The sequence below is a fragment of the Anomaloglossus baeobatrachus genome, chromosome 8 (genome assembly GCF_048569485.1).
Source record: "Anomaloglossus baeobatrachus isolate aAnoBae1 chromosome 8, aAnoBae1.hap1, whole genome shotgun sequence".
Lineage (NCBI taxonomy): Eukaryota > Metazoa > Chordata > Amphibia > Anura > Aromobatidae > Anomaloglossus > Anomaloglossus baeobatrachus.
Window position 1 is genome coordinate 36647720 of NC_134360.1, and position 72089 is coordinate 36719808.

Genomic DNA, 72089 nt, shown 5'->3' on the forward strand with positions numbered 1-72089 from the left:
GCTTTGGGACAATGGACACAGGATGACTCCCTGCCGTCACCCTGTAGTAGGAGCTGCTATCTAATTAGCAAGGCTCTGGAAATAGCCAGACAGAACGACTCCAGTAAAAAATGGTTCATATCTCGCAAGCCATATTTCCGATAAATATGGCAACCATAAAAATGGTGTCTCCGCATGTGGACGATGCCGGCACCCCCTTTTTATGGGAGCAGGACATTGGGAAATGCCCCAGGCGTGATATCAGCCAATGGGGAACTGGCAGACAGGTCATGAGTCCCCTCGTTCTGTAGCTAAATTCATAACTGTCACAATGAGAGCATTGGCGTCCGCCTACGACGCTCCCAGGCAAAGTTATGGCCAATATCCCCTTTGCTGGATAATTCTGATCCATGCAGGGGGAGTGGCAGTGCTCCCTGTGAGGTCACGAAGGTAGGAGGGGACCTGGATCTGCCCAGGTTGATAACCCTACTTCGGCCATTTTCCAGCGTTCTTCTCGCTGGGGGCACGTGTAGGAAACATCTGTGGGAGTTCCTGGAAACCTGGTCTACAGCGCCCCCCTGTGGCCAGACACACAAGGTAACTGATGTAATTGTATACCTGTTTATAACCCATGCTTTATCTGTAACTGTACTCTGACATAACTGTATATTCTGTAGATTCCCTATTGTATATATTGTAGTTTCTAGTGTGCTTTAGGCGATTAAATTATATAATTAATCTTGGGCTGTTCTGTTATCTCGATCTCGAATCCCACGTCTGTGTGTTCGGCTAATAGTTACCGTGAAGCGGTTGGTGGCAGCGAGTTGTGCCAAGGATTATTGTGGGGAGGCCAGTGAGATTCGGGAAGGTATTATATATTCCGCCCGCGGAGGTCGGGGGAATATATACCCTACTCTCACCGGGGACCCTTCAATAATCGGCATAAGTAGTATAGCGGCCTCCTTGCTTATTGTCGGGCAATTCCATAATTGGCCTGACTATAAGAGGGGCGCTAGAGAGCGCGTCACGTGCTCTGTCTGTCGGTCGGGAGGTATAAAGGAGGGGTGACCCCCACTTGTTACCCCCCGATTGTGACGTACTGGTAGCCAGCGCGGGGGATTTCTGAGTGACCCCCCCGGTGGTTTGTGACAGTCACATATACTGCTGAGCAATGCAGCTCCACTAGTGTGTCACATATACAGCTGAGGTATAGAGCTCCTCTGTGGGTTGGATATACAGTTGAGCAATGCAGCTTCACTAATGTATCACATATACTGCTGAGGTATGTATACATATACCGCTGAGCAATGCAGCTCCACTAATGTGTCAGATATACTGCTGAGGTATAGAGCTCCCCTGTCGGTTAAATATACTGCTGAGCAATTCAGCTCCACTAATGTGTCCCATATACTGCTGAGCAAAGCAGTTCCACTAATGTGCCACATATACTGCTGAGGCATAGATCTCCCCTATGGGTTACATATACTGTTGAGCAATGCAGCTCTACTAATGTGTCACATATACTGCTCAGGTGAATATATACATATACTGCTTAGGTATACAACTCCTCTGTGGGTCACATATACTGCTGAGCAATGCAGCTTCACTAATGTGTCACATATACTGCTGAGCAATGCAGCTCCACTAATGTGTCAGATATACTGCTGAGGTATAGAGCTCCCCTGTAGGTTATATATACTGCTGAGCAATGCAGCTCCACTAATGTGTCACAGATACTGCTGAGGTGTACAGTTCCCCTGTGGGCTACATATACCACTGAGGTATAGAGCTTCCCTGTGGGTCACATATACTGCTGAGGTATAGAGCTCCCCTGTGGGTTACATATAACTTGTACTGCTAAGGAATGTAGCTTCACTAATGTGTCACATATACTGCTGAGGTATACAGCTCCTGTGTGGGTCATATAGATGCCCTTATATAAAGTATCATTGTCTCATGAAAAAGGCCCAGAAAAACACTTGTACAATATATATATAGCGTCTGAGCTGCAATACCAGACACCACCTCTGGCAGGAGGTGGCACTGTGTCTGAGCAGTCAGTTCATTTTGAAAAATCCCTTTTTATTAAACGTGTACCCTTGCAATAAGCTAATCAGTTTATCCAGCTGACTAGACCTCTAGTGAAGAAACTTGTCAGCAAATGTTCTATACTACTACAGCGCCACCACAGGGAAAATAAAGTATTGCATCCTGTATAGGGAGGCACTCTTTGTCACCAGTAGGGATGAATATTATAGGGTCACGAGTAGCAGAAAATCAATTTCTGTGAAATATTTTTCCTACAAATTTCACCCCTTTGTTCAGTTGAAAATGTAAACAAGTGACCGCTGCTGCCAATCACCAGGCTCAGCCCAATGTAGCTGGTTTGAACTGCTTAGCCCAGTGATTGGCTGAACCGGATACACGCGTTGTAGTTGTGATGTCATCGCTGCAGCCTGTCAGTAAAGACCAGAGCAGCGACAGAGAGGCAGCACTGGACCTGGGGAGGGTGAGTATAGATGAGTTTCTTATTTTCTACAGCTGCAATCCTATGGGGGTTTTTAAATGTTATCCCTTTTAAGGGTACATTCACACAGAGGGGTTTTACAGTGGATTCTCAGGCATTTTCACATCAAAATCCATCACCCGTGTGCATCAGGCCTCCTATTCCTTCTCATGAGAAAATGTGCCTATAGGAGGAATACTCATAGTGCTTTTGTAGCAGATATGGATGCTGATTTTGCAGCAGATTTCGTTTCATATGTATATAGTCTGGCACATACCAAACTTGGGAAGTAGAATATTAACAGTCTCTGGTGGTAAAATAATTTGTCAAACTACTGTGTTTTTTCTCTTTTTAAATCATAATGACCACCAAAAACATCCAAATGACCCTGATGAAAAGTTCCCATCCCCCAGTTCTTAATACCGTATATTGCCCCCTCTAACATCAATGACATATTGAAGTCTATTGTGGTATTTGTGGATGAGGCTCTTTATTTTCTCAGATGGTGAAGCTGCCCATTCTTCTTGGCAAAAAGCCTCCAGTTCCTGTAAATGCCAGGGCTTTCTTGCATGAACTGCGAGCTTGAGTTCTCCCCAGAGTGTCTCAATGACATTGAGGTCAGGAGACTGAGATGGCTACTCCAGAACCTTGACTTTGTTCTGCTGTAGCCAATGACAGGTCGACTTGGCCCGTTTGGGATCTTTGTCATGTTGGAACGTGCAAGTATGTCCCATGCGCAGCTTCCAGGATGATGAGTGCAAATTTGCCTCCAATATTTGCTGATAACGTGCTGCATTCATCTTTCCTTCAACTTTGACCAAGTTTCCTGTGCCTTTGTAGCTCACACATCCCCACATCATCAGTGATCCACCTCCATGCTTTACAGTAGGAATGGTGTTCCTTTCATCATAGGCCTTGTTGACACCTCGCCAAATGTAACATTTATAGTTATGGCCAAAAAGTTTGATTTTGGTCTCATGACTCCAAATTACCTTGTTCCAGACGTTTGGAGGCTTGTCTCTGCGCTGTTTCGTGTATTGTAGGTGAGATACTTAGTGGCAATTGCGTAGTAATGGCTTTCTTCTGGCGACTCGAACATGCAGCCCATTTTTCTTCAAGTGCCTCCTTATTCTGCATTATGAAACAGCCGCACTGCTAGTTTTCAGGGAGTCCTGTATTTCAGCTGATGTAAATTGTGGGTTTTTCTTTGCATCCCGAACAATTTTCCTGGCAGTTGTGGCCGAAATTTTTGTTGGTTTACCTGATCATGGTTTGGTTTTTACAGAGCTCCTGATTTTCCGTTTGTTAATCACAGTTTGAACACTACTGACTGGCATTATTAGTTCCTTGGATATCTTTTTGTATCCCTTTCCTGTTTTATACAGTTCAACTATCTTTTCCCATAGATCCGTTGACAATTCTTTTGCTTTCCCCATGACTCACAATCCAGAAACGTCAGTGGCTGGAGGAAAGATGCAAGAGTCTGTCTGGATCCCAGAAACTCACTCAGCTTTTATCCACACACCCTGATTACAAGCAAACAGATCATAAGTGAGGATGTTACCTTTATTAGCCATTCAACCCCATTTGTGTCAACTTTTGTGCATGTTATCAGGCCAAAATCACCAGGGTATGTGAAATTTTGATCAGGGTTATTTGGATGTTTTTGGTTATCAGTGTGATTTGAAAAGAGAAAACACAGTAGTTTGGAGAGGTGTCAACAAGGCCTATGATGAAAGGAACACCATTCCTACTGTAAAACATGGAGGTGGATCGCTGATGTGGGGATGTGTGAGCTACAAAGGCCCAGGAAACTTGGTCGAAGTTGAAGAAAAGATTAATGCAGCACGTTATCAGCAAATACTGGAGGTAATCATTATGCACTCATCAGCCTGGAAGCTGTGCATGGAACGTACTTGGACGTTCCAACATAACAACGATCCAAAATACAAGGCCAAATCGACCTATCATTGGCTACAGCAGATCAAAGTGAAGGTTCTGGAGTGGCCAACTCAGTCTCCTGACCTCAATATGATTGAGCCACTCTGGGGAGAACTCAAGAGCACAGTTCATACAAAAAAGCCCTGGAATGTACAGAAACTGGAGGCTTTTTGCCAAGAAGAATGGGCAGATTTACCATCTGAGAAAATAAAGAGCCTCATCCACAACTATCACAAAAGGCTTCAAGCTGTCACTGATGTTAGAGTGGGCAATACATGGTATTAAGAACTGGGGGATGTGAACTTCTGATCAGGGTCATTTGGATGTTTTTGGTTGTCATTATGATTTAATAAGAGAAAACACAGTAGTTTGATAATAAATGGCTTCACCCAACCATGAGTGGAAATAAAGACTTTGGGGTACTTTGCACGCCGCGACATCGCTAGCCGATGCTAGCGATGCGGAGCGTGATAGTACCTGCCCCCGTCGCACATGCGATATCTTGTGATAGCTGCCGTAGCGAACTTTATCGCTACAGCTGCTTCACACGCACTTACGTGCCCTGCGACGTCACTCTGGCCGGCGACCCGCCTCCTTCCTGAGGGGGCGAGTCGTGCGGCGTCACAGCGACGTCACACGGCAGGCGGCCAATAGAAGCGGAGGGGCGGAGATGAGCGGGACGTAAACATCCCGCCCACCTCCTTCCTTCCGCATAGCCGGTGGAGGCAGGTAAGGAGATGTTCCTCGCTTCTGCGGCTTCACACACAGCGATGTGTGCTGCCGCAGGAGCGAGGAACAACATCGTATGTCCTATTGGTGCGACATTATGAAAATGTCCGACACTACACAGATCGCCAATAAACAACGCTTTTGCGATCGTTTATCGGCGCATCTAGGCTTTACACGTTGCGACATCATTACCGGTGCCGGATGTGTGTCACTTTCGATTTGACCCCGACGATATCGCAGTAGCGATGTCGCAACGTGTAAAGTACCGCTTTGTGTTATCATTCGTATTCTCTGAAAAAAGGCCAAGGAAGGAAAAAATCTGTTGGGGAATGTAAACTTTTGAGCACATCTGTGTAACCACATCAACGCTCAGCTCAAATATGATGCGATCTATGGTCATAAATCAGGATGGATAAAAGAGTTACAAACTCCTCGTCAGGATAAGCCCAATGGTGGGTTCTTCGTAGGCCTCATTCTTCAGTGTATAGAAAAATAAAGGTCCTGAAACCCCAGAGAATCCCTTTAATTCTTTTATCGTATATTTATGTCCATATTCTTTAAAGACCATCAGATAAATTCCCCGTATCCTGCCTCACCCCTCAGTCCCTGCATTAGGCGAAGGACACGGTATCCGTTTTGCCCGGTATGCTCCATTAATTAAATTGATGAGCAGATGATCTTTAATACATGTAATCTATGCATTTTCCATAGTGATGTTCTGTAGACACATCTCTAATCACAGCCGTCATGGTACACGCTTTTCCACGCATCAATCCTAATCTACCTTGACAAGGAAGAATTTCTGAATTCTACATGGTTTTATTTTTTTTTTACAATATGTCCTGGAACGTTAATGATATTTCATCCTATGTATTTATAGTACACGAGACCTAAAAATATCAAACTGAGGAATTTAGTGTTATTATAAAGAATAAAAAGCCTCTTGAAATACAAACTCGTGCTATAAAAGATATCACAGGCTCTTCATAGTTTATATGGGACATATTTGCGGCCCATTAAAATCTACAGAAATAGATATTTATTTTTACTTTATTGGTTGTAAAGCCTCGGCTGGTAAGGTAAGATGGGATACGCACTTTCTTGAGACCCGACCATACACATTAGATAACATTAGTTCGACAGACAGCGGCTATCCTGACTTCCCCGTATCAAGCCATTGGGTTGCCGGTCTTTCTCTTCGTCTTGCTCCTTCTATTCTTCCGACCATGATGTCCTTCTTCAGTGAGTGCTCTCTTTGTATGATGTGACCAAAGTTGGTGATCCTTGCTTCGAACGACTTGTCTGGCTTGTGTGGCGCCCCTGAGGTTTCAGTCGTCACAGAGGAACTGCACCTCAGCCAGAGGTGTGGTGTCCCATTCCTGGGTAAGGAGGGGGTCACAAATCGGTGTACACAAACACAGCTACACTCTCATTTAGCAACACCTCATCAGGCCATGGTTAGGGCCTAGTGCAAACTATTCTCCGGTAGAAGCACCATCCCCTAAGCCAGCCTGGAGGTGGGGTTTAGTTAGTGGGAGCACACTGTAAAACGTTAGCCAGTCAGGAAGTAGGAGCGGAGGAGTGAAGACCTGTGGTCTGGAGCTCAGGAGAAAAGGGGTCCTAGAGCCCACAGGAAGTGCGCCATACACCCGTGGTCTCATTCCACATACCAGAGTGGAGGGACTTGGCCGCAGTAGTAAACTGGCTACTCAACTAGTGGAGAGCTACAAGGCTCAGCTAGCAAACCAGAGGTTGAGGTTACTGCAAGTACCGAAGCCACATCCACACACATCCAGTGAAAAGGTGACCACATAGGGCCAAGAGATAGAGCTTCAAGCCACCCGACAGGGTCCACCGGCTCGGGGTTCTGTGTGTGCAGGTGCGGGGCAGGCGGGAGAGGTCAGCGCAGGAAGATGACCAGAAAGGAACACAGAAGGGTGCACCGGGTTGTGTCTCCGAACTATCCGGGATCGGCTGGGGCCCATCACAGCAGAACTCAGCACTCCAAGGGCAGCATTTTACCGTTGGGATGTGTTAATCTGGAACCCTTCTGTGAGTAAAGACCTTGTGACTTTATCCCTGCGTTGTCTGGTTATTCCCTGCTCCTCCGGCCCTGCACCCCACCATTACAGACTAGTACTCCCAACAGTCCTGGGGACCCATCTCTACCTGTGGAGAGCTACTCCTACTCTGCTGCATCACTACCGACCCCAGGGGAACTGAGCAGCAGGTGGCGTCATGACGTATCCCCTGTAAATATTCCCCCCGTCTCCAGTCATTAAACAACACCGCCGGGGTCACAAAACCAGGCGCTGTCGCCGTGATATCCTCTGAGCAGAAAGGAGCCGACCCAGTAACGAGTACCCCCAGGCCCCGATGCAAGCGTGTCACTTGATTTGTTCCAAAATTGATTTGTTTGTTCTTCTTTCCATCAGGGGTATTGATAATCTCCTTCTCCAGCACCACATGTAGAATGTGTTTAGCCTTCTTCTGTCTTGGTTTTTTTTATTGTCCAGGTTTTGTGCCAGCGAAAGTGGATCCAGTGGGCCGCAGCATACGGTACAGCTAAGGGGTGTAACTAGGCGCACACCGGGTATTCACCAGAACCTCTGATGGTGAGGATGGACTGGGCTGCCGGTACCCACCAGGTGCCACTCTAGGAGACTCGGTGCTGTGACAGCTGGCCCTAGGGGTATGGACACTGATTGACAGTCTTAGATAAGGCGGATACCACCGTGACAGCTGATATAGCAGGGATGGCCGGCATGGATATGTCGCGGGCGGGGGAGCAGGCCACGGCCAGTGGGGAGCTTCTCGAGGCACTCGGATCCAGGATCGTGGCTGTGGCTCGAGTGGCAGCTGGATCCGGGGCTCGTGCAGCAGCCTGTCGCCCACAACCTAATAAAGGGGGTATTTACAGGGGAAGAGTTTGTCAGTGACGCCACCCGTGGGTTGCGGTGAGAGTTTGGTGACACCGCCGCTGCCTTTATATGGGATGCCAGGGGCTGATGGAGCAGGGCAGCAGGATGGTATCCCCTCCACAGGTAGGGGAGGTGTTGTCCCGGGGCCCAGGTGTAGGTGATATGCAGTGTTAGGGAGTCGTCTGTCTTTGCTGTGGGAGCTGTTGCCCGCGAGATCTGACCCTTGGGATTTTTGCAGGCACTTGCAGATGCCCTATCCCCTTCGTTGGGCTTCCGTCTCGCTCTATCTGGGCTCACTGGTGGGACAAGACGTGGAATCTTGTCCCCTGCTGGCTAATTGACAAGGGGCTTGAAGCTGTCCTCACCCTAGGGTCCAGGCACCCTGACTGTGCACGGCCTCTGGACCGGATTCCCGCTGTCGGCACCGGCGGGCTACAACCCTGCCCCGGTCCACTTAAGGTCTCCTGCGACCGGATCTCCGTCGCCTGTGGCCCTGCCCTACCGTCTGCCACCTAGTCAGCTCAGGTAGTCAGGTAGTCCGGGAGCTACAACCCCCGACTACCACTCCACTCCTCTCACTTCCTCTGTCCACTACGTTCTGTCTCCTCCACTCTACTGACGTGTTCCCTCCCCTGACACCTCAGGACCCCTAAGTGGGCGTCACCATCTGCCTGGCCGCGTCCACTGGTGTGTCCCTATTGTCCTGGGGGGGTGACTAGGCTTTGTGGCTGGTGTTTGTACCTGTGTGTGGGGTTGTGTTGGTAGGACAAGGAGGAGGGGATCCTACATCTTGAAGATGGATGCAGTCTCCTGTGACAACCTGATTTTGCCAGGGCGTCACAGATAGATCCAGCAGCGGGTATGGCTGGTATAGATGGGTGCAGCAGTGGGTACAGCTGGGACGGATAGGTGCAACAACAGGTACGGCAGATCCGTGCAGCAGCGGGTACGGCAGATACTGGAATCCAAACTTGTGTAAGCGATACAGCAGCAGTGGCATAAGGGATCTGACAACGCACCTCTAAAGGATACATCACGTTGCCCAGGCACCTCACATAGGGTAAGGTTGATTTAAATATCTAGTGCCTCTCAGCCATAGGTTGAGAAGCATTTCTGGGTTTGGAGCTGCTAGCCCTTTAAGAAAAGGGGAGTGCTTGCACTAAACGTGCTGTTAGACACGAGTGGCATGCGCAGTTCCTAGGAGTCGGCGGCAGCGACCAGGGATGGAACAGACATCGCTGAGCGGCTGAGAGGGAAAGTGTGCCAGCACCTCCGCGGGGGGGGAGGGGCAATGACAGTGCAGGGTGCCGTTAATAGCGTTACATTTCACATTCATATATTACTATAGAAAAGACCAGACTATGTACGAGTTGCGTCTTCGTCACTAGGGAAATGTTCTTCGATTTGATGACTTTGTCCAGTGACTTTGTTGATTTGCCCATATCTATTCTTCTATTGACTTCTGTCCTCGTCGCTGCATCTTGAGTGATCATTAATCTAAGTAGATTGACATTCTTTACAATTTCCAGTTCGTCGCCGTCCATCTCAAATGTGTCTTGGTCGTACCTGCAGTTCAAATTTGGAGAGAAAAGAGTAAAACCACGCTGCCGTAGAAAGGAGGATCCATGTAGAAGGAATGATTTTATTTGTCTACGCGTTTCAAAGCCTTATGGCTTCTTCCTCAGGACAAATCATATGGTATATGCTTGTTATCTTTTGCTTTTGCCATTTGTCTTTCTTCCATGATCTTTAGGGGCTCTTATGTTAACCATGGCTGTGATGCATTGGGTGGTGGGGTCTCTTCTGCCTCTTGTTTATTGTCTTTATGGCTTTTTCAGTAATTATAGTTTTTATATACCGTATGTCCATAATGCCTCAGGCTTTCTTTCATCGGTGTCCACTGATATAAATCGGTTGTGCAGACCATTCCAAAAAACCTCAGGTATGTTGGTCAAATCGAAGTTGGAAACGACCTGTTGTCTGGTTCGCTTAACTTTAATCTTTGCTGCCAAATGTTCATGACTAGTTTCACATTCAGTTCCTAGCCTTGTTTTTGCGTTAATGACAGATGACCTTCGCGTTTGGTGAACACATATGTACTCAATTTGATTCTTATAGACCCCATTTGGTGATGTCCATGTGTAAAGCCTCCGGTTGTGATTTTAGAAGAAGGTGTTCCTAATGGACAGTTGATTTGTCATACAAAAGTCAATGAATCTTCCTCCAGTCTAGTTTCGTTCACCAAGTCCACAGCTTCCAACAATGATTCCATGTTTCCCATGGCCAACTTTGGCATTCAGGTCCCCCATGGTAATGAGCAAGTCTTGTTTTAATGACTTGTCTATTTCTTCATGAACTTGATTGAAGAATAGTTCAGCGTCCTTCTCCTCCATGGCATCTGTTATTGGTGCGTAGACTTGTATAACTGTGACATAGATTGGCGCTCCTTGTAGTCGTATAGAGATGACTATTGTGGCGCCCTGGACTAGCCAGGTCATCACAGGTACTACAACACACACACCCACCCCGAGACAGGCACATCAGACAGACACAAAATCTTTGTTGCCTCCCTCCAGCGGCTGATGTCCACACCAGGTGGGGTAGACCCAGGCGGTTGGCCCCACCCACTGAGGAGTTCACAGTCCTGGAGGCGGGAAAAGGAAGTGAGATCAGTTAGGGAAGTGCAAGGGAGAGGAGTGAAGTGGTAGTGAAAGAGTAAACTGACCGTGTACGGGTGTGTGGCCCGGGCACTAAGAGCAAGGTTGGCAGACGGTGGTGGCCGTCTGCAGGAGAGGCAGATCAACGCGGAACCGTAGGACCGGGGTCGGGCGGTGGCCCGCCGGTACCGACCCGGGGAGCGAAGTGAAGCCAGCACACACCGGCAGGGCCTGTGGACCCCGACCAGGCTTGGAGTCGCCGTTAAGAGGTCAAATCCGTTAGTGACCGGAACCCCAGAGGTTTCCTAACATCCAAGACCCGATAGAAGGCAACCGTCTGACCAGAAGAAGGAAATACAGCTACCGCAACAGGTAGAGTTCCAAGGGCCAGAACCTGCGGGCAAAAGGGCTCCTCTGGCACATATACACGCTGGGGAGAGGGTTACCATTGGGAAGCCATCGGGACCGAACATACACAAAAGGTGCAGGGAAAGGCAGCCACCACCAACCGTCCGGGAGAAACCACAGCAGCCGGCTGCGGGACCCGTCCATCCAGCCGTTTGGTTTACCAGAGACTTTGCGTACATTTGTGGCTGAGTGAGTACAACCGTGCCATCCGGCACCGCGCTGCGCAGTCCAGGCGACCGTGAACCTTGCCAGCCCTGCCTCCCCGTCACCTCACTGGGCCCCGGGACCACCAACCCGGAGGGGGAAAACAACATCCCAGCTGCTCCCTACCATCGCTCCCGGGATCCCCGTCACCAGCAGCAGTGGTGCCCAACCTCACCACAACCCGTGGGTGGCGTCACGGACTAAAATCCCCCAAACCAACCACCCCTTTCACTCACGGGCGAGGAGCGCCGCTCGAGTTCCCGGATCCGGCCCACCGCTCGAGCCATCGAGCAGCCATCGCAGCAGCGCCGGACCCGAGCGTTAGCGAGCGCAGCGCAGTGGCGTCCTCCCCGCCCGCAACACTATCACTGACTGCATTGTTCTTCAGATCAGTGCCCGCCAATCTACAGTCGAGAATAAAAGCCATCTCTTCTTCGGTTATCACTGCGAGAATAGTAGACCCAATGTTCGTTTGACTGGAAATGTCCTTATTGAGTCCATCTTAGTTCGCTAATTCCGAGTAAGTTGAGTCCTGTCTTGTTCATTTTGGCCATAACAATGTCAGTGTGCCTTGGTTCATGCTTCGCACATTCCAAGTTCCGAACTTTATATCTCTACAGCTTTTGATCTTCCTTTTTGACCAAGTGATATCAGCACCAAGACATCCTTGCAGCTTGGATCCTGGCGCATCATGAGACTTGATCATACTCAAGTCAACCATTGGCCCTTCCTCAGTAGATGGTTGAGTTCCTTCCAACCTAGTGGTACATCTTCGAGCACTATATAAAATTCCTCTAATTGTACTCTCCATCAAGTTTTATTGGCATAGTACGTAAGTAGATTGCCTTTCTTCCACGCAGTAATGTGGCTCCCGTGAAGAAGCCACACTGAATCAGAGTTGTATGTTGTCAATCCAAACCGACTCATTGTGCAACGTCCTGCTACCAACGGTAGCACCGGGCAGTATGCTTAGTCTGGTACCTCAGTTAAAACCTGTCCGCCTGTGGTGTCCCTGATGGCAAAATATATTGCCAACGAAATGGCTTTCAAAATCACTGATCTCCATAAATACCCACAACAAATACACAATGCAAACATCAAATGCACAATACACACAACAAAAACACTATATACAGTACCGACCAAAAGTTTGGACACACCTTCTCATCTCTAGAACAACTATTAAGAGGAGACTTTGTGCAGCAGCCTTCATGGTAAAATAGCTGCTAGGAAACCACTGCTAAGGACAGGCAACAAGCAGAAGAGACTTGTTTGGGCTAAATAACACAAGAAATGGACATTAGACCAGTGGAATCTGTGCTTTGGTCTGATGAGTCCAAATTTGAGATCTTTGGATCCAACTACCGTGTCTTTGTAGAAAAGGTGAACGGATGGACTCTACATGGCTGGTTCCCACCGTGAAGCATGGAGGAGGAGGTGTGATGGTGTGGGGGTGCTTTGCTGGTGACACTGTTGGGGATTTATTAAAAATTGAAGGCATACAGAACAAGCATGCTTATCACAGCATCTTGCAGCGGCGTGCTATTCCATCTGGTTTGCGTTTAGTTGGACCATCATTTATTTTTCAACAGGTCATTGACCCAAAACACACCTCCAGGCTGTGTAAGGGCTATTTGACTAAGAAGGAGAGTGATGGGGTGCTACGCCAGATGACCTGGTCTCCACAGTCACCAGACCTGAACCCAATCGAGATGGTTTGGGGTGAGCTGGACCGCAGAGTGAAGGCAAAAGGGCCAACAAGAGCTAAGCATCTCTGGGAACTCCTTCAAGACTGTTGGAAAACCATTTCCGGTGACTACCTCTTGAATCTCATCAAGAGAATACCAAGAGTGTGCAAAGCAGTAATCAAAGCAAAAGGTGGCTACTTTGAAGAACCTAGAATATAAGACATATTTTCAGTTGTTTCACACTTTAAGTATTTCATTCCACATGTTTTAATTCATAGTTTTGAGGCCTTCAATGTGAATCTACAATTTTTAGAGTCATGAAAATAAAAAAAACTCTTTGAATGAGGAGGTGTGTCCAAACTTTTGGTCTGTACTGTATATACTGTGTATATATATATATATATATATATATATATATATATATATATATTTATATTTATCTACTATATAAAGCTCAGTGTATGTGTGTATGTATGTGTGTATGTCCGCTAAAGGAATTCGCACCATCGCATTTACAATCACGAAATTTTGCACAAACACTCCATGTGATTCAGGGAACATCATAGACTATGTTTTCATGGGAAAATTTAACCCCGCACTTTACAGTTACTCTCCAAAATCCTGCCCCCATTAAACTGAATGGAGGTGGGAGCTACAAGCTATTAATAGCAACTGTCAGTGATTGCTATAGGAGCAAAATAAACTGTTAGTATAAGAAGCTTATGTGTGAGGTAATAAGATGTCGGTGTGGAGACGGATAGAGAGAGACATAAAGAGACAGAGACAGACCTGGAAAGAGACAGACCTGGAAAGAGACAGACCTGGAAAGAGACAGACCTGGAAAGAGACAGACGGGAAAAGAGACAGATGGGAAAAGAGACAGACCTGGAAAGAGACAGACCTGGAAAGAGACAGACCTGGAAAGAGACAGACCTGGAAAGAGACAGACAAAGACAGATGGGGAAAGAGAGAGACATACAGACACACATATAGAGACAGACACAGAGATAGAGACAGACACAGAAAAGGAGTCAGATAGATAGACTGATACAAATATAAACAGAGAGATAGAAATAGATAGACAGAGACATAGACAAAGACAGACAAAGACAGACAAAGAAAGACACAGACAGAGAGACAGACAGCGACACACAAACAGAGACTGGGAGAGAGACAGAGAGACAGTTACTATCCCGGGCAACCCCCGGGTACTACAGCTAGTATATATATATATATATATATATATATATATATATATATATATATATATACACATATAGACAGTATATACAGTATCTGTGTGTGTGTGTGTGTGCTAAATATATATTCGAAGATATACAACATGCATATACTGTATATGTAACACACATATCTATATATAACATATATATCCTGGACTAATAGGTGATCATGCGCTAAGAGCAAAAAATTAAGGTGTTATATGCCATATGTAAGGATACAGAATGCCAAGAAATGCAATTTTTGTTTATTTTCTCTTTATTAATCTATCAAGCAAAACTTTACAATTAACACAACAAAATTCAATGTTATCCCAATTTACGGTTTAGCTGTATGTCATCAATTTTGTTTCTACTATAAACAATTTAAAGGCATTGGCTCATGTCTTCAGGAGTACATGGCTTCCCAGCTCCTTTAGCTTCCTACCCACCAGGGGCGGCGTGCTCCTGAAGGATTGACGGTTCGGAGCAGTGGCATGGCTGGTCCAAACTATACGATCTCGATTTGGCAACTAGGGACAGCTTTCAATCTGCAGTATTGGAGGAGCACATGGGGATCGAAGCTGGCCAGAACCAGTGATCCAGGCAGCTTCCGAGCAGCACTTACAAGCTCTATTGCAAGGAGCTTGTTAAGCACTATGTTACTTTCTTAGGACATCGGCCGCCCTTAATAGAGTGTTCGGTAACCTAAGCAGCAAGCAGGAGAATATAGCATTAAAAATCCTCTCCATTTTTAGGAATGAAAAGGATTTTTTTATAAGAAGCAAACTGAAAGAATTTACGTAAGTAAATGATATGGGCAGAGTCAAATTAACTCTGTCTTTTTTTTTCCATTTAATTGCTATCATTGCTGCTATCAAAAAAGAAACTGAGAAGATCCTTCTGTCCCTTCTTTTGGGCGGGAAGTGTTGACCTTTCGTTGTGTAAGGGGCTTGAGGATGGGAACCAGACCATATTATCTTCTTCGCACTCTGAGCCGGTGTCACGATGCGGATTATTGCCATCCCACGAGGGCGATTCGTATTGTCCAGGCTCTCTCTCCGGTTTGGTAAATCTTCCCCCATCTCCCTCGCTCGCTGCTTTTATTTCAGGTCTTTCTATTATGTGCTGAGATCTAAGGAGTGAAAATTTCAAGCTATTCTTCGTCTTCGTCTTCCTCAGAGGCGCGGGGGTGACAGGTAAAGATAAAGATCCACATTTCTGTGAGAAAAACGTATTGCAATCTTGGGTGGTTTTGACAGGGTCGTTGCCAGGTGCATGTGTCAAGTTGTCAGCGCCGGTGGTGTTCTTTGCTCTCTTCTTCTTTTGGCCTCTCCTATGCTTATTTGTTTTCGGCCTGTTATTTTTGCCCTTAGATCTGCTTATAATTACTGGATTTTCCCTCTCATTACACAGACTTGTATTTCTAGGTGAGTTGTCATGGTAAAGCGACATGCCGCTATCATCCTGACATAAATGCTGGAGATTACGTGCAGATGTTACGGCTTTATCATCCCTCCTTAATGCATTCTTCCATCTTCTTTGATCATTAGAAACTCCTAGATCAGTTGAAGAATCCTGGGCGGGCGTCACATCGAAGGTTTTTCTACTTCTCGATTCTCTAACAAGTGGATGTCCTTGGTGCTTGGTAATTCCAGCACATGTGCAGGGGGCATTGGCCGGTGAAGGAGACGGTCCATCTGGACAAGGGCTTATGGCCTTACACTGGGGTGCGACAAGTTCTTGCTCACATACGGGGGAGGTCTGCGTGGTTTTGTCTTTTATGTGACACACCGGCTCCCGTTTGTTCTTTCGGATCTCGTGTAGTATTCTATCTTCCGATGACTGCACGGAATCTGACAACCGTGTTAATTTTTCTGACAACTCCAGGTGCTTCTCGCTTAGCTGTAACTTTACCGCATCCGAGGCCATTAAAAGCAGCTTTATGTTCGATTTTATATCTGTCATTTCTGCATCTTTCTACAAAAACAAAGAGACGAGTTATCCTAGACGCCACAGACACAACAAAAGGACATTTGTTCACTCAGCAAATTGTCCTCCAGGGACGAGAGCCGTGCGGGAAAACTGGGGGACACTAAAATGGCTTTACGTTGGGTATGAAGGTTTTTTTTCGGGATAGACATCAGAGAAACGTGATCCTAAGCCAGGACGCTGATGCTCTGTGTAATTTGGCTTGACAGGGTCGAATTGAGTTATAGGGGTTGAAAACCACTACTGGACAACCTCATAAATGGCTACAGAGTGCTGCATAAGTTGAAAAAAAATGTATATTTACCTGTATTCTTAGCCGGCCTCCTGACACAAACAATGTCACATGGCTATTGATCGGCTGCAGTTTCTACAATTGGTAGAAACGCTGTTCTAACCTCTATACTTACCTGCCAGACTGGCGCACACAGGCGCACTTCTCTCTGCCCTACTGAGGACAGATCAAAGTATTGTATTGTGCCGCCCCCACGTCAGTAGCAGCCGGGCTGCTCGGATCTGGATCCGCAGTGTGGCTCGAGGGATTCTCCAGACCCGGGGGTCACGCGGACACTTCAAATAAAAGGGGACGTATTTGTACGGGATTATCGGTACGCAGTCTGTGATGCCACCCACGGTGTGTGGTGAAGTGTGGCACCACCGCTGCTGTTGTGGGGCACCCGGGGGGCAATGGGATGGCAGCTGGTTGTTAACCTCTCCGTGGGTAGGGATGGTTGCTCCGGGGCCCGGTGTCTTGGTGCAGGGGACGGTGATGGCAGGGGCCTGCGCGCCTGGTCGGACCAAGGGGGTCTCAGTTTACTCACGATTAAATGAATCAGGCAAGTCCAATGGTTAACCAAGGTGCTGGTGGCCAGCCGCCGTGGCCGGGTGTATTCTGGTCCCTCACCCGGGGTGATGGTCTGTGTCACTTTCCTCTGCACTGTGTTTTTGGTGTGGTGGACTTCCCGGTATGGAACATGGGAGTCCGCTCCCGGTACTTCTTTTGGGAGCTTTGCCCGCTGACGCTGACCCGTGGGATCTACCGGGCCCTGGCGGATGCCCTATCCCTCTCGGTGGGTGGTTGTCTTCTTTTGGGACTTTGGTTGGGACAGGTCCTATAATCCTGCCCCCAATTGGTTAATTAGCTAGGCCGTTAGTTCCGGTCCTGGCTTCAGGGTCTAAGTACCCCCTCTGTGCAAGGTTTCCGGGTCGGGTCTCCAGTGTCGGTACCGGCGGGCTACAACCCTGCCCCGGTCCACCTCGGATCTCCAGCTGCCGTCTTCCCGTCTCCTGACAGACACGGACCACCGTCTGCCACCTAGCCAATACGCCGGGGCTCCAATCCCGACGCCTCTGCTCTCTGTACTTGAGCTTCAGCCTTTCTCCTCCTGCTCCAAACTCCACTCCTACTACTCTCTTCTGAACTGACGGACCTGAAAACTCGACTTAACTTAACTGAACTATTTCCCGCCCCGGGTTCTCTAGACCCCTAGGTGGGCGTTCTCCATCCACCTGGTCCCGCCCACTGCTGTGCCTTTCCTACCCTGGGAAGGTGACTAGGATTTGGTTGGCAAGGTTTAACCCTGTGATGGATGGTGTTGTGCGGGGGCTACACTGTCTGACCACCTGGCGGCGCCAGGGCGTCACAGTAGTGCGCATGCACGGGCGATCTTTGAACCTTCCCCACGCCTGCACATTACAGTATTTTGCTCTGCCCGCAGCAGTGTAGAGAGAAGTGAGCGTGCACAGGACTGGCGAACTCTGTGTGGATGATGTAGGATGCATCATCCACATGAAGAGGGGAATTAGGACAGCGATCGCAAGCAGATAGGAAGTGCCGGAGACCAGCGACTGTCATCGGACCCGACCACCCCACAGGTGAGTATAATAAAAGCTGTCTTTTATGTTAGGCTGCTTTCACACATCCGTCTTTTTCCCTCAGTCACAATCCGTCGCTTTGAGAAAAAACTGAATCCTGCAAAATAATTTGCAGGACTCAGTTTTTTCCCATAGACTTGTATTAACGACAGATTGCGACTGATGGCCTTGCGTTGCATCCGTTTTGCGACGGATCAGTTGTGGAGTGACTGACCGTCGGGCGAAAGCAACGCGGAATGTAACTTTTTTTGCGTGCGTCAAAAAAAATGGACAGCGAAGGTTCTGTCAGCATCCATCGTGTGTTATAATGGAAAGCTATGGGCATCGGAATCTGTCGGAGTCCGTCAATTGACGGATTCCGGTGACGGATCCGTCTTTCAGCAACCTAGCATGCTCAGATCTGTAAATTCCTTATGTAAATTCTGGTCTCTCTCCTCAGTATTTACACTATCTGCGACGGATCAGTCGCATCAGTCACAAAACGTATTGTGACTGATGGAAAAAGACGGAAGTGTGAAAGCAGCCTTATACAGAGCGGCCTGGGAACTTACAAGTGCATCTCAATAACTTGGAATATCATCAAAAAGTTAATTTTTTTCAGTAATTCAATACAAAAAGGGAAACACATTATGTAGAGTCATTACACACAGAGGGATCTATTCAAATATATATTTTATAGAGTCATTACACACAGAGGGATCTATTCCTATATATATTTTATAGAGTCATTACACACAGAGGGATCTATCCCTATATATTATATACAGTCATTACACACATAGGATCTATTCTTATATATTATATAGAGTCATTACACACAGAGAGATCTATCCCTATATATTATATACAGTCATTACACACAGAGGGATCTATTCCTATATATTATATAGATTCATTACACACAGAGGGATCTGTTCCTATACATTATATAGAGTCATTACACACAGTAGGATCTATTTCAAGTGTTTATTTCTGTTAATGTTTATGATTATGGCTTACAGCCAATGAAGACCCAAAAGTCATTATCTCAGATAATTAGAATATTATATAAGACCAACTGAAAAAAAATATTTTAAACTCAGAAATATTGGCCCCTACTGAAAGGTCTGTACAGTAAATGCCTCAATACTTGGTCGGGGTGCCTTTTGCATGAATTACTGCATCAATGCGGCAATGTGGCATGGAGGAGATCAGCCTGTGGCACTGCTGAGGTGTTATGGAAGCCCAGGTTGCTTTGATAGTAGCCTTCAGCTCGTCTGCATTGTTGGCTCTGGTGTCTCTCATAGATTCTCTATGGGGTTTAGGTCAGGTGAGTTTGCTGGTCAATCAAGCACAGTGATACTGTGGTTAGTGAACCAGGTATTGGTACTTTTGGCAGTGTGGACAGGGGCCAAGTCCTGCTGGAAAATGAAATCTCCATCTCCAAAAAGCTTGTCGGCAGAGGGAAGCATGAAGAGCTGTAAAATATCCTGGTAGACGGCTGCGCTGACTTTGGTCTTATTGATAACACACAGTGGAGCTACACCAGCAGATGACATGGCTCCCCAAACCATCACTGATTGTGGAGAGTTCACACTAGACCTCAGCAGCTTGGATTGTGTCCTCCACTCTTCCTCCAGACTCTGGGACCACAATTTCCAAGTGAAATACAAAATTTACCTGCATCTGAAAACAACACCTTGGACACTGAGAACAGTCCAGATCTTTGTCTCCTTGGCCCAGGTAAGATGCTTCTGGCGTTGTCTATTGGTCATGAGTGGCTTGACACAAGCATTGCGACACTTGTAGCCCATGTCCTGGATACGTCTGTGTGTGGTGGCTCTTGAAGCACTGACTCCAGCAGCGTCCACTCCTTGTGAATCTCCCCCAAATGTTTGAATGACCTTTTTTTAAAGGGAACCTGTCACCTAGAATATGCGTTCTGACCTATCAGCAGACGCATGTGTGCCCTAATTACACCTCCCTACCCATCCTTGTGTTATAAAATTGTATAATATGAAAGTAATAAAAACGTTTTATTACCTTCATATTTCCTATGTAAATTAGAGAGCTTCTGGTCACAGGGGCGGCGCCTTGCCCCTGCATACTTTCCGTGGTATCACGCCCTTGTGGGAGTGATACCATGGAGTCACATGAGCGACGTCCCCGTCGCTCATTCTATCCTGCGCGCGTTTACACTTACTATTACAGCAGGCTTCTCTTCCGGGTTCTCCTTGTCAGTTTCAGACGCGCAGTGCGCGTCTGAAGGCGGCGCGTGAACACCCGGAAAAGAAGCCTGCCACAATGCGCGCAGGATAGAATAAGCGACGGTGACGTCGCTCATGTGACTCCATGGTATCACGCCCACAGAGGCGTGATACCACGGAAAGTATGCAGACGTCCATAGGGCAAGGCGCCGCCCCTGTGACCAGAAGCTCTCTAATTTACATAGGAAATATGAAGGTAATAAAACATTTTTTATTACGTTCATATTATACAATTTTATAACACAAGAATGGGTAAGGAGGTGTAATTAGGGCACACATGCATCTGCTGATAGGTCAGAATGCATATTCTAGGTGACAGGTTCTCTTGAACAATTCTATCAAGACTGTGGTTATCCCGGTTGCTTGTGCACCTTTTTCTACCTCACTTTTTCCTTCCACTCAACTCTCCATGCTTGGATACAGCACTCTGAACAGCCAGCTTTTTTAGCAATGACCTTTCGTGGCTTACCCTCCTTGTGGAGTGTGTCAATGACTGCCTTCTGGACATCTGTCAAGTCAGCAGTCTTCCCCATGATTGTGTAGCCTACTGAACCAGACTAAGGGACCATTTTAAATGCTTACGAAGCCTTTGCAGGTGTTTTGTGGTAATTATTCTAATTTTCTGAGATAATGACTTTTGGGTTTTCATTGGTTGTAAGACATAACGTATTTTTCGGACCATAAGACGCACTTTTTTTCCCCCAAATGTTGGGGGAAAGTTGGGGGTGCGTCTTATGGTCTGACTATAGGGCTGCGGCTGGGAATGAGGGTGCTGCGGGTCATCGGGGGCACGAGCAGGCAGCAGCAGCGCCTGCCGTGACCACGTGGTCCCGCTCATTACATATGCACGCCCATCCTCCCGCCCATCTCTCAGCGCTGAAGCCGGCACTGACAGGTGGGCGGGAGGACGAGCGGGGATGCGCGCATAGCAAAGAGCCGGCCGCATGATCACCCCTGGCAATTACAGCCTGGAGTGATCATGTGCGGCTGTATTCACTGCCCCTCGCACGTCATTACCAGCGCGGGGTGCAGTGAATCAGTGTACTCACCCGTCCCCGTGTGTGGAGCCGTCCCCCTGCAGCACGCGATGTCTTCCTGTCTGTGCCGGTCAGCTGATCTGTGCTGAGCTGGTCAGCTGATCGGCACAGACAGGAAGACATCGCGATGCAGCAGGGGAACGGCTCCACACACACAGGTCAGTGGCGCAGAGAGGAAGATGATCGCCAAGGAGTTCACAGCCCTGGAGGCGGGAGAACCAGGCAGTTGAAGCCAGACTAGAGTCTGAGGAAGAGTGAAGCTAGGGAAGTGATGGAGTAAAGATAGAGTTTTGAGGAGGAGGTGGAAGGAGTTGAAGTGGAGAGTTAGAAGTGGTAGAGGAGCTAAAGTAAGAGCAACAGAGAAAGTGACAGAAAGAAGCCTGAAGTTGGTCCGGGTGTGTGCCCCGGACTGAGACAGCAAGGTTGGCAGACGGCGGTGACTGTCTGCAGGCGAGACTGATTGGAGGTTGCCGAACGACCGTGGACGGGTGGTGACCCGGCGGTACCGGAGCGGTATACGAAGATTAGTCAGCACCAGGGCAGGGGCCTTTCGGATCCCGGCAAGGCTAGGAGTCGCCGAATTTGCCAAATCCGTCAGTGAAGGGGACGACTGTCTCCCAACAACCAAGTCCCGTTGAAGGCAACAGTCCAACCGTTAAGGGTAGACACCGCCACCGCCAAGGCACCAGTTTCCCAGGGCCAGCGCCTGCGGGCAAGAGTGGAGCTCCTCCGGCTCATATCCAAGCTGGGGAGCGGGTTACCGGTGGGAACCCATCGCTACCAAACAACAACACATACGTGCAGGGAAGAGACCGTCACCGCTAACTGCAGGGAACATCAGCACCGTGAACCGTCCGAGGGACCCGTCCAACCAGCCGTTTGTTTACCGAGAACTGTGTCGTGTTTACCGGCTGAGTGAGTACCTCCGTGCCGTGCGGCACAGCGCTGTCCCTGCGCCCCTGCACCTCCACAGGCCCCATACCCGCCTGTCCACCATCCCAACCCCATCACTGGGCCCCGGGATCACCAACCCCTACCCACGGAGGGGCAACACAACAACTGGCTGCTCCACACCATCACTCCCGGGATCCCCAGCCAGAGCAGCGATGGTGTACATTCAATCACCACAACCGTGGGTGGCGTCACGGACAATAAACTATCCCCAAATCCCAATCCCCTTTCACTCACGGGCGAGGAGCGCCGCTCGAGTCCCCGGGATCCGGCCCATCGTTCGAGCCACCAAGCAGCGGCAGGCCGCAGCAGCCGCGGCAGCCGGACCCGAGCAGTGGGAGAGCGCGGCGTCCCCTCCTCCGCCCGCGACAACTTGGCGTCACGAACAGGATCTTACCGCTCTGCCGTTGGGTAGAGGTCCGCCTTGTGACCGCCGGAGGTATCCGGCTGAAAAATTTCAGAAGTCGCCATCTTTGGCGCGGAAAGTTCCCGCTCGAGCGTCTTCTCGAGTAGCAGAGGCGCGAAGGCCAAAACCCCGCCCCAATAGAGGAGGGGCCGGAAAGAAACTAAGGAGGACGCGATGGCGGCTGGCTGCATGTGAACGCAGCTATAAAAGCAGGGACGCCAGGACTCTGCAGTCACCCTGTTCCTGGAAGGAGTTGCCAGCAGAATGTGGATGCCGTCCCGAAGCACCGTAGCCCGCGCGCCGGGAACCGCGGCGTGGGTGGACATCCGGACCGCGCAGCTCTATCAAAGGCTGCAGGTCAAAATGCAGCTCCTCATGGAGGAGTGGGAGGCCGACATGGCGGACGTGATAGCGACCGTGCGGAGACGCGAGAAGGAAGCCGAGGAAGGGAGGGTGAGTGACCCACGCCCCGATGCCCTTGAAGGGCCGGTCATCGCGGCTGCGGGACCCGGTCCAAGCCCTCTCGCTCTGTTGCCTCCCTCGCCACCCGTCTCGGAAGCTGTGATCCCGCCACTAGGCCCGCTGCCACCGCAACCGGTAGCGATACCCAGCATGCCCGCCCCGGCGGGCCGACCTGTAGCCGGAGCCCGTAGTAAATCAGAGGTGCTGCCGTGGAAGGCCCCGAAGTCTGCACCGGAGGCATCCCCTGAGAAGTCCCCCGAGCCGGAGCTGATAACCCGTTCCGAGCCGAAGGCCCAGCCGCAGAAAGCCCCTGTGCCCATCCCCCACACCTCGGCTGAGGTGGTGCCGGGTTGTCGCTGCAAGGCGGCGCCCAAGGCCAAGACACCACGGGACCTGCCGCCCAGATCCCTGACAGTGGGCAACGTCCGGAATGTCCCGCGGGGCCCGACCCGTGCGCCGGAGCTCGCAGCAGCACCGTATTGGGACAGGGAGCCGGTACCGCTGGGTCCGGAGATTGGAGAAAGGGAGAAGAAGAAAGCCGAATTGGTGGCACGGGCAATCCGAGAGAAGGAGAACCTCCGCCAGGCGACGTTCCGTATCCGGGGCCCGTTGTATGAAGGACAGGTGAGGCGATTTGATGTCCGCCGGGGCTATGGGTTTACCTATGAACCGGGCCTGGAGGCCGAAGTGTTTATAGCCCGGCGGGATGTGAATGCCCACCTGCCCGAGGAGCACCCCGGCCGTAATCTGATGCCGGGTGACATTATACAGTATACCCGGCACTGTGGAGAGATGGGGTGGTTCGCCCTAGATGCAAAACTGAGGAGCAGCCAGGAGAGCCGAGTGAGTTCTGCACCCCCTCCCTCGGATGAAGCTGAATATTCAGAGTAATGGCAGCGGAGCACCGTTGTCCAGTCCCCGTTGGGACCACCACTGAGTTTTGTTTGCAAGTTTGGAAAAGATGATGATAAGATGATACCCGAACAGTCACCTGATTCATCGTGATTTGGAAAACCGGCCGTTGCTGGCACCGTTGTCCCTGTGGGGACCGTTCAAAAAGTTGCATAAGGGACTCCTTATGGACAAGCCCGTGAACTTGCAGGGCAACCACAGACGTTAGTGGCTTGTAAATAAGTTGTGTTACCGTTACAGTTTCTGCAATTGCCGCCTCCAGAGAGGCAGGTTGGAGGGAGGGCCCACAGCAGAGCAGGCTGGGGCCCAGCCACCACAGGAACCGGTGGCTACCCTCTGGAGGGGAAGGACAGATCCCGCTCGGGTAACTTGTGCTGGACTGGGGTCAAGGGGTGCTGCCTGAGCTTTAGGGGCAGCATCAGGGCCAGGTTGCTTGGGTGGGAGAGAGCGGAAACCGTAACCGTACACCGTTTGCAACGTTAAAGAAATGAACCTCCCGATGTGGGATGATGCCATAAATTGTAAATATGTTACCGTTTTTCATATTTTCACAGAAAACAAAAAGGAAAATAAAACCGGTGTTGGACGGGCAGCCCGAGGACGGTCTGCGTTTTGCTAAGGGGGAATGTGACGCCCTGGGCAAGCCAGGGGTCACAGGTCACAACACCACATGCACCCCACATTCCCTGCAGGTACACACAAGGTCAAAACTAAAATCCTTGTTGCCTTTCTCCAGGGGCTGGTGTCCACACCAGGGGGTGGGCCAGGCGGTTGGCTCCACCCACCAAGGAGTTCACAGCCCTGGAGGCGGGAGAACCAGGCAGTTGAAGCCAGACTAGAGTCTGAGGAAGAGTGAAGCTAGGGAAGTGATGGAGTAAAGATAGAGTTTTGAGGAGGAGGTGGAAGGAGTTGAAGTGGAGAGTTAGAAGTGGTAGAGGAGCTAAAGTAAGAGCAACAGAGAAAGTGACAGAAAGAAGCCTGAAGTTGGTCCGGCAGCAAGGTTGGCAGACGGCGGTGATAGTCTGCAGGCGAGACTGATTGGAGGTTGCCGAAAGGACCGTGGACGGGTGGTGACCCGGCGGTACCGGAGCGGTATACGAAGATTAGTCAGCACTAGGGCAGGGGCCTTTCGGATCCCGGCAAGGCTAGGAGTTGCCGAATTTGCCAAATCCGTCAGTGAAGGGGACGACTGTCTCCCAACAACCAAGTCCCGTTGAAGGCAACAGTCCAACCGTTAAGGGGAGACACTGCCACCGCCAAGGCACCAGTTTCCCAGGGCCAGCGCCTGCGGGCAAGAGTGGAGCTCCTCCGGCTCATATCCAAGCTGGGGAGCGGGTTACCGGTGGGAACCCATCGCTACCAAACAACAACACATAGGTGCAGGGAAGAGACCGTCACCGCTAACTGCAGGGAACATCAGCACCGTGAACCGTCCGAGGGACCCGTCCAACCAGCCGTTTGTTTACCGAGAACTGTGTCGTGTTTACTGGCTGAGTGAGTACCTCCGTGCCGTGCGGCACAGCGCTGTCCCTGCGCCCCTGCACCTCAACAGGCCCCATAACCCGCCTGTCCACCATTCCAACCCCATCACTGGGCCCCGGGATCACCAACCCCTACCCACGGAGGGGCAACACAACAACTGGCTGCTCCACACCATCACTCCCGGGATCCCCAGCCAGAGCAGCGGTGTTGTACATTCAATCACCACAACCGTGGGTGGCGTCACGGACAATAAACTATCCCCAAATCCCAATCCCCTTTCACTCACGGGCGAGGAGTGCCGCTCGAGTCCCCGGGATCCGGCCCATCGCTCGAGCCACCGAGCAGCGGTAGGCCGCAGCAGCCGCAGGCAGCCGGACCCGAGCAGTGGGAGAGCGCGGCGTCCCCTCCTCCGCCCGCGACAGCCCCATAACAGTGTGTCATGACCACATTTTTTGCTTAAAGTTTTATTTTCCCCATTTTCCTCCTCTAAAACCAGGGTGCGTCTTATAGTCCGGTGCGTCTTGTAGTCCGAAAAATACGGTAATCATCAACATTAACAGAAATAAGCACGTGAAATAGATCACTCTGTGTGTAATGACTCTATATAATATATAGCAACAGATCCCTCTGTGTGCAATGACTCTATATAATATATGTTTCCCTTTTTGTATTGAATTACTGAAATAAATTAACTTTTTGATGATATTCTAATTTATTGAGATGCACTTGTATATACAGTATTCTGGAATACTGTATATAAGAGCTCACTGGTGGTGGCTGCAGCTTATACGGGCAAATCTGGTGACAGGTTTCCTTTAATAAACATGTAATGAGTGGCGACAGATCAACTTTTACCAGCTAGCAATTAAGATCTGTTTGGCATGGGATTAACACTAGAACTACTGGACTCGTGACACCTATATAGAAATACATGGTGCAAAGTAGTCAAAATGACTACCTCAGTAGTTCTACTGTTAAAGCACACATGCTAATGACATCTTGATGTTGAATCATGTAAATTAAATTGCCCAAAATTTTGGATTCACTAAAATCTGCAAATTTTAGAATTACTTGATTAATTTAGAATCGATTCGCTTATCAAAGAAAGGGGCTGGCTTAGCTATTGAAATTTTGGAGTCAGCCAGCCCCCTTCATCACTTCTTGAAACAAGGAGGGACAGACTGGTAGATCAATGAAGGTATATTAGTAAGGTGTATTTGTGGCGCCCCTGACCTGGTCAGGCACCACTGAGTACTGCACCCATGCTGGGGACAGTACAATACAGGTAATCCAGAAGGCTGACCGGGGTGTGGTACACAGGCGCATAGTGATCAGGTCTCACACATGTACCCATGAGAGGACCCCTGGGGATCCCAGGAGGGGGAAAAGCCTTCACCTTCACTGGAATAGTGGAGGGGGCCAAAAGCCTCCATCTCCTCTTAAGGGGTGTGGTAAGAGAGTCTGGTTGCTAGGTGGCGTAGGCAAGAACAGGAGAGGAGGGGCAGTGAGCCAGGGCAGTGTAGAGTCCAGGGAGCTCGAGTGAGGAGCAGATCCCTGGGGCTGTGCAGTCTGACAGCGCCCGCGCAGTGGCTACTGACGGGGGAGAACGGTCAACTAGGAGGGCTACCCGAAATCCATCTTCAGCTAAAGAGAGAGCACGGAGTGGGAAGTAAGGAGACTGCTAGAGAGTACCAGGCCCAAACGGGCGGCAGATCCCGAAGCGGAGATAGATCCAGCTTTCTTTTGCTAAACCTGCCGGTGTGGGGCTCTCAAAGCCCACGCCACAACACCACAAAAGCCGCAGCCACGTAGCCACAGTTAGGGCCCATAGGTCACAGGAGGCAAGCAGCTGGAGTGGCCTGGTCCAGGCGACAAGCAAACGGCAAACGAAGGGGAGAGAGGCTGCAGCATCTTCCCTGGGTGACCCCCATAGGGACTCAAAGTCGGGGTTACCCCAAACCACCAAGGGCTAAGGAAGGCGAGTTAGTAGTCACCCTCACAAGTCAGCCTGAAGGACACCTGGTTCCCACTTGGTTCATCCCAGCTACGCCCGGGTCACTCACCCTGCCATCAACTGTGAGTAAAAACCCTGAAAGACATCCTGCCTGTGTTGAGTCATTCTGCGCCTTGTAGTTCTACACATCTACACAGGGCCCTGGGGCTTGCCTCACTCTCAGGAGGCTACTACAACTGACTGCACCCACCATCAGCCCCAGGCATCCCTTAACCTGCAGTGGCGGTCCCCACTGACCGCAAATCTGAGAGTGGCGTCACGACAAACTACAAAGAAGGTTTCCTACCTGTGACCAGACAGATCCATCTACGTGGAGTCCCTGAAGGTAATGCACCGACACAGCGTTTGCGGGGCTCCACATATTCATTTCAATTTTAGCACTTTTTATCTAATTGGACACTTTTGGAAACTTTTTTAGGTGTTGTCTACGGTCATCATCAGATCATCTAAAATGAACACGACCAACTCACCAGCTGGATTTTCTTTTCCAGGTCCAACATTGCTTGTTCCAGATCAGATTTCAGAGGCAGTACCTTTAACAGGGATTCATGATAAGATGACATTTTATCCTGCACTGAAAGACATAATATAGCATATTTTATATCATTATTGCTTTGCCATATACCGTAGCTGAAACGGATGAGACAAACACAATATTAATACATATATATATATATATATATATATATATATACACACAGTGCCTACAAGTAGTATTCAACCCCCTGCAGATTTAGCAGGTTTACATATTCGAAATTAACTTGGCATTGTGACATTTGGACTGTAGATCAGCCTGGAAGTGTGAAATGCAGCAAAAAAGAATGTTATTTCTTTTTTTTTTTTTTTTAATTGTGAAAAGTTTATTTAGAGGGTCATTTATTATTCAACCCCTCAAACCACCAGAATTCTGTTTGGTTCCCCTAAAGTATTAAGAAGTATTTCAGGCACAAAGAACAATGAGCTTCACATGTTTGGATTAATTATCTCTTTTTCCAGCCTTTTCTGACTAATTAAGACCCTCCCCAAACTTGTGAACAGCACTCATACTTGGTCAACATGGGAAAGACAAAGGAGCATTCCAAGGCCATCAGAGACAAGATCGTGGAGGGTCACAAGGCTGGCAAGGGGTACAAAACCATTTCCAAGGAGTTGGGCCCACCTGTCTCCACTGTTGGGAGCATCATCCGGAAGTGGAAGGCTTATGGAACTACTGTTAGCCTTCCACGGCCTGGACAGCCTTTGAAAGTTTCCACCCGTCCCGAGGCCAGGCTTGTCCGAAGAGTCAAGGCTAACCCAAGGACAACAAGGAAGGAGCTCCGGGAAGATCTCATGGCACTGGGGACATTGGTTTCAGTCAATACCATAAGTAACGTACTCCACCGCAATGGTCTCCGTTCCAAACGAGCCCGTAAGGTACCTTTACTTTCAAAGCGTCATGTCAAGGCTCGTCTACAGTTTGCTCATGATCACTTGGAGGACTCTGAGACAGACTGGTTCAAGGTTCTCTGGTCTGATGAGACCAAAATCGAGATCTTTGCTGCCAACCACACACGTGACGTTTGGAGACTGGATGGCACTGCATACGACCCCAAGAATACCATCCCTACAGTCAAGCATGGTGGTGGCAGCATCATGCTGTGGGGCTGTTTCTCAGCCAAGGGGCCTGGCCATCTGGTCCGCATCCATGGAAAGATGGATAGCACCGCCTACCTGGAGATTTTGGCCAAGAACCTCCGCTCCTCCATCAAGGATCTTAAGATGGGTCTTCATTTCATCTTCCAACAAGACAACGACCCAAAGCACACAGCCAAGAAAATCAAGGCCTGGTTCAAGAAGGAAAAAATCAAGGTGTTGCAGTGGCCTAGTCAGTCTCCTGACCTTAACCCAATTGAAAACTTGTGGAAGGAGCTCAAGATTAAAGTCCACATGAGACACCCAAAGAACCTAGATAACTTGGAGAAGATCTGCATGGAGGAGTGGGCCAAGATAACTCCAGAGACCTGTGCCGGCCTGATCAGGTCTTATAAAAGACGATTATTAGCTGTAATTGCAAATAAGGGTTATCCCACAAAATATTAAACCTAGGGGTTGAATAATAATTGACCCACACTTTTATGTTGAAAATGTATTAAAATTTAACTGAGCAACATAACTTGTTGGTTTGTAAGATTTATGCATCTGTTAATAAATTCTGCTCTTGTTTGAAGTTTGCAGGCTCTAACTTATTTGCATCTTATCAAACCTGCTAAATCTGCAGGGGGTTGAATACTACTTGTAGGCACTGTATATATATATATATATATATATATATATATATATATATATATATATATATATATATATATATATATATATGCAAAACTGTAAATAATTCCCTATTACCAAAATGCAAATAGCGAAATAGAAAAAAAAAAAAAAACATATTATATATATATATATATATATATGCAAAACTGCAAAACTGTAAATAATTCCTTATTACCAAAATGCAAATAATGAAATAGAAAAAAACCCCAAAACAAAACATGTTTTTATATATATATATATATATATATATATATATATATATATATATATATATATATATAAACATGTTTTGTTTTTTTTTTCTATTTCGTTATTTGCATTTTGGTAATAAGGAATTATTTACAGTATTGCATATATATATATATATATATATATATATATATATATATATATATATATATATATAAAATATATAATATATATATATATATATATATATATATATATATATATATATATATATATATATACACACAAAACTTTACATAATTCCCTATTACCAAAATGCAAGTAGCAAAATACAAAAAATAAAAAAATACATATTTGGTATCTGCAAGTGTAATTGTCCAAATTAATAAAATATCAAAATATTTATCTTATGCGGTGAAAAAAAAAAAACAAGTGACCGAATCAATGTTTTTGTATTTTATTAAATGTGAGCAACCCCTTTAGCTTATTGACCCTAGGTGTCACTAGCCTGCTCCATATTTGCCGCTTTTGATTTCCAGGACTTTTGCGCCATCTTTTGGTAAAAGAATAAAATGGAAATAAAACTCACGTGCTTTAACTACAGCATTAAGGCTATCCTGTATAGACTGACATCTTAAATTTGTATTTTCCTCTATATTGAAAAATGGTCCTTTGAGCTGGAGAAAGAAGAAATCAGGAAAATCCATTAGTCTTTTTTTATTGTGAATATTTATGTGGCTTTTGTAAAGTTTTTTGTTTTTTCTTTTTAAATTCCTCACCTCTTGCAAAGTCCCTTGAATGTTGCAAATCAGCTGATGTAATTGCTCACTTAGGGAAAAAAGAAGAAATAAATCAACTCTTCTGCTTTACACAAAATTATTATTTTTCTTTTGCTCCGAGTTCCTTTTTTCTTATTTTATCAGGTCACCGGTCAGTTTTCTTATGGGATGTTATTTATGTAAAGGATTTTTCCATGATTCTTTAACGAACCTTTCGTACTTTTCTTTTGCTCTTTTCTTGCTTTCCTCAAATTGTTCAATAATATCTTTTGGTTTTGACAATCCGAAAGGATGAAATGTGTTCCTGTCTTTGGGGTCGCTGCTGCATAAAGGAGGCTTCGCCTGGTATTTCTGATATATACTTGGTTCACTCTGTGGTAAATATTAAAGTTGGTATAATTAATGAAAGTGTAGAACTAAGAAGTATCACACAAATAAAGTGCAAGTGCATCTTTGGACAACAGTTATTAATTAATATTATATAATTTAAGGGGTATTCATTACTGATCCTGAGTTACATCCTGTATTATACTCCAGAGCTGTACTCACTATTCTGCTGGTGCAGTCACTGTATACAGACATTACATTACTGATCCTGTACTGATCCTGAGTTACATCCTGTATTATACTCCAGAGCTGCACTCACTATTCTGCTGGTGCAGTCACTGTGTACATACATTACATTACTTATCCTCTACTGATCCTGAGTTACATCCTGTATTATACTCCAGAGCTGCACTCACTATTCTGCTGGTGCAGTCACTGTGTACATACATTACATTACTTATCCTGTACTGATCCTGAGTTACATCCTGTATTATTCTCCAGAGCTGCACTCACAATTCTGCTGGTGCAGTCACTGTGTACAGACATTACATTACTGATCCTGTACTGATCCTGAGTTATATCCTGTATTATACTCCAGAGCTGCACTCACAATTCTGCTGGTGGGGGTCACAGTGTATATACATTACATTACTTATCCTCTACTGATCCTGAGTTACATCCTGTATTATACTCCAGAGCTGCACTCACTATTCTGCTGGTGCAGTCACTGTGTACATACCTTATATTACTGATCCTGTACTGATCCTGAGTTATATCCTGTATTATACTCCAGAGCTGCACTCACAATTCTGCTGGTGGGGGTCACAGTGTATATACATTACATTACTTATCCTGTACTGATCCTGAGTTACATGCTGTATTATACTCCAGAGCTGCACTCACTATTCTGCTGGTGCAGTCACTGTGTACATACATTACATTACTTATCCTGTACTGATCCTGAGTTACATCCTGTATTATACTCCAGAGCTGCACTCACTGTTCTGCTGGTGCAGTCACTGTGTACATACATTACATTACTGATCCTGTACTGATCCTGAGTTACATCCTGTATTATACTCCAGAGCTGCACTCACTATTCTGCTGGTGCAGTCACTGTGTACATACATTACATTACTTATCCTGTACTGATCCTGAGTTACATCCTGTATTATACTCCAGAGCTGCACTCACTATTCTGCTGGTGCAGTCGTTGTGTACATACATTACATTACATTACTTAGTTTTATTTGGCCTACATTTATAGTTCATACTTTGCGGTTTCTATTTGTTTATTACTTGAAATTGTGCAATGTATGACTTTGATCACATTAGAGTATGAAACAAATGAATCGAGTAGTTTAAAAGTTGTTTGGAAATTCGGACTGTAAGAAAATGTTTATCAAATACTTTCTTATCCCACGGTGAACTCCAGGTGGCGCTGTGTATCTGGATATTTTGTGTGTTTGGTCGCTTTTTCGCTTTGTTCCTGATTGATATTTGTAAGATGATTATGAGATCTGTCATCATTTTACATTGTTTCTTTACATAGCGGTATTTACAGGTGACTCATTTACCATAAATATGTTGTTTATTTTTCCCTGGTGTAAATGCTGCTGTTCTCCTGAATCCTGGGTTGTTTTCCTATTATTCCTGCTCCTCTCCATTGCGGAGATTTGGCCTCCTATTTTCTGAATATAGATTTATTTTTTAAGCTGAGTGGGAGTGGTCCTCATCTCTTCCCTGAGAACCACGCCCTTTTGGCTATAGACTGATTAAAGATCTCGGTCCGTCAAGTTCATTCTTTCTCCACCAATTATACATCCTTGGTTCCTAAATTATCTATAAGGCTAAGTTCACATTTCCGTTGTTTTGTATCAGTCACATGCGTCGCTTGACGCATGTGACTGATGCGCTGTACAACGCTGTACGACGGATGACAAAGAACAGAATTCTTTGTCGGACTCCGTTGTGTGCGGGGGGCGGAGCGCGAGGGGGCGGAGTTCGGGGGGAGTGGAGCCGAGCGGGGCCGTGGCACTGAGGACGTCAGTGCCGCAGGGACTGCAGGACAGGTGAGTGTGTGTGTGTATACATGCTGAATGCGGGAGGGGGCAGAGCCGAGCGGGGGGGGGCGGGGCCAGGCACTGAGGATGTCAGTGGCAGTGCTGCGGTCTGCATGGATGGGGACAGGTGAGTGTATGTGTCAGTGTGTGTGTGTGTGTGTGTGCACATGCGGAGTGCGGGAGGGGGCGGGGCCGAGCAGGGGGCGGAGCCAAGCGGGGCCAGACGAGGGTGTCAGTGGCAGTGCTGGTCTGCATGGCTGGGGACAGGTGTGTGTGTGTGTGTGTGTGTACACACATCTGCGGAGTGCGGGAGGGGGCGGGGCCGAGCGGGGAAATGTCGGCCTCCCTGCATACGTAACCAGACGAAATATCGGGTAACAGCAAAGCACCCGATGTTTACCTTGGTTACCCGATATTTACCTTGGTTACGGGCGTACATCGCTTAGCTCTGGCTCCTTGCACCATAACCAGGGTAAATATCGGGTAACCAACCAAAGCTGGTGACGTGTGCAGGGAGCCAGAGAGCATGCGCAGCGAAATCCGACGGATCGCGCTGCTCAAAAAACATTACAGGCTGCGTTCCTCCCGCCCGGCAGTCAGTCGTTCCACGACTGATTAGTCGGGCGGAGGGTGCAACGCAGCATCATCAGTCACAATCCGCTGCTCATACAAGTCTATGGGAACAACGGAATCCGCTAAACGGATTTTTTACTAGAGCAGCGGATTGTGATTGATACATTTTAGCGGAAATGTGAACTTAGCCTAACCGACAATGTTGTGTAGTGAAGAAATCATCCAGCCCTGATATAAAAGCTGTTATAGTATCTGCCATTACTACCTCTTGTGGTCGGCATTCCACAGTCTGACTGCTCTAACTGTAAAGAACCCTTTCCTATTTAGCTGCCGGAATCGCTTTTCTTCCACTCGCAGTGAGTGCCCCCTGGTCCTCAGTATTGCCTTTGGAAAGAATAATTCATGTGCCAGTCCTTTATATTGACCACACATGTATTATACATATAAATGAGATCTCCTCTGAGACGTCTTATTTCTAAACTAAACAAGCCCAACTTTTCCAACCTCTCATCATATAGAAGGCCTTCCATTCCTTGCAATAATGTACTTGCCGCCTTTGAACTGACTCTAACTTCTGAATATCCTTTTTAAAATGTGGGGCCAAAATCTGGATCCTAGATTATAGAGGGGTAACAATACGCTGCAATCACGGGATCTAATCTCTCTTTTTATACACCCTAAAATCTTGTTTGCTTTAGCAGCTGCTGCCTGACATTGAGCGCTGCTGCTCAGCTTATTTGTAATGAGAATACCCAAGTCCTTCTCCAAAAAATAACTGAATTCAGAACAGCAGCATTTACACCAGATAAATTAATTTATACTGTATATTTATGTCAAGTGACAGGTCCCCTCTAATTTTCCTTAAATTAACCAATGTTTCATATTACTGGCTGCAGTGCCCACACTACAAATGTATTCATCAATCCTCAGACGACATTACTTACATCTTGAATTAGAAAACTGATGGCACTTCCTAAGGCTAGTTTCACACTTGCGCTATTTTGACGCAAACGGACTCCGTCACTAATGTAGTACAGTTCATTTATTTACAGTGGAAGCGCGTTACTATGGCACGTGTGTGTCATGCAGTACCCGCTTGTGTCCACATGATGTCGCGCTTCCACTGTAAATAAATGAACTGTACTACATTAGTGACGGATTCCGTTTGCATCAAAATAGCGCAAGTGTGAAACTAGTATAAGAGACAAATGTGAACAGGTGCAAACCGAACATGAAAAATACTTAAAAAAAAATAAATAGCTGAACTCTGAAATGCTAAGGTATGCAACCACTGAATATAGGGATTTGGACATGCATTACTGCTAAAGAAGTACATTTAAAAATTGAGACACTTAGCGCATAAATAAGGGCAGTTTTATATGAGCCTAGCAGCCAGCATTAAGGCGTATCTCTTTTGCTAAGTCCCTACCTAAAAGGCTCTACCTGGGCTGAACAGCCTGCCTTAGGGTATGTGCGCACGTTGCTTTTTACCTGCTTTTTACCTGCTTTTTTGCTGCTTTTTCTTCTGCGCTGTTTAATGCCAAAATGGATGTGTTCTGCTTTTCAAGCAAAGTCTATGGGAATTTGGTTTTCTTGTCCGCACTATGCAGTTCAAACTGCAGCCTTTTTGGTGCAGAACTTTGGTCAAAAACTCAGCTTTGCAGTGCAAAACCCAAATGGCAAAAACAATTCACATGTCAGTTGTTTTTGCCATTTGGGTTTTGCACTGCAAAGCTGAGTTTTTGACCAAAGTTCTGCACCAAAAAGGCTGCAGTTTGAACTGCATAGTGCGGACAAGAAACCCAAATTCCCATAGACTTTGCTTGAAAAGCAGAACACAACCATTTTGGCATTAAACGCTGCAATTGAAAAAGCAGCAAAAAAGCAGGTAAAAAGCAGGTAAAAAGCAACGTGCGGACATAGCCTAAGGGTATGTGCGCACGTTGCTTTTTACCTGCTTTTTACCTGCTTTTTTGCTGCTTTTTCTTCTGCGCTGTTTAATGCCAAAATGGATGTGTTCTTCTATTCAAGCAAAGTCTATGGGAATTTGGGTTTCTTGTTCACACTATGTTGTTCAAAATGCTGCCTTTTTGAGGCAGAACTTTGGTCAAAAACTCAGCTTTTCAAAGAAGCAACATGTCAGTTGTTTTGGGTAGTTTGGGTTTTCCACTGCAAAGCTGAGTTTTTGACCAAAGTTCTGCCACAAAAAGGCAGCATTTTGAACAACATAGTGTGAACAAGAAACCCAAATTCCCATAGACTTTGCTTGAATAGAAGAACACATCCATTTTGGCATTAAACAGCGCAGAAGAAAAAGCAGCAAAAAAGCAGGTAAAAAGCAGGTAAAAAGCAACGTGCGCACATACCCTTAGAGGCTAGGCAGGGATGAGGACCTGCTTCTTTCAGGGAAGTAAATCATCTTTATTTTCCTTTTTTGTCGTATGCAAAATATCTGTATGGGGCTAATTGCACCCTAGTAGGACATTATTTATGTGTGGTAGTGAAATTTTCTGCTAATTTCCTGGTCCTTTCCTGATTGTGGAGAGACTATGGTGGCTCCTTTTGTGACACATTGCGGTACAATGGATTATTATAGGAGCTAAATTCTGCAGACACTTTTGTTTGTATATCACCTCCTGTGGTTGTGTATCGTGTTACCTTGAGTCAGGTTTGGAACACATATTGGTGTATTGTACTCTATTGTATCCTTGGGAAAGGCAATTTTTTCCCCTTTTTATCCCTATTCCCTATTTGGATTATTGTCCCTAATTTCAGGGCTAGGAAAAGGGAAAGTCGACGTGGAACGGGGGCGCCCGGTAACTTAAGGTGTCACACCCTCCGTTGTCAGGTAGAGGCACCTGAATTGTTGAGGGTCATTAGGGTCTCCTCCCCCCCCCCCCCCCTTTCCACTTCTAATACTTTGCCGTCCTCCTGTATTGATATAGGCGTCATCTGATCTCGGTATTCTGTGTTTGTATGTCCTTGGGATTTTTAATGAATTTATTAATAAACATATATTATTTTATTAAGGGTTGAGGAAATTTCTGAGCCTGCTTGTACTATACTCTAGCTAAAGTTTCATTTTCTATTGTTAGCTACCTGGGCTGAACAGCCTACAATTTTAATGCTAATAGAAAATTAAAAATTGCCTTAAGCTGGTGGGAAAGAGCGCTCAGTCAGAAGGCATGACCCTATAATCTAAAATGAGAAAACTGACAGCAATTCCTAAGAGTAATGTGAACAGGTGCAAACTGAACATGACATATACTCTAACAAATAAACAGCTGCACTCTGAGATGCTAAAGTATGTAATATTGAATATAGGAATTTGGATATGCATTACTGCTAAGGAAATACATTTAAAAATTGAGACAGTGCATAAAAAAGGCCAGTTTTATTTGAGCCCAGCAGCCAGGGTCAAGGCGTGTCTCTTTTGCTAGGTCCTTACCTAAATGCCTCTACCCGGGCTGAAAAGCCTACAACTAAATTAAAAATTGCCTTATGCTGGTAGGAAAGTGTGCTCCATTAGAAGGCATGACCCTATAATCTAAAATGAGAAAACTGATAGCATTTCCTAACAGACAAATGTGAACAGGTGCAAACTAAACATGAAATATACTCTAACAATTAAACAGCTGCCCTCCGAGGTGCTAAGGCATGCAAACTTTGAATATAGGACTTTGGACATGTATTACTGCTAAGGAAATATATTTAAAAATGAGACACTTAGCGTATAAAAAGGCCAGTTTTATTTGAGCCCAGCAGCCAGCATTAAGGCATATCTCTTATGACGGGTCCCTACCTAAATGACTCCACCCAGGCTGAACAGCCTACAACTTTATGGGTGGGCAATTTTTGCCTTAAGCTAGTGGGAAGGTGCACTCAGTCAGAAAGCATGACCCTATATAGTCTATAATGAAAAAACTAATGGCACTTCCTAACAGTCAAATGTGAACAAGTACAAACTGAACATCAAATATACTCTAACAATTAAACAGCTGCACTCTGAGGCACTAAGGTATGCAAACATTGAATATAGGAATTTGGACATGCATTACTGCTAAGGAAATGAATAAAAACAATTCAGACACTTAGCGAATAAAATGTTTGCATACCGTTAGCGTCTCAGAGTGCAGCAGTATATTTGTTATATTTGTTAGATTACTTACATCTTGGGAATTTTGATTAGAGTTTTTATGATATTTTGCATAATCCATGGACCCCTGCTGAGACCCATCAGGACAAAATTGTGAACTGAAGAGGAATTGGGAATCGCTGAGGCTGGAATGGTCGCTCTGTGCAGTGTTCCGGTTCGCAGACTTGTTAATCCTGTAACGATCCATGAAGTGTGAACTAATTAATATAATTTATGATATTCATAGGCTGTAATTTACTGCTTTTACACATACCCAACAATATCCCAAAGGTGCCATCCTGGCCTGAAAAGTGCAGCATTTATGTAACCTCTCTCAAAGGGGTCGTTTCTGGGGTAGTCTTTAAACTGCCCTTTTCCCTCCAGTATCAATGTTGATAACTATGCTTTACAATATGAGATATCCATAGGATAAGCCTTAATTATCTATAAGAGTTGTGCCCAGTTGCATCAACAATCTCCAGAATGGTATCTCCCAGTCCAACTGGTGCCAAGACTGCTGTGACTGGAAACAGGACAGCAATCCATTGCCTCCATTCTCGCAGCTCCCCCCATAATTGAATGTAGAGAGCCGCACATTGCCATAAATAAGTAATTTCTTTTACCTGGTGTAAATCCTGCTATTCTCCCGACTTCGTCATTATTTTTCTTTTTTTCCTGCTCCTTTCCAATCCTGAGATATAGCCTATTCTTCCCTGTATATAAACCTGTTCTTGTTACCAAGTGGGTGTGGTCTTCAAGCATTCACTGTGGGGCGTGTTCTTGAGAACCACACCTAGTTGGCTATACCTCTAGATTTATAAGAAAAAGGTCATATCTCCGGAATGGAGAGTGTCAGGAACAAAAGGAAAACAGCGCCGGATTCAGGAGAACAGCGGCATTTACACTGGGGTAAAAAAAAAATGCTTATTTATGACAAGTGACAGGTGTTCTATAAGCTAAAATCATGTGCAAAGTGAAAACGTAAATGAGGGCTATGATGAGTCCTTCCATCTGCGCTGAACAGATGTGACAAACAAAAAATGGCCTTGGCATGTAAAACTGGAATCGCTCATTTCAGCAGAGAATTATGTGATGGCTGCCCATACAAAACAAGCAAACCCATGAGGCCCGAGAGATACAATCCTGTCTATTTCCATGAATTAAACCTGATGCAGTAGCTGCTAGAAACAAATGACATTATAAATACAGAAACGCCCCTCACCCGGCTCCTGGAGGAACACTGAACATGTCTTTGATGTTCCACACATTTAGATTCATTTTTAAGCCTGGAAGAAAAACAAACAATGGAGAAAAAAATGTGAAAAATTCACAAAAAAATGTAACTCCCACCCCGCTCCTGTCAGTGCCCAGGGACACCTGCAAAGTAACAAAAGTAGCGGAATATATAAAACAATGGACGATTCATAATTATCTGTAAATAACATTCAGAAGATTCAGGTGCTTCTTATCTCCTCCGGAATAATGCGGCCATTTTAAACCAAGTTCCTTTTTCTTTTCAGAAGTTCTTAATCAAGTGCACTGTGTAATGATAATGAACCCTTCTGTGTCTCAGCTGCTGCAGAACATTGTAATACACCCTGCATGTTCTCCAGTAATGTGCTTCATGATGCCTTCTTGCAGCAGTTGAGGTGTGTATTATGAGGTTCTGCAGCAGCTGTGGTATATGTATGATGATGTTATGCAGCAGCTGAAGTATGTTATGAGGTTCTGCAGCAGCTGTGGTATATGTATGATGATGTTATGCAGCAGCTGAAGTATGTTATGAGGAATGCAGCAACGGAGGTGTATTATGATGTTAGCTGAGGCGGGTATTATGAGGTTCTGCAGCAGCTGAGGTGTATTATGATGTTAGTTGAGGCGGGTATTTGGTGTATTATGATGTTAGCTGAGGCGGGTATTATGAGGTTCTGCAGCAGCTGAGGTGTATTATGATGTTAGCTGAGGCAGGTATTATGAGGTTCTGCAGCAGCTGAGGTGTATTATGATGTTAGCTGAGGCAGGTATTATGAGGTTCTGCAGCACCTGAGGTGTATTATGATGTTAGCTGAGGCAGGTATTATGAGGTTCTGCAGCAGCTGAGGTGTATTATGATGTTAGCTGAGGCATGTATTATGAGGTTCTGCAGCAGCTGAGGTGTATTATGATGTTAGCTGATGCAGGTATTATGAGGTTCTGCAGCAGCTGAGGTGTATTATGATGTTAGCTGATGCAGGTATTATGAGGTTCTGCAGCAGCTGAAATGTATTATGATGTTAGCTGAGATGGGTATTATGAGATTCTGCAGCAGCTGAGTTATGCATTGCGATGTTCTGCAGCAGCTGAGGTGTATTATGAGGTTCTACAGCAGCGGAGGTGTATTATGATGTTAGTAGATGCGGGTACTATGAGGTTCTGCAGCAGCTGAGATGTGTATTATGAGGTTCTGCAGCAAGTGAGGTGTAATATGATGTTAGTTGAGACAGGTATTATGAGATTCTGTAACAATACTCTGACAGGTAAAAGTACCACTAAGGCCACGTTCACATATTCAGTATTTGGTCAGTTTTTTACATCAGGAAAAATATAATAGAAACACGGGCACCACTTCAGTATTTTTCACCCACTCCCAATTTTTGGTTACAAATACTGAGGTAAACAATGACCAGATACTGAACATATGCGCGTGGCCTAAAGGGAACAACCAGGAACCTGACACAATGGCTGACTACTGGGCTGTTTTACGTTACTCATGTTCTTTCTGTGAGAGAAACATTCCTTAAATCCTTCCTCATTCCGCCATCCTCAGGGCTGAGGTTCAGTAATGGCCCCCATCTACTCGCCAGCTACTCACAAGTATTCACTACTGACAGACATTTATTGAGACAAGTGCTGAGGGAAAACTAGGGTTGTCTGTTACAGCCAATCAGATCCCAGCTTAAAATCCCTAACCTTCCATTTCTCAGTGAAAGCTGCAATGCGATTGGTTGCCATAGACTATAAACTGATTTTTTTTTTTTTTTAATAGATGAGCCGCACATCTAAAATGGCTTCCAATCCTTTCTTTTTACCTCAGAGCACAGACAGACATCATATGTGACATGTTGTAGGAGGAGGTCTATGTTAATAACATAACGATTTATTTCTGTGAGGTAAATAATTGTCTAATGATGATACTAAGTAGTTTTATTTAACATTATAGCTATCATTGCTCCACAGGGAACCTTTCTGATCTGTGGGGTCCGATCGCCAGGACCCCACCGCTGCACTCTCTATGGGACTGCCAGAAATCATGGAGTACAGGGCTCCATTCTCTTATAGCAGTGGTGGGGAGCTTGTGTGGGGGGAGACTTCAGAGCCCTGTCTTCAGTGGAGAGACCCCCAGTGATCAGAACCTTATCGCCTCTCCTGTGGTGATCACTTGCACTATTGGAAATATTGGGAATGATGTGAACAGGAGCGAAGCTGCTGCTGTGAGATCACAATCTGTGAGCGGCTGTGACGTCACCGGACGATTCCTCTCAGGTACATTGTGCGATCACAGGTGTGTACAGTCAGCAATCTACTGACACATCACGTCAGTGTCAGGCAGGTGAGCTGCTGTCAGGTGTGACCCCTGACTGTGTGACCCCTGACTACGTGACCCCTGACTACGTGACCCCTGACTACGTGACCCCTGACTACGTGACCCCTGACTACATGACCCTTGACTACATGACCCCTGACTACAAGACCTCTGACTACACATATTACATGATTCCTGACTACAGATCCCCGTGACTGTATGACCCGTGACTGTATGACCCGTGACTGTATGACCCGTGACTGTATGACCCGTGACTGTATGACCCGTGACTGTATGACCCCTGACTGTATGACCCCTGACTACATGACCCCTGACTACATGACCCCTGACTACATGACCCCTGACTACATGACCCCTGACTACATGACCCCTGACTACATGACCCCTGACTACATGACCCCTGACTACATGACGCCTGACTACACATACTACATGACCACTGACTACATGACATTTGACTATATGACCCCTGACTATATGACCCCTGACTATATGACCCCTAACTATATGACCCCTAACTACATGACCTCTGTTAACAGGACCTCTGACTACACATAGTACATGACCTCTGACTACGTGATCCCTAACTATATGACCCCTGACTACATGACCTATCTTTACATGACCTCTGACAACACATACTACATGACCTCTGATTACATGACCTCTGACTACATGACCCCTTTCTACTGACTACATGACCTCTAATTACATGACCCTCTGACTACAGGACCTCTGACTATATATAACATGACCCCTGACTACATACAACATCACCATGACTACATGACCTCGACTACAGGACATCTAACTACACATACTACATGACTCCTGACTACTTGGCTAGTAGACCTCTGACTCTGGCTATATCTTGACTACACTACATACTACGTGACCCCTGACTACATGACCCCTGACTACATGACCTTTGACTACATACTACGTGACCCCTGACTACATGACCCCTGACTACATGACCTTTGACTACATACTACGTGACGTCTGACTACATGACCCGGGACTACTTAACCTCTAACAAATGACCTGTGATTACATGACGTTGGCATAGTGGAGTCCGGGTGCCCCTCTATACTGCTACCCAACTTCCACCCCCAATAGTTTAACCCCTTATTAAAATAACCACAGACACATAAATGGATGAAATGGCCACAGCAGCCTTTATTAAACATAACTTACAATAACATTATAGAAAAAAGGGGTTGTGGTCCTCGAAGCTTAAAACAGTCTGGTGATCACCCAATACTCCAAGCTTACCTTCCCCCTAAACCCCCATTACTCCCAGCCGCAACCACCAACTCGGGAGCACCAAAACAAATATGAGGGGGAAGGGTTAAACCACCAAACATGGGAACCAGCACCACCAAGCCGACGTTCCCCCATGATCACCAGACCACTCCCCAAACCAGTAAATTAAAGGGGGTTCCACCTCCATTGGGACCCCCAATCCAATTTTCACCAACTTCGAGGACCCCACCCCAACCGCCACAGCCACTATGACCCGAAACAGAACATAAGGGAGGGTGGGCGGGACAATTTCCTCAGCTGCCACCGCAGCAATGGCTTCTTCCCCCTTGAGCTTCACTATATTATCCCCTACCAGTCCCTGTACCCCCACCCCTTTCTCACCTCACCCTATCCCCCCTAGCCACGTCATGCCGGCCTCCACCTACCCCCTGGGGAGGGGGTGTGGGTTCCAGCCGGGCACTTGACGTTGGCATAGTGGAGTCCGGGTGCCCCTCTATACTGCTACCCAACTTCCACCCCCAATAGTTTAACCCCTTATTAAAATAACCACAGACACATAAATGGATGAAATGGCCACAGCAGCCTTTATTAAACATAACTTACAATAACATTATAGAAAAAAGGGGTTGTGGTCCTCGAAGCTCAAAACAGTCTGGTGATCACCCAATACTCCAAGCTTACCTTCCCCCTAAACCCCCATTACTCCCAGCCGCAACCACCAACTCGGGAGCACCAAAACAAATATGAGGGGGAAGGGTTAAACCACCAAACATGGGAACCAGCACCACCAAGCCGACGTTCCCCCATGATCACCAGACCACTCCCCAAACCAGTAAATTAAAGGGGGTTCCACCTCCATTGGGACCCCCAATCCAATTTTCACCAACTTCGAGGACCCCACCCCAACCGCCACAACGAGAGCGCTTTGACCCCCTCAAACGCTCGAGACCCCCCTCCCTCACTTGACAATGCCATGGCCCGCTCAAAACCCTTCTGAATCCCCAAAGACCATAAATCCGTTCCTACTGCATTCATTTAGTCAGACAGGGCCCTACGCCACGTCCGTCTTGGGACCATGTCTGACCAGCCGTCCAAAATCCTGGCACAGCGACCCACAGCCGAAGTAAATCATGTTTTACATCCCTTATCATATCCTGGCTCGCCACCATCCCCACATCATTTCCCCCAACATACAAGACCAGAATATCTGGCGCCCGATCCAGCCGCATCGCCTTGTGCACCTTGGGCAGCACCCGCATCCTCCGCATGCCCCGGAAACCCAACCACCTAATTACACCGCCCTTCGAGCAAAGCCGAGCTGACGTCCCTCCAAACGAATGCTCGCCTGGATCACTGCCCAATGCACAAAGGCGTGGCCCAATATCCAGACCAAATGAGAAAGGTCACCTGCAAAAAAGACAGCAAAAACCTCACAGTACCATGACATAACGAAACAGCTCCCACAGCTCCCCCCATATAACAATTCTAAAGGCACACGTAACTCAAATATCGCCTAGATGCCACCAACCTATCCTCCATACCACCTAGGGACTCAAACCGCACCCTGCCGCCTCCGTTCCCGCTCCAATCCTAAAAGAATGAGGCGCGTAACAACCAAGATGAAAGCCAAGACCCTCCACGCATCTCCGAAAAATTGCCCGAAACTGATAATTTGATAAAACAAACCATCCTCGTGACAAAGTATCGGACCATCAACCCCTGGTCCCAACCCCCCCCTTTTTTTTTTTTTTTCTTTTTTTTTATATTAAACTCTCCAAATACCTTACCGGACACACTACCGACCCAGCCACCATACCCTGCACCACACACCGTCCTCTGCCGGCTTGATCCGTCCCTGACCTCTGAAGCCAAAATTCCACCCCATTCTCAAGTAAAAGCACGTCTCACGCCTGAATCCTCCCATGACCTTGCCGACTAACCGCCACCAACTCCCTAATCTTAAGCGCTCCAAAGAACGCAAGGAAAACTCAACGAAACAAAATAACCGCAAAACCGAATGACACACCAACACTCAAGTGGGCCCCCCAAGCGCTCCAACTATGCCGCCCCCGGCGAAACCCCTTCAAGGCCCGTCGCACCAATTTAAATTTCCTGCAAATCCAGCCTGTTCCTCAACTGAAACCAAAAGGCCAGGCCCCGCCACCATCCGCCCCCATTTTTTCCTGGGACCAACCCCATGCTGACCACCGCCTGACCCCAAGAACAACATGCCTACCTGATCCCCCACCGATCAAATCAACCAAACGACTGAACCCAGTCCTCCCATTGTAACCAAGCCTGCTGATAAGCCGTCCAGTCTCCGCCACCAACGATCCCTTGATCCAATGTCCAACGGCCCTCATCCCACCCTCCATAGTTCAGGAGGGCACAATAACCCCACGGCCATAGCCACCCAGCGCCAAATCACTGAAGCGGCCCACTGGAAACGAGAGAGAGCGTCAGCAATAGAATTCAGCACCCCCGGCACATGAGACCCAGATACACCAGCATTGATGGACAAACAAGCCAACACTAATCTCCGCAACACTCTACTCACCGGAGGAGAGGTAGCCGAAATTTTATAAATTGCAAACCCGACCCCCATGTTGTCACTAGTAAAACCGCCCCCGACCGTTCCGAAAACGCTCCCGCCACAGCGTAACTGGCACCAAAATCGGAAAATGTTGCAACAGCGTTAAGTGCTCCACCAAACCCGCAGAACACCAACCTCCAGCCATCGCTCCGCACACCACTCGCCCCCAAAATAGGCCCCTTAGCCTTGACCCCCAGACGCATCGGTAACAAAAAAGGTCTAACTACAAATTACCCCCAGAGGCTCCATCAACAGTGACCGCCCATTGCAGTTCCCCCAGTAATTGTCCCCAAACCTCCAACTCCGCCTCAACCTTGACCGACAACCGCATAAAATGGTGAGGTGCAAGCACCCCCACAGAGGCCATCTCAAGCCGCCGTGAAAAATTCCGCCGCATCGACATCCCCCGAAATGTAAAATCAAATTTGCCCAGCAACGATTGCACCTCCCGCATGATGAGTTTTCCAACCCTCAATGCCCTTGCCACCTCCTCCCTGAGGGCCACCACCTTGTCCACCGGTAACCAAACTCCCACCTGTCCGAGTCAATAACAATCCCAAGGAAGGAAATACATGCCGCCGGACCCTCCGTTTTCCGGCGCCAAAGGGACCCAAAAACGCAAAGCCACCCACTCAATTGTTGCAAGCAAATTCCGGCAAACCACAGAGTCCCCCGGACCGACACAGAAAAACCGTCTATACAGTGAATAACAGCCTGCAAACCAGAAACCTCCCTAACCACCCACTCCAAAAAGAAACTAAACCCTAAAACAATAACAAGACAACGAGCATCCCATGGATAGGCATCTATCAACAAAATAACTCCCCCCCCCCCCCCAATAACAGCCGAGCAAGCGCACACTATCCGGATGAACTGGCAACCGCCGAAATGCCGCTTCGACCTCCATCTTAGCCATCAGGGCCCCCTTTTCCACACCGCCGCACCCAGTCTGCTGCTTCATCGAAAGACGTAGCAACCACCCAACTTAACTCAGGATCTATACCATCATGTACTGATCCCCCACGGATAAGACAAGTGGTGATGGAACCGATACTTAATCCTCTCTCTCATCAGCACCACCCCCAGCGGAGAAAACCACCAAAGCCGAAAGGTCCGGGACCGAAAAAGGTCCGCCATATGCCCCAACGACACCTCCTCTGACAACTTTTTCCGAACCACCTCTGGATGCTGGCCCCCCGACTGTAAGTTCTTAAAAAAAACGCCCCTGCCCCCGGACCCGCTCCCGAAGGAATACAAAATCAAATTCAAAAAAACCCCTTGCTGGTAACTCCGCCTCCTCCCTCCTCGAGAACCTATTTAGATAAGGGAACATCTCGTGAAGCTTCACCGGAGTCTCCCCCTGTCGAATTACCAGGCCCCCCCTTTTACCCTATTACGCCAGAAACACTTCCCCGCCCCATGAATGGGTCCACTACAGTGCAAGCAATGGTGCTTAAACTCCACAGCTCCCCAAACTTGCATTGGTCCTCATGAAAGAGCCAGTAAAGTCCTGAGTTATGGGATACCGACTGACCTCCGGTTCCCCCGCCGGACTGTTGCCTATACCGCCCCCCAGCCTGGCCGGAAACCCCGGCCACCCCTGGAAAGGATTGCCCATACCTCTTCGGTGCCCTAAACCACAACCAGAGCCCAATATCCTCCTGTCCCCACCGTATAGATGGCCGAATAGCTTTCCTCTGATGAAAACTGTCCGTCATATCACAACCAGGCCTGCCCCCCATGCACCCAGAGGCTTCCCAAATGGAACCCATATAGCAGCAAAGGTGCAAACAATTGTCCGGCGTCTCCTCTCCTATCACCCTGGCTCAAATTGTGTCTTAGGCTGATCGTAATTAAATTTTTTTTTTTATAACGGCAGCAAAGAAGATTACAACATATTCAACCCTCCAAATCTCCCGCCTAACCTCTTTTGTAAACCCCAGCGGCCCTCCTCAACTGACCCCGGCGGAGCCACCCGTCCCTGAGCCCCCCATGCCAGCACCCCGCCGGACCTACCACACTACCCGGAACATTAACAGCAAAAGGAGACAAACCAAACACATAACTGTACTCACCGAGCTGCGCAGGAGCTGTGATCCCGCCAGCTGCCAATCCTGAATCCTGCCGTCCAGCCGCCGCCACTGGCGCTGTGTAACTCTCATGCCCGTCATCCTCCACCTGACCGATCAGCGAAGGTAGCCTCGGATCGGTCCGTCCCGGACCCCATCCAGGTGGCCCCCACATGGCTGCTCCTGGCTTCAGACCACCAGCTGCCGCTGAGACCCAGAGCCATCCTGCCCTGGCCCGCCGACCTCCTGCCCAGGGATCCCGACGTCCGTCCACCGCCGCCGTCAAGCCAGGCCGCCCGACAGGGACATCGCCAGCGCGGCCCGCCGTAGCCTCCAGATCCTCCTGATGACAGGCAGCAGTAGGCCCCTCCCCCTAACGGGCTGAGGCCTACTAACCACCGCCGACCTCAGCCGCGGCCTGGAATTCCTCCCGGCGTGGAGGGGGCTCCCAAGGTTGGACACCTCCCCCACCGCCAGAGGGTCCCGTACGGGGCTTCCCCCGCTGCCGCTGAGGCCCCGCAGGCGCTGCACCGGACCGCCCCGACTCCCGCCGAGGCCTGTGAGCAGGCCGTGCCTACCCAGATCCACCGGGAGAGAGACGCTCCGGAGGCCTGGACCTGCGGTATGGCCGCCCCCGAGTCACAGGGGAGACCTCCGCGGCCGCCCCAGGAGCCTCCCGCAACCGTGGACCACTAAGAGCAGGCCGCGCCCGCGGCCTAGCGGGAGCAGACGTGCCCGATGCCACACCGCCGGCCAGCACCGCCCGCAACTGCTCCTCTAACTAGCCCGGAGGTTGGTGCCGGGCTGCCTCCCGCAGCTCCTCCATGAACCTGCTGACCTCCACAAGTAAGCTGCACATAACTGAAACCTTTTTTTTTTTTTTTTGTGTGCTGTATAAGCTGCTGTACAATTTCCTCAGCTGCCACCGCAGCAATGGCTTCTTCCCCCTTGAGCTTCACTATATTATCCCCTACCAGTCCCTGTACCCCCACCCCTTTCTCACCTCACCCTATCCCCCCTAGCCACGTCATGCCGGCCTCCACCTACCCCCTGGGGAGGGGGTGTGGGTTCCAGCCGGGCACTTTACCACTGTTTACATGACTCCTGACTATATGACTTGTAGGTGTCTGACTCTGGCAGCTGGCTATATCCCTAATTGATAGGCCAGCACGGTGGCTCAGTGGTTAGCATTGCAGTCTTGAAGCGCTGGGGTCTTGGGTTCAAATCCCACCAAGGAAATCACCAGGGAGGTATTTTGTAGGTTCTCTCCATGTTTGCATAGGTTTCCTCCAGTTTCCTCACAACCACCAAAGCCATACCGGTAGGGAATATAGATTGTGAGCCCCAATGGGGACAGTGTAAAGAGCTATGGTATATGATGGCGCTATATAAGCACCCATAATAATAGGTACATTTCCAATGTGTGTTGCGACTCTGACAAATGATGACTTCTAGCTCTTCAGGCGTGAGAGCTCGGGGTGTCAACTATAATTAGTGCAGACATTGCAGATAAACCATTTTCTTGTAAGATGAACTTTACCTTCCGCACGTGGCTTATCGCTCATATTTCCCCACGTTACAGAAAAGACATTAAATATGAATATCCGTCCTCACAGCCGTGCGCCCCATCCATTGCTTCATTTTATGTGAAGATCTCACATGTCACATATTCCTCAAAGCTTCTTCTTTAGATAATTACAAGGAATATTTAATGCTCTTATCTTCTCTCGGTAATCATCATATCAATGCTCTGAGCCGACAAAAGCATTAAATATACATCGGATCAAAGTCAGAAAGATGGAAACTGCACATAGTGGTCTATTATTGAATAATGGGTTGTGTTATAATAGATATTTACAGCAGCCACGAGGTAGTCCGTAGCCGCCGGACCAGAGCCCTTTGAACATCCTTCTACCTGCTAGCATCCATTGTGCTCTACTGATTAGTAGATCCACTGCAGTGTTATGTTTGGATAACGTTGTAAAGATGACGTCACGCCAGTCCTACTAATCATAAGAGGAGCCGGGCATGTAAGCAGGAAGGAGGCTCGAAGGGCTCCGGTCATAATACTGACGTCGCTACTGGATCAGGGTCCTGCAAATCTTTTTGTTCAATCCTATTACATGATTGTATACCCATCATGATCTATTGTCACACTAGGTACGGGGAAGTACCCAGCAAAACGTGGAAGGGAGACCCTGCGTCTAGGTAAGGGGGAGATGGTGATCTCTGACCAAGCCTACCGCTGATCCCTGGCTTCCCTCACCACCCTAGATCGGTTTCGCACCTATGCGCCAAGCAGGATACCTGGCCCTTGGCTGACCCTGATCTGGGCCCTAGGTAGAAACAGATGGGATGAGCTCTTCATCAACTCCACTAGGAGCTAAAGGACACACAGGGATAACAAACAAGGGAAAATAACGTATCTCCAAGAGATTCATGGAGACGGACTGCAACATGTAACAAAATAACTGTAGATGATTGCAAGCTAACTGCTTGCACTCATTATCTGTAGGTAGTTAGAGCTATCACCAGCACAGACCAGAAGACAATGATGAGGGTACTTAAGGACACAAATGGAAGTGCTGATGAAAACGGTCAAAAAAGGGCGAGGAACTCCGCAGGGTCCCAAAGGGAAAGGGATGAACCCCAAGCAGAGGAGATGTTGTACATACTGGAGAAACTGTACTGTACCATATACACCAAGCAGGAATAATAGAAGGTCAAGGAGCAGTTTGCGACCTTTTATAGCCAGACACCACAGGGCTGTCTCATCCGTGACACACCTGTGACATTCATGCATGGTGAAGCAGTACTTTGTGGCATATGACAGCAGTAATATCACCTTGACTGAGCTGCTGCCTCCTGTTAGATGGGCAGTGAGCCCCATAGGGGTGAATAGGCCCCATGACGAGCAGAAGGGTCAGGGTAGGAAGGGGTTAAGGGATATGGCTAGGGGGCAGTGTATGGGGCTTTAGGATTGGTGGGAGTGTCGGCGGAGGGGATTGGGTGAGACCAAGGAAGTGGTGGGGTGGTGTAAGGAGTATAAAGGGGGCTGTGCCCTGGTGACCTCCTCTTTATTGCCCAAGCTGTGTGTCCCACTTGTGCTGCTGCTCGCCGACGTGGACAATGGCTGACTTGGCTGCGTTGCTGGACTTGGTGCGCGGGGCCTCTGAGGTCCTCGGTGTGGATGCGCTGCGGGAGTAGCTGGCGGTGGTCTGTGGGGCTGGAGCGGTGATGCCTGCTGCTCCAGCACCCGGGCCTGCGCTGCGCGCTCGGCGGGCGCGACCGCCGGAGCGCTACTTCTCCGGCGTGGGGGGAAAAAACGAGATCTAGGAGCCCCCTCGGGGACCCTCCGAAGCAGAGGAGCCCTCCTTACCTACCTCCGGGAGAGTTCCTGGCCGCCAGGAGGAATCCTCGCCGGAGATCCCGTGGGCCGGAAGTGGGCGGAGCTTCGGCGAGGCCTACTTCTGGTTTTGCGGCCTCCATGGCCCCGGACCGGAGCGGCGGCAGCCCCTAGTGAAGTGCGGGCTGGGGGTGGTGCCCAGCATCGGGGAACAGAGGCGGAGACTCCCTGCAGACGGCAGGGGAGAGGGAGCGGCGGTGCAGATCGGGGCGGCAGCAAGAGGGGACCGGAGGCAGGGTCTTGCAGTCCGCAGGGCCCTACGCTGCGATCAGTGATTACAGTCCCCCCCCAGCGAGGATCGGGCTGGGGGGAGTTCCCTACATGCGGCGGGAGTGGCACGGCCTCCCTGCAGTCGGCAAGGAGGGAGACTCACAGGATCAGCAAGCGAGGTGATGACAGCACAGCAGGCAGGCGTGGGACCTGCAAGGAAGAACGGCGGCAGGATGCCGCGTCTCATCAAGAGGGGAAGGCCCAGCAGGGGACGCCCGGAGGCGCAGGGTGCGGTGACCGTGGGGGTTGACGGCCGCCAGGTGCTGGCTGTCCCCTCGCTGGTTTCCCCTGAGGACCTCAGCAGCATTTCGGACTCAGGAGAGGAAGAAGGACCGGAGGAGGCGGCAGGACAGATGGATCAGCTGAGGTACGTTCGTGGTACGGCTGCTCCGGATTCGGTTCAGAGGCAGTTCGGTGAGAGGACGACTGATATGTTTAATATTGCGGGTACTGGGGGCGGGGGTTCATCCGCGGGGGGCAGTATACAGGGCGCGAGTGCGGTCGGACAGTCGGAGTTACCGGGGTCGGAATTTTGAGGTCAGCTGTTGGGGGTGTTGCAGGGATTGTCGGCTGAGAGGTTAGGACAGAGCGGGCCTGGGTCTCCGGCGGGGGCTTGGGTGGGCCCCCCGGTTGGTGGTCTGCCGGTGGTGCCGGCGCGAGAGGTAGAAGTTCGGGAAGCTGCGTCGGCGGTTGTGGTGGGACAGGCGGGCGGTGTAGCGGCTGCGGCAGTGGTGAGTAAGGACGCATAAAAGGAAAAAGAGGACGAGGTTGTGCGGTTGGACGATAGGGCACAAAGTGAAGTTTATGTGTGCTTTGAAAGTCAATTAGGGGTGCATTTGAAAAAGGAGGTGAGGGAGAAGATATGGAAAGGGGAGTATGTGGAACTTTTTTCCTTGCTCCCCTTGGAGAAGTTTAACTTGGACAAGGTGAAGCCAAGTGACTCCAAGAAAGAAAAGGAAGATGAGGAGAAGAGGAGGTACAGGTTGATACCGAGAACTCTTACTAACTGGCTACAGGCGTTTGCGATCTTAGCCAGCGTGATTGGGGAAAAGGAGCCGGAGCATTGCTCCACCCTTTTCGGTTACATGGATTCCATTGGGGAGGCGTATAGAGTGTACGGTGGTTTAGGGTGGCTAAGATATGACGAGCAGTTCCGGCAACGGAAGGCTCTGCGGCCTGGCATCCGGTGGGACCACAAGGATATTTCCTTGTGGATGCGATTAATGACGGCTCCGGCTCAGCCCTTTCGTGGGGGTGCCGGGAGCCCGGGTGCGAGTGGCGGGTCCCCGGCTGGCCAGAGAAAAGGTGCTTGTTGGCAATTTAATGAAGGGCAATGTAAGTTTGGGGCGTCGTGTCGGTTCAAACATAAGTGTTCCAGTTGTGAAGGTTCCCACTCTTTGGCCAGGTGTTTAAAAAAAGGAAAAGGAAAGGCAGGGGAGGGGTCTGGAAAAAGGGAGGACGCCAGTGAGAGTAGATGCGATGCTTCCTTATTTAAATAGATATCCGGACGTTCGAGCAGCGGAGCTGTTGGGGAAAGGTTTTACGGAGGGTTTTCGGATTCTGTTCGAATCTGAAGCGCCGGTGTTTCGCCCGAGTAACTTGAGATCTGCAAAAGAACATCCGGAGGTGGTGAGGGAAAAGCTGCAAAAGGAGGTGGAGTTGGGGAGGATGGCGGGCCCGAAATAAATTTCGGCTCATTTATCGTATCCGGCAGGTTTGTCAGTAAATGATGGGATCTCACCTGAGTTGTCAGCGGTCTGTTATGTATCGTTTGACAAGGCATTGGAGTTAGTGCGGGTAGCCGGGCAAGGGGCCCTGATGGCGAAGGCGGACGTGGAAGCAGCTTTTCGTTTACTTCCAGTGCACCCAGAGAGTCTTCATCTCTTGGGGTGCATCTGGGATGGTGAATACTATGTGGATTGTTGTCTGCCCATGGGCTGTTCCATTTTGTGCGCTTATTTTGAGGCGTTCAGTTCTTTTGTGGAATGGGTAGTCAGGGATGTAGCAGGAGTCCATTCAGTGATTCACTATTTGGATGATTTCTTTTGCGTTGGCCCGGCGGGCTCCCCGGTTTCTTCTTTGTTGTTAGTTACGTTAGAGCGGTTAGCGCGGAGTCTGGGTATTCCATTGGCAAAAGAAAAAACGGAAGGGCCGGTGACGGCTCTGTGTTTTTTAGGCATCGAAATTGATACAGTGGCTATGGAATGCCGGTTGCCGGAGGGCAAGCTGCGTGATCTGAAGGCGTCGGTGCGGTCGTTGTATCAGTCTAAGAAGATGAAGTTGCGGGACTTGCAGTCGGTGCTTGGAAAATTGAATTTCGCCTGTCGTATTATGCCGATGGGGCGGATATTTAATAGGAGATTGGCAAGTGCGACTGCGGGGGTGTCAGCTCCGAATCATTTTGTCAGAGTGACAAAGGTGATGAAAGGGGATCTGCTGGTGTGGGATACTTTTCTCGACCAATATAACGGAAGGATGTTGTGGATGAGCAAGGCTTTGTCCAATAGCCAGCTGGAATTGTTTACGGACGCGGCAGGAGCGACGGGTTTTGGAGCGATTTTCCAAACACGTTGGTGCGTTGGGAAATGGCCACGGCTGTGGATGGAAACCGGGTTGGTAAAGAACTTGGCGCTGCTTGAACTGTTTCCCATTATAGTGGCAGTGGAGTTGTGGGGCCCTGAATTTTCAGGCAAGAAGGTTTGCATACATTGCGATAACATGGCGGTGATGCATTCTATCAATGCACTGTCGGCTAAATCACCTCCGGTAGTGGGGTACTTGAGGCATCTAGTGTTGCGTTGCTTGGCTCTAAACATCTGTGTGGTGGCCCGGCATGTTCCCAGGGTTCAAAACAAGGTGGCTGATGCACTATCTCGGTTTCACTTTCACAGGTTCAGGAGACTGGTGCCGGGAGCGGAAGAGGATGGAGAACCGTGCCCAGAATGGCTGTGGGACCTGGCGTCGGTGTAGCGTTTGAAGGAATTAGGAGATTGGTGGCCGAGACTACTTGGTGCCGTTATCAGACGGTGTGGAATGCATGGGAGGAGTTGGAAAGGTCGGATTTTATGGAGCCTGGGTACACTGGTCGTGTTTTAGGGGTCTTGACGTTGATTAGTGGGGAATTTTCAGCAGGTCGGTCTGTCTCGGTGATAGGTTTCAAGTTGGCGGCGTTGGCTTTCTTGTTTAAGATGCAGGGGTTCGGGACGCGACAAAGGATTTCTTGGTGCGGCAGGCGATGAGGGGCTTTCAAAAAGGGGCATGGTCGCGTGACACGCGTCGGCCTATATCGTTTCCTTTGTTGGTTCGTTTGGTGGGGTGTTTGGGGGAGCTCTGTTCGTCCCCTTATGAACGGGCATTGTTTTCGGTAGCGTTCGTATTGGCGTTTTTTGGTGCCTGTTGAATTGGCGAATTGGTTAGCCCTGCTAGGCAAGCGGTTGGTGGTCTGTTGATGGAGGACATGATGCTTGGGGTGGATAGAGTGGAATGCCGGCTACGTTTTTCTAAAACGGATCAGATGGGCCGGGGTCGCCTGGTGGTGTTGTTTGAATTGCCAGGTCACCGGTTATGCCCGGTGGTGCAGGTGTCTGAGTTTTTGAAGGTGCGAGGTTGTTACCCCGGTGTTTTCCTTTGGCATGTGGATGGAACTGCGTTATCACGATTCCAGTTCATTGCAGTGCTGAAGACGGCTTTAGCGCAGGCGGGGGAAGAGCCAAGGGATTACGGATCTCACTCCTTCCAGATTGGGGCAGCAACGGAAGCTGCCCGGTGGGGGTTTAGTGAGGATTGGATTCAGCGGATTGGGAGATGGGAATCTGCCAGGTTACGTCTGTATGTTAGACCACACCTGGTTAGGTGAGGGTTGGTGTGTGGGGCTAAATTGCTTGAGTTATGGTCTTGGAGTGTAGTTTTTACCTTGTTCGGTCTGTTATTTATGGTTTTATATTTTCTTAGGTCCATGCCTCGTTTGGATTCTGGGGCACTCCTTTGTTTATTGGGGAGCGTTGCGGGCGGATGTTCGTCGCGAAGGTCGGCAGCTCGGAATGGCGATGTCAGAAGCCCGTGTGAAATGGCTCGGAGTTCGGGGCATGACCTGGGGGAGAGTGCGTCCTGAGGTGGCATATTATAGCCGCATTGATCGTGAACCGGATATTTTAATTCTGCATGTGGGAGGAAATGACCTTGGAGTGAGGGCGGCGAGGGACGTGAAGAGGGATATTAAGATGGATTTGTTGCATCTGTGGAGGGCTTTCCCGGGAATTGTAATTGTCTGGTCCGATTTTATATTCCGGACGCAGTGGCGTTTCGCGAGGTCGGTTGATCGGATCAACAGGGCCCGGGTCAAATTGAATCGGGCGATTGGTAGGTTTGTGGCGCGAAATGGGGGTGTGGTGGTGCGACATAGAGAGCTGGAGGAGTCCACTGAGCAGTATCTGAGACAAGATGGGGTCCATCTCACGGACATAGGTTTGGATTTGTGGATGTTGGGTTTGAGGGATGGTTTGGAGCAAGCGATGGGGGTGTGGAGGGCCCGGGCCAAGTAAGGTGTCACTTGGCCGGTCTGTGGCGGGGTGATAGGTCCGTTCAGAGAGGTTGGGAGTACCGACAGTCGGATTGTTGGTATGAAGTCCCTCAGGGGGAGTGGCTTCGGATTGGTTTGGAATTTGTGGGTGGAGGTCCTGCAGGTTCTGGGGAGGGGTAATTAACGATGGAACGTTGTTACCCCATACCTCGGGTCGGTTGGTCACGGCCGAGGTGGTCCTCTGGGCCGGTTGGAGGTTACGGCCGGGGGATAGGAAGGATGGTTGGCCTCTCGGATGGATCTATCAGTTGTGTTGGTGTTTTATATATATATATATATATATATATATATATGTGTGTGTACAGGTTATGTGTTAACAATGGGTGGCATGTTGAGCCATGAGTTTGAGTACATATATATATATATTGTTAAATAAAAGCTGTGGCCATTCGAGCAATGAAGTCGTTGTTGTGTCATTATTTTAATTATAGATTTGGAAGGGGAGTTTTTACATTGGAGACCCGTTTATCCCTGATAGATGCGTCAAGTGAACCGCAAAGAAACTGCGCCGGCTACAAACTTTGTACCTCTCATACCATGCAAAATTGGGTGATGTGTCTATCGGCAGCCCAGAAATTGATCTTGTGTTACCCCCAAGGTGAACATTACATTCTCTTACACCTTTTTGTGCCTCACTTTGTAAACATCATTTTTCTAATACTGGAGATTTGTGGAAATGTATTCTTGTTCTTTATAGTTTTTCTGTTTTCAGAGTCTTGATGAGATTTATGTGTCAAAGAATAATGACCGTCCCTTCCTTTCTGCACACAAAGAAATCTCATCACCAGAGGACAGAATTGCCGAGCTTTATCCATTGTTCGGCTTTGTAAAGAGTAAATTATAACGGCAATGTAATTATTATAACACAAAGACAAGTGTCTGCGGCTCTCGGTGGCGCATCAATAAAATACCTACCTGTAAGTAAATAGAGGAATATGGATTTACTCCGAACATATTTCCAAAGTTTGCCTGAAGGGTAATGCTAATGTGGCGCCCTGGACAAGCCAGGTCGTCACAGGTAATACACAAACACCCCCACCCCCATTAGACAGTAACATTAGCCAAACACAAAACCCTTGTTGCCTCCCTCAAGTGTCTAATGTCCACACCAGGTGGGGCGGAGCCTAGCGGTTGGCCCCACCCACCGAGGAGTTCACAGTCCTGGAGGCGGAAAAAGGAAGTCAGAGCAGTGAAGAGTAGTTTTGAGAGTTGAAGAGTGAAGTAGGAGAGGAGCAGACTGACCGTGTCCGGGTACGTGGCCCGGGCACATACAGCAAGGTTGGCAGACGGTGGTGACCGTCTGCCGGAGGGGCTGATTGACGTGAACCGTAAGGATCGGGGACGGGCGGTGTCTCGCCGGTACCGGATCGGGGAGCGAAGAGAAGCCAGCACCATTCGGCAGGGCCTACGGACCCCGACCAGGCTTGGAGTCGCCGTAAAACCAGTCAAATCCGTTAGCGAAGGGAACCTCCGGGGTTTCCCAGCAGTCAAGACCCGATTGAAGGCAACCGCTCAAACCGTGAAGGTAAATACAGTCACCGCCAAGGCTACGGTTCCCAGGGCCAGAGCCTGCAGGCAAAAGGGGCTCCCTCAGCATCCATCCAAGCTGGGGAGCGGGTTACCGGTGGGAAGCCATCAGAACCGAGAACATAACACAGGTGCAGTCACCGCCAACCTACCGGGAGAAGAACCATCACAGCCGTCTGTGGGACCCGTCCATCCAGCCGTTCGTTTTACCGGAGACTTTGCATTCATCATTGGCTGAGTGACTGCCCCCGCACCCTGCACCTCACCAGGCCCTGTAACCCACCTGCCATTCCTCCCTCACTGGGCCCCGGGACAACCAACCCCCCTACCCACGGAGGGGAAAAACAACATATAAGCTGCTCCCTGTCATCGCTCCCGGGATCCCCGTCCAGAGCAGCGGTGGTGTCACAACCTCACCACAACCGTGGGTGGCGTCACGGACAAGAAAGCCCCAAAACCATTCCCCTTTTCACTCACAGGCGAGGAGCGCTGCTCGAGTCCCCGGATCCGGCCCACCGCTCGAGCCACCGAGCAGCAAGCAAAGCAGCAGCAGTGCCGGACCCGAGCGTGGTGAGCGCAGCGTCCCCTCCCCGCCCGCGACAACTTGGCGTCACAAACAGGATCTTACCGCTCTGCCGTCTGGTAGAGGTGCGCCTTGTGACCGCCGGAGGTGTCTGGCCGAAAATTTTGAGAAGCCGCCATTTTGGGCGCGTGCAGTGGAGGCGCGAAAGCCGAAACCCTGCCCCTGTAGAAGAAGAGCCGGAAAAAGACTAAGGGGGACGGATGGCGTCTGGCCGCATGTAGCCCGCGGCTATAAGAGGCACGGATGCCAGGACTCTGCGATCTGCTGGTTCCTGGAAAGTACCGCTACCAACATGTCCGCCCCGTCCAGGTACGCAGAGGTTACGGAGCCAGTGCCCGGAACAGCGGCGTGGCTCAGGGCCCGAACGGCGGGGATCTGCCGGCACTACCGGAGTCAGATATGTCTGCTGATGGAGCAGTGGACCGCGGAGATGGAGGAGGTAGCTGCGTTCGCCGGGGTGTACAGAATGGAGGCCATGATGGAGGAGCTGGTGAGTGACCCACGCCCCTGTGTCCCCGAGGGACCGGCCGTTGCGGCTGAGGGACCCGGTCTACCCCTGGCCCCCATGCCGCCTCCGTCTTCCCTGCCCGTGCACCCCGCTGCTGCTGGTCCGTCTGACGTACACCCCCTCGTAACGGTAGCCGAAAAAGTGGTGAGCCCAGAGACTGCGGCAGCTGGCGGCAACCCGCCTGGCGCAGGGACAGATGATAGTGACTCCGGACCTGACACAGAGCCTGTTTTGGAGGAGGGAGTCGTCGCCCTGTATGGCATGGAGGCCACTTACATCCCCCGGAGCGGAAATAATGGATACCGGGCGTCCCTTCCTCGTTGCGCCTGCTATGCGCTGAAGGGGCTGGTACCTGTGTTCTTCCACCCAGGGCCGGGTGAGGAGGATGAAAGTGAGCAGTAATGGCAGCGGAGCTCCCTTGCAAGTTGTTCCCGTTGGGACCACCAGTACCGTGTTAAAAGTGTTTGAATGATAAGATTGAATCAACTGAAGAGGTTTATCTGATTGGAACCGTGATTGAACCGGCCGTTGCCGGCAACTAGTCCCCGTAGGGACTTTCTGCAACCGTTGTGTAAGGAACTGCTTACGGACAAGCCCGAGAACTTGCAGGGCAACCACAAACTTGTGGGATGTAAATATTTGGCTTAAACCGTTGCCGTCTCCGGAGAGGCAGATTTGGAGGATGGGCCTGGAGGAAAGGGATGGCCCAGGCCCGCCACTACCATAACCGGTGGTGATCCTCCGGGGTTCAGGGATCCCCATGGACGCGGGTTCCCTGAAAGAGACTGTACCCGCTCGGGCAACTTGGTTCTGGACTGGGGTCAAAGGGTGCTGCCCACTGCTTAGGGTCAGCATCAGGGCCAGGTTGTTTGGGTGGGAGAAGAGCGGAAGCCGTTACCGTTTCTTAAACGTTGCTAACGGTATATGTTTATTAATGTGCCTCCCGTTATGGGAAGTTTGACTAAAATTGCTTGTGTTTTAAATGTTTTTACTCTTTTGCAGTTAACAAAAATAAAACCGGTGATGGACGGGCAGCCCGCGGACGGTCTGCATTTTACTAAGGGGGAATGTGGCGCCCTGGACAAGCCAGGACGTCACAGGTACTGCAACAACACACCCCACACACCGGCTAGGCACATCAAAGTCAGACAAAAATCCTTGTTGCCTCCCTCCAGGGGCTGATATGCAAACCAGGGGGTGGAGCCAGGCGGTTGGCCACACCCATCGAGGAGTTCACAGTCCTGGAGGCGGAAAAAGGAAGTCAGAGCAGTGAAGAGTAGTTTTGAGAGTTGAAGAGTGAAGTAGGAGAGGAGAAGACTGACCGTGTCCGGGTACGTGGCCGGGCACATACAGCAAGGTTGGCAGATGGTGGTGACCGTCTGCAGGAGGGGCTGATTGACGTGAACCGTAAGGACCGGGGACGGGCGGTGGCCCGCCGGTACCAGATCGGGGAGCGAAGAGAAGCCAGCACCATTCGGCAAGCCCTACGGACCCCGACCAGGCTTGGAGTCGCCGTAAAACCGGTCAAATCCGTTAGCGAAGGGAACCTCTGGGGTTTCCCAGCAGTCAAGACCCGATTTGAATGCAACCGCTCAAACTGTGAAGGGAAATACAGTCACCGCCAAGTCTACAGTTCCCAGGGCCAGAGCCTGTGGGGAAAAAGGGGCTCCCTCAGCATCCATCCAAGCTGGGGAGCGGGTTACCGGTGGGAAGCCATCAGAACCGAGAACATAACACAGGTGCAGGGAAAGGCAGTCACCGCCAACCTACCGGGAGAAGAACCACCGCAGCCGTCTGTGGGACCCGTCCATCCAGCCGTTCGTTTTACCGGAGACTTTGCATTCATCATTGGCTGAGTGCGTACCACCGTGCCGTGCGGCACCGCGCTGCCCCCGCGACCCTGCACCTCACCAGGGCCCGTAACCCACCTGCCATTCCTCCCTCACCGGGCCCCGGGACAACCAACCCCCCTACCCACGGAGGGGAGAAACAACATCTAAGCTGCTCCCTGTCATCGCTCCCGGGATCCCCGTCCAGAGCAGCGGTGGTGTCACAACCTCACCACAACCGTGGGTGACGTCACGGACAAGAAATCCCCAAAACCATTCCCCTTTTCACTCACGGGCGAGGAGCGCCGCTCGAGTCCCCGGATCCGGCCCACCGCTCAAGCCACCGAGCAGCAAGCGAAGCAGCAGCAGTGCCGGACCCGAGCGTGGTGAGCGCAGCGTCCCCTCCCCGCCCGCGACACACTGAGTGTCTGGGTATGTGGCCCAGGCACTGACAGCAAGGTTGGCAGACGGTGGTGGCCGTCTGCAGGAGTGGTGAAGCAACGCGGAACCGTAGGACCGGGGTCGGGCGTTAGCCCGCCGGTACCGACCAGGGAGCAAAGTGAAGCCAGCACACACAGGCAGGGCCATCGGACCCCGACCAGGCTTGGAGCCGCCGACAATAGTCAAATCCGAATGTGACCGGAACCCCAGGGGTTTCCTAACAACCAAAGACCCGATAGAAAGCAACCGCCCACACCGTGAGGGTATACAACTACCGCCTAAGGCTAGAGACCCAAGGGCCAGCGCCTGCGGGCCAAACGGCTCCTCCGGCATCCATCCACCGGGGAGCGGACTACCGTTGGGGATCCATAGTAGTCAACTGAGTACATCAAGGTGCAGGAAAAGACAGCTGCCATCACCTGTCCGGGGACAGAAACTGCAGCCGGCTGCGGGACCCGTCCATCCAGCCGTTTGGTTTACCAGAGACTCTGTCATTGACTGCCTGAGTGAGTACACCAGTGCCATCCGGCACCGCGCCGCGCTGCCCCAGCAACCCTGCACCCTAGCCATCCAGCCTCCCCGTATCATTACCGGGCCCCGGGACCACCGACCCCTACCCACGGAGGGGGAAAACAACATCCCAGCTGCTCTCTACCATAGCTCCCGGGATCCCTGTCACCAGCAGCGGTGGTGCCCATCTTCACCACGACCCGTGGGTGGCGTCACGGACTAAATCCCACAAAACCAACGACCCCTTTCACTCACGGGCGAGGAGCGCCGCTCGAGTCCCCGGATCCGGCCCACCGCTCGAGCCACCGAGCAGCAGCAGCCGCACCAGCGCCGGACCCGAGCGTTACCGAGCGCGCAGCAGCGGCGACGGCGTCCTCCCCGCCCGTGACACTAAGGCTGTCATATGTGCAGTACATGAAGTGCTGCTGTCAGTAACCAAACCAAAGAAGGGGCTCAGTCCTTTGGGCCGGCAGCCACCTGCTACCATAATTAGCGCAGATATGGTATGGTAACTATAAGGGTAGGCAGGTGCCCTCTGTATAAATGCTACTCACTCGGCTGCTAGTTAAGGTAAGCACAGGAACAGTTTTCTTTTAAATCCAGCAGGTTTAGACCCTGTGCGCACGCTGCGGATTTACCTCGGATTTGCTGCAGAAAATGTGTCTAACATTGCTGCAGTCATTCCCCAGCAAATCCTATGGGTTTTAAAAAATGCGTTGCGCACACTGCGTTTTTTTTATACCCGCGGATTTACCCACAGCAGAATTAATGAGCATGTCACTTCTTTTCCGCAAGTACCTGCGTTTATGCCATAGATAATGGCAAAAATCCGCTGGGACCAACTTGCGGAAAATCCGCTGTAACTCCGCGGTAAATCCGCGGCAAAACCACAGCAAAAACGCGGGTCTAGTTTTACAGCAGTTTTTACCGCGGGTGCGGGATTCTTTCAGAGGGTCCGTTTTTTTCTTAAGAAAAAGGCACTTTCTAGTGCACACATAGCCTTATTCAGTCCATAGAATAGAAAACAAAACAACCTTTTTTGGCATAAAGTCCTAAGCAAAAAATAAAAAGTCCATATATATATATATATACCTGCTGGGTTCGACGGTACAGGATTTCTCACAATGGCCCGACAGGAGGTGTTCCAACGGCCTCACCCGATGGAAAACAAACAGTCTCCATTTTAACCATGTATCTTGACCAAGGGTGGGGGTATGTGAGCAGCCAGACCCATCCGTTTTTGCAGTTGCTTGTAAAACCAGGCCCTGATGCACCGTAAGAACTCGTTTAGTGCACTAGAGATTGCACCCGGGATTACATCACAAAGGATAACCACCTCTGTGATACATATCTCCCATCGACTACATGTCCAGCTAATGTGACGCCCTGGACCCCCAGGGGTCACAGGTAACAACACCACCAACACCACACACACCCCCCATCCTTAGTGAGGCACAACAGTCACCCGAAAGGGAGACCTGATGCCTCCCTCAGGGCAAGTAGGGCACACCAGGTGGGCGGAGTCAGGCAGAAAGACGCGCCCACCGAGGAGACTACTGTCCTGAGGCAGGAAATACAAAGAGATGGAGTTGTAGAGTGACAGTGACAGGAGGTGTAGAAGAGTAGAGCTGTCAGGGACCCGGGTAGGAGCCTGGGACCCTTGTAACTTCAGGCAGGCAGACGGTGGTGGCCGCCTGCAGGAGTACCGGTGTACGACCGGCAGAACCGTAGGGACCGGGCAGGGTTGGAGCACGCCGGACCTGAACCGGGGAGTCAACCATTTACCGGAGCACCAGAAACCGGGTACTCAGACCCCGTCCTAACTTGGAATCCACTGAGTGTAGGCAAATTGACTGATTGCAGCCTGGACCTCACGGGTTCATTCTCACCCCAAGACCCGAAAGAAGGCAAAAGCCCACCGAGACCAGGTGAGCGCCACCGCCAAAGGCCAACCACCCGATGGGCCAGTGCCTGCGGGCAACAGAGGGCTCCTCCGGCAACTGAACACCGGGGAGCTGGCTACCATTGCCCAGGCAGGGGAGCCGAACACCAAAACCAGAGGTGCAGGGAAGAGGGACCATACCAACCTCACTGAGGACATCAACAGCCGGCTGCGGGTACCGACCATCCTCGAACTTTGGTTTACCAGTGACTCTGAGTGTGATCAATCGTGAGTACACCGGTGCCATCCGGGCACCGCACCGCAGCGCTGCGCCTTGCACCACATCGCCATCGCCGTCTCCATCGGGCCCCTACCTACGCACCGCCCCTACCCACGGAGGGGTTAACACCAAGGCTGCGCCACCAACACCGATCCCGGGAATACCCTCCACTCCTGCCGCAGCGGTGGTGCATCCCGTCACCACAAACCGTGGGTGGCGTCACGGCTCACCCTACACCCACCGTACACCACCACCCCCACTGCTTCCCCTTAACGAAGTGATATGGCCCCCCGGTCCGGAGGCGCTCGAGCCACCGACCACCCGAGCCCGGACCTTGAGCGGCTCGGCCCGAGCAGCGGAGCGGCCGAGCCCTCTCAGGGCGGCACACATCCACTCTTTCTGGCGTCACTAACAGGATCCAGACAGTCCACTCACCTGTGGAAGTGCGCCTTAGAAGTGTCCGTCAGCGGCGTCCTGCCGAAAAAGTTGAAGTCCCGCCAACTTGGGCGCGAAAGTTTCCCGCTCGAGTCGTCTTCCCCGAGCAGTAAAGGCGCGAAAAGGAAGCCCCGCCCCCAAAGCAGAGAGTGCTGAAAAAAGACCAAGGGGGACACGTCAACAACATGTCGGCAGCCAGCGCAGACGATGGGATGGCGCCAGTCGCCGGAGCGGCGGCGCCCAACGGTGGAGATGCGGCCGTCCCTGCTCCGGTCGCACGAGCGGGAGAGGCTGCGGGTCCGGCGGTCGCCCAGGTAATGCCGATCTCCCTGCCCTATGTGTGCCCGGTGCAGCCTGGCTACCCCAGTACGACGGGAAGCCTGATACATTGCAGGCCTTCCGGAAAAAGATATGCTCGGTTCTCGACATGTATGCCATGACTGGCAGGCAGCGTGCGGTGGTCGTCCTGGGGCAGTTGACCGGCGCGGCTGAGCAGGAGGCGGAGACCTGGGCCGACGCGGACCGGACCTCTGTGACCACCATATTTCGAAAAGCTCCAGGCCACCTTCGAGACTCGCACCGCAGCCGAACTCCGGAAGCAGTTTTACCACTGCCGGCAGCGGTCAGCAGACAGCATCAGGGACTATGCCTTAGGCCTCTGCCACACTCACGTGAAATTCACGCACGTGCCGAGAGACACGTATTTCCCCTGCGTGTTGCGTGCAGGTAAGTACGTGTCTCTGGTACGTGCGGGACACGTGTGTTCTACGTGTGCTATCCGCGATAGCACACGTAGAACCGGTAATTAACATACTCACCTGGTCCTTCCTGATGTCCGCGGTGCTGTCCATGGTGCTGATCCTCGGTCTCCAGCCCTCCCGTTTCCCCGCTGCTGCTGCTGCCAGGCAGTGAAGTGAATATTCAATGAGAATAATGAGCGGCGGTCGGCAGCAAGAGGCAGCAGCGGCAGAGACAGGAGGGCTGGAGAAGGTGAGTAAATGTTTTGTTTTTTTTTCACTGACACGTGTGTTTTCTCCGGCGCGTGTCACACGGGACCGCATCCACACTACACCCGTGTGGTACGGGTGCGGGCCGTGGGACACCCGTGCTGCGGGAGAAAACACTGACATGTCAGCGCTTTGAAAAACGCACACACGTACAAACGCACACGGACACACGTTCTGTGTGGTTTTACGTGTGTGTGCCTGCTACAATAGGGTAGCATTGGTTAACGTGTCTCCATGCCGCTGGTACGTGTAAAAAATGACAAACACGTACCGGCGGCACGGATGTGTGTTGCAGGCCTTACACTTGCAGACGGCTCTCCGCACCTTAAAGCGGGCAGATACCATCAGCGAGGCCAATAGTAATAAGATGCTGGTGGAGCAGTTTCTACGGGGCCTGGGGTCTGCCGAAGACCGCAAGGAGCTGCGACTTTGGGCCCTGGAACACCCCGACCTGGACTTTGCAGTAGTGAAGGAACGGGCTATCAAGGCCCTGCAGCCTCTGGAGGTCAGTCTCCCGGACGCGGCCCCCCTTCCGGTCGCCACCGCTCCCGTCTCGGTACTACCCCCACTGCTGGCCCTACCGGCACCGGATGCGCACGTCGGGGCGAGGGATGAGCTGGCCGACAAGGTGCAACGCATGAGCGAGGAACTTGCCTGAGTGGTTGCCGCACTCAAGCTCCCGCCGAGAGTCAAGCCGCCGGAGACCGTCCAGCTCGCCGACCGTCCCGAGGATGTCTCGTGTATGCAGCGGAGGAGGGCCAGCGACCCCCGGTATGGACCGCCGGTGTGCTACCGGTGTAACCAGCCCGGCCATTATGCTCGTCACTGTCCGTTAAACGAGCCACCCCTGGGGCCAAGGGCCAATCCTGAGGAGTAGACCTCTATGGCCCGGCGGACTGGCGGGACCGGTATGTTGGAGGCTGCCCTATCATCTCGGTGGCGGTGGATGGGGTCCCGACCACAGTCTTACTGGACACTGGATCGCAGGTAACGACCATGCCCTATGCGTTGTACCAGCGGTATTGGGATGACAGTGAGCTTAGCCTCCCCGACAGTGGTATGACTGTTGTTGCAGCTAATGGGCTCCCTATGACTCAGGTGGGACTTAAGGAAGTGACCCTGACTGTGGGAAGGACAGAGCTGAAGCGTCAGGGGATGATTGTCGTGCTGCACGAGTCTAGTGACCGCAACCCGAAGATAGTTTTGGGGACAAATGTGATTGAGCACTGTATGGGCGAGGTGTTGAGTTTGCTGCAGCAGTTGTCCCCCACTGCAGGAGGGGGCCGGCAGAGGGCACTCCAGCGTGAGATCCAGGCCCTCCTGTAGCGGCAGCAGGTGAATCTGACAGGTGGAGAGATTGGTGGTGCGCCGGTGATGGATGTAGCACCCTTGGTGGTGCCGCCCAGGAGTGAAATGATGATCTGGTGCAGAGCAGCTGTCGGCCCCCAGGGACGGGATTACCCGGCGATGGTGGAACCCTTGCCTTCGGAACACTGGCCCACCGTAATGGTGGCCAGGGGGGTGATTAGGGGAGTGTGCCAGTGAGGGTGCTGAACTGTGGAGAGGAAGATGTTAGGGTCCCCCGCTATGCCACGATAGCTAAGCTGTTCACCATCGACACCCATGACATCCACGAGACCATGCCTGCTGCACCTACACCCGATACCAGCCGTAACACACCACCCTTACAACCAGAGGAGTGGTGCCGGGAGCTACATGTTGGTACCGAATCTACCCCAGCATATCACAAGGAGGGGGTATACCGAGTGGTTCAGGAGTATGAGCAGGTTTTCAGCAAACATGCGCTAGACTTCGGGACGATTAAGGGGGTCCAACACCATATCCCCACGGGCACACACCCGCCCATCAAGGAAAGGTATAGGCCGATTCCTCCAGCACACTATCAGTGCGCTAAAGATATGTTGCACAGCATGAAGGAGGCGGGGATCATTCGGGATAGTTGTAGTCCCTGGGCAGCCCCAATGGTGCTAGTGAAGAAGAAGGATGGCACCATGAGGATGTGCGTGGACTACCGCAAAATCAACCAGATTACGCACAAGGACGCCTACCCTCTCACCCGCATCAAAGAGTCTCTGGCCACACTAAAAACCGCTAACTATTTCTCCACTCTTGACCTCACCAGTGGCTACTGGCAGGTGGCGGTTGCACCGGAGGACCGTGAGAAAACCGCGTTCACTACCCCGATGGGACTCTGCGAGTTCAACAGCATGCCATTTTGGCTGTGCAATGCCCTGGGGACCTTCCAGAGGTTGATGCAGTGGTGTCTCGGCCATCTTAATTTCGAAACAGTTTTACTGTACCTGGGTGATGTGATCGTGTACTCCCGGACGTATGAAGCCCATCTGGAGCATCTGGCGGATGTGTTTGCGGCCCTCGCTAAATACGGGATGAAGCTGAAGCCGTCCAAATGACACCTGCTGAAGCCCACAGTACAGTATCTCGGGCATGTGGTGAGCGCTGAAGGTGTCGCCCCGGACCTGGAAAAGATCACAGCCATCCAGGACTGGCCACGCCCGACCACAGTGAGAGAGGTGCGACAGTTCTTAGGCCTGGTGGGCTACTACCGTCGCTTCATCAAGGGGTACACGAAGATGGCCTCTCCGATGCAAGACCTCCTCGTGGGACAGACCAAGAGTGGTAGACCTTCCGGGGCCCCGTTTGTGTGGAGTGAGCAGCAGGAAGAGTCCTTTCGGCAGTTAAAATCGGCATTGACGGGAGAAGAGATCTTAGCCTACCCCGACTACGGCCTCCCCTTCGTGTTGTAGACAGACGCCAGCAATGAGGGCCTAGGCACTGTGCTGTCCCAGGTCCAGGACAGAAAGGAGAAGGTGATCGCCTATGCTAGCCGGAAGCTTCGACCCACCGAGCGGAACCCCGAGAACTACAGCTCCTTCAAACTGGAGTTCCTGGCCCTGGTGTGGGCAATAACCGAATGGTTCAAGCACTACCTGGTCGCAGCAAAGTTCACCGCCTACACGGACAACAATCTGTTAACACACCTGGACACGGCCAAGCTGGGCGCTCTTGAGCAGAGGTGGATGGCTCGACTGTCTAACTACGACTTCACCGTCAAGTACCGGGCCGGGCGCAAGAATACCAACGCGGACGCCCTATCCAGGATGCCGCATCTACCCTACGAGGGGGCGGAAGAGGACCACCTAGAAGAAATAGAGCTGCCCGCGTTTCACCGGCCGCAGGAGGAGAAGCCCTGTGTGGCCCAACAACAGGTGGACCTCGACCCGCTCCCGTTACCCAGCCAGGAGTGGCGAGACGCCCAAGACCAGGCGCCTGCAGTCCAACTGGTTAAGACCCTGCTAGCCCAAGGCGTGCGCCGAATGGACCCGGTGGCCCCCTCTGAGTCCCAGTGACTGTGGAAGGAGAAGGACCGCCTGTGCCTGTACCAGCAGAAGTTGTACCGGGAGCTGATCGACCCGAAAACCCATGAGAAGGTTCGCCAGTTGGTGGTGCCTCAGGATTGTGTACCCAAGGTCCTTCAAGCTTATCAAGGCGGCGCTGGGCACTTCGGTTTGAAAACGCTTGAGATGGTGTTGAGAGAGCAGTTCTACTGGAATGGGATGCGGGATTCCGTGGAGGCGTGGTGCCGAGAGTGCGGCCCTTGTACGCTGAGAAGACTGGATGAAGCTAGCCAGAAGGCCCCGCTGCAGCCGATTGTTACCCACCAGCCGCTGGAACTGGTTGCCCTAGACCATGTCAAGCTTGCGCCCAGCCGAAATGGGTACACCTACGCCCTGACCATCATGGACCACTACTCCAGATTCATGGTGGTTGTCCCGGTAAAAGACCTGACCGGCCGCACTGCCACCAGGTCCTTTCAAGCCTACTTCTGCTGGCCCCATGGCTACCCGGAGAAGGTGCTTATGGATCAGGGCCCGGCCTTTGAAGCGGAAGTGTTTCAGGAGTTCTGCCATTTGTACGGGTGCAAGAAAATCCGGACCACCCCCCTACCATGCCCAGACCATTGGGATGTGTGAGAAAATGAACCATCTGGTCCTGAACCTCCTCAAAACGTTACCCCTGGAAGAGCGGAGCTTGTGGCCGGAGAAGCTGCCCGACTTGGTAGATATGTACAACAACATACCCTGTAGTTCCACCAAGTGCACCCCGGCATACCTGATGAGGGCCCGACCCGGGCGACTGCCGGTTGACTTAGAGATGGGCTTGGAAGCGCCCGAAGCCCTGCCCTCCACTGTCAGCTGGGATGCCAAACGCCAAGTACAGTACCGACGGATTCAGGAGTATGTGGAGTGGAACCTGCATCAGAGCCGGGAGAAGCAGGAACAGCGCTTTTAACCAACGAGCTCCGGCTACTCCCTTCAAGCCGGGAGATGTGGTGCTGAAGCGAAAACGCAGAACCCTATAAGCTTGATGATCAGTGGGAGAGAACTCCGTACGTTATACAGCCCACCGGATGGGAGAATGGGAAGACCTACCTGATCAGTCGTGACCAGGGGAGGACCGTGGCTACCGTTTCCAGGGACCACCTGAAGAGATGCCCGGATCCCCTGAGGCTGGTAGAAGACGCCCCAGTTCCCGTGCCCCGTGATGAAGCAACAAAGAAAGAGGTGATCCATACCATTATGGGAGATTTTCCAGTGGACTGGCCCATGCAGAATGGTTCGGTGATTGTTCCCGTGATAATGTTCCCGCAACCCGCAGAAGAAGTGGAGATGGAAACGCCCTCCAGAGAACCAGCAGAGCCAGTTGCCAGGGATGCACCTACCCCCTGTTCCCCTATGCCTCTACCTACTCGACTCAACACCCGGGAAGAGAGGCTTGTTGTCCCCTCTCCCCCTTTACCTTCCACTGATGTCCTAGTACTGAGACGATCCACCCGCCCTAACCTAAGTAGGCCTCCGCTTAGGTACAGAGAGACTGATCTGTAGGGGTGCAAGACCTGATTGTGTATATAAGTTGAATGAACAAATAACCAATTGACGAGACGTTTACCTGATTAGCTATGGAAGTGCCCGTCCCTGTTGGGACTTGTGTTGCCCCGTTAACCACCGTTTTGACCCTGTTGCGTGAGTGACTGCTCATGGACAAGGCCGTGGACTTGCTGGCCACCCAAAAACTTTTGGGCTTGTAAATATTTTCCCATCCTGCCCCTTTTACATGCCTTCCCGTCCCGTTAGCGTCTGGAGAGGCAGATTGGAGGAAGGACCCGCAGCAGAGCAGGCTGGGGTCCGGTCACCACCGGGACCGGTGACCATCCTCCGGGGAGCCCTTGAGCAACTGCCGGGTGCGCCACACCATACCCGTTCCCGCCTGGGTGATCTGGCCATGTTCCTGTTTCCGGACTGGGGAAAAGGGGTGCTGCCCGTTTCTTAGGGGCAGCATCAAGGCTAGGTTGTTTGGGTGGGAGAGGCGGAAGGACATGAACCCGTTCGGTAATAAAGTTATGCCTCCCGTTATGGGAAGACCTGCAGAAATCGTATATTGTACAAATGTTATTATAATTGTAATTATTTCCCCGTTTTCCACAGTTAAACAGCAAAAATAAACCGAAGTTGGTCGGGCAGCCCGCGGACGGTCTGCATTAAACCAAGGAGGAATGTGACGCCCTGGACCCCCAGGGGTCACAGGTAACAACACAACCAACACCACATCCTTAGTGAGGACACAACAGTCACCCGAAAGGGAGACTTGATGCCTCCCTCAGGGCAAGTAGGGCACACTAGGTGGGTGGAGTCAGGCAGAAAGACGCACCCACCGAGGAGACTACTGTCCTGAGGCAGGAAATACAAAGAGATGGAGTTGTAGAGTGACAGTGACAGGAGGTGTAGAAGAGTAGAGCTGTCAGGGACCCGGGTAGGAGCCTGGGACCCTTGTAACGTCAGGCAGGCAGACGGTGGTGGCCGCCTGGAGGAGTACTGGTGTATGACCGGCAGAACCGTAGGGACCGGGCAGGGTTGGAGCCCGCCGGACCTGAACCGGGGAGTCAACCATTTACCGGAGCACCAGAAACCGGGTACTCAGACCCCGTCCTAGCTTGGAAACCACTGAGTGTAGGTAAATTGACTGATTGCAGCCTGGACCTCACGGGTTCATTCTCACCCCTAGACCCGAAAGAAGGCAAAAGCCCACCGAGACCGGGTGAGCGGCACCACCAAAGGCCAACCACCCGACGGGCAGGCGCCTGCTGGCAACAGAGGGCTCCTCCGGCAACTGAACGCCGGGGAGCTTGCTACCACTGCCCAGGCAGGGGAGCCGAACACCAAAACCAGAGGTGCAGGGAAGAGGGACCATCACCAACCTCACTGGGGACATCAGCAGCCGGCCGCGGGTACCGACCATCCTCGAACTTTGGTTTACCAGTGACTCTGAGTGTGATCAATCGTGAGTACACCGGTGCCATCCTGGCTCCGCACCGCAGCGCCCTGCACCACATCGCCATCGCCGTCCCCATCGGGCCCCGGGACGCACCACCCCTACCCACGGAGGGGTTAACACCAAGGCTGCACCACCAACACCGATCCCGGGAATACCCCCCACTGCTTCCCCTTAACGGAGTGACGTGGCCTCCCGGTCCGGAGGCGCTTGAGCCACCGACCACCCGAGCCCGGACCTCGAGCGGCTCGGCCCGAGCAGCGGAGCGGCCAAGCCCTCTCAGGGCGGTACACTTACACCTCTTACAGATTTTGCATTAGGTCCTTCAAGTTATAGCTCTGCTTTTCACACACCTCCATTGACATAAATAGGAGGACAGTTAAGCTATGTTGACACTGTGAGAGAATACAATCCATTTTGTTCTTATAGAAACTATTTTGTCTTATAACTGGATGATGTCTTACGGCTCAGCTAATACTGATGGGCGGGGAAGTTTCACATTTATACACACGCCCCTGCAGCTCTTGGTGCATAGTTACTTCTTTGTTTGGGATACTATATAAACTGGTCACATGAGGTAATAAAGCAGAAACTTTCAGTACACCACAAAGTGTGTGCTGCATTGATTTTCCAAGTGCTTGTAAAACCAATCTTATTAATTTGGAGTTCCAATGGCATAAAAGGAGTTTATTTCGCTCACAACACTACAAGTTTTTCAAGCAGAAACTGTTGCAGACAACGTTCCTTTTCAGGGGAGTTTTCCTTTTCAAAGAAGCTTATGCTGTTATTTTAGGTTTTTGGGTGACCGGATTTGCTCCAAAATCCTCCTAAAAACCGCTTGGAAAACTTCCATTTCATTTCTATGCAAAGTCAATTTGCTGTTCATAGGATGATGTATTTTTTTTTTTTTTTGTGGTTGGGGGTGGTTTTCCTAAAGAGGTTTTAAACATCTGGG

General features: G+C 50.2%; 1 protein-coding gene across 1 annotated transcript; it reads right to left on the bottom strand.

Moving 5' to 3' along the window:
- Positions 1-15105: 15105 nt before the first annotated feature.
- On the bottom strand, positions 15106-39278 carry IHO1 (interactor of HORMAD1 1). Its single transcript, XM_075320721.1, has 7 exons — positions 39220-39278; positions 38032-38191; positions 31111-31271; positions 30900-30948; positions 30710-30797; positions 28095-28198; positions 15106-16230 (listed from the first exon to the last, which is right to left on the bottom strand). Exons 1-7 carry the CDS (start codon positions 39273-39275, stop codon positions 15106-15108), a joined length of 1743 nt encoding a protein of 580 aa, XP_075176836.1. The 5' UTR covers positions 39276-39278.
- Between the last annotated feature and the right edge of the window lie 32811 nt (positions 39279-72089).

Coding starts and splice junctions, on each gene's coding strand:
- IHO1 (XM_075320721.1), bottom strand. CDS start 39,275: ATGAATCTAAATGTGTGGAACATCAAAGACATGTTCAGTGTTCCTCCA. Junction 30,798..30,899: donor TTCAAGGGACTTTGCAAGAG/GTGAGGAATTTA, acceptor TTCTTTCTCCAG/CTCAAAGGACCATTTTTCAA. Junction 28,199..30,709: donor TAATGCTGTAGTTAAAGCAC/GTGAGTTTTATT, acceptor TATGTCTTTCAG/TGCAGGATAAAATGTCATCT.